The sequence below is a fragment of the Nomascus leucogenys genome, chromosome 11, assembly GCF_006542625.1.
Source record: "Nomascus leucogenys isolate Asia chromosome 11, Asia_NLE_v1, whole genome shotgun sequence".
NCBI classification, from domain to species: Eukaryota; Metazoa; Chordata; class Mammalia; order Primates; family Hylobatidae; genus Nomascus; species Nomascus leucogenys.
In genome coordinates this window covers 91,473,001-91,527,300 of record NC_044391.1, presented here as the reverse complement: position 1 = coordinate 91,527,300, position 54,300 = coordinate 91,473,001, and the positions used below count along the sequence as shown (strand labels likewise).

Here is a 54,300-nt window from a genome sequence, read left to right as displayed (position 1 = left end):
GTGAGCAGAGATCGCACCACTGCACTCCAGCCTGGGCAACAGAGCAAGATCATGTTTCAAAAAAAATAAATAAAATAAAACATGAATTTCAAAATACAAATTGCTAAATGTAATTCCAAAATATCTGTACAGTTGGAGATTAGTTTTTAAAATACACATAAATATATTTGGAAAACATACACTGAAATGTTAACAACTTTTTTGGGTAGCGAGATTGAGTTCTCCCTCTCTTTTGTTCTTTAGGTATTTTCCAGTTCTCCATAATGAACGTGAATTCTTTTGATCATGAGTAAAAAAAAGTTTTAAATTTTAAAATTAAAATATTTTAAGTATTTTTAAATATTCATTACTATATAAGGATCTATAAAGAGTAAAGGCGTACCTCAGAGATAATGTGGGTTCAGTTCCAGATCACCACAATAAAGCAAACATCACAACAAAGCAAGTCATGCAAATCATTTGGCTTCCCAGTACATGCAAAAGCTATGTTTACACTATACTGTAATCTATTAAGTGTAGAATAGCAGTAAGACTTTTAAAAATGTACATACCGGCCGGGAGCGGTGGCTCACACCTGTAATCCCAGCACTTTGGGAGGCCGAGGTGGGCGGATCACAATGTCAGGAGTTCAAGACCAGCCTGGCCAATATGGAGAAACCCTGTCTCTGCTACAAATATGAAAATTAGCTGAGCGTGGTGGCGCATGCCTGTAGTCCCAGATGCTCAGGAGGCTGAGGCAGGAGAACTGCTTGAACCCAGGAGGTGGAGCTTGCAGTGAGCAGAGATCATGACACTGCACTCCAGCCTGAGCAACAGAGCGAGACTTCATCTCAAAAAAAAAAAAAAGGAAGAAAGAAAAGAAAGAAAAAGAAAAATGTACATTCCTTAATTTTAAAATACTTTATTGCTTTAAAAAAATGCTAACAATGATAGGAACCTTCAGCAAGTCAGAATCTTTTTGGGGGTGCACGGTCTTACCTCCATGTTGATGTCTGCTGACTCATAAGGGTGGTGGTTGCTGAAGGTTGAGGTGGCTGTGGCAATTTCTTTTTTCTTTTTTTCTTTTTTGAGACAGAGTTACACTCTTGTTGCCCAGGCCGGAGTGCAGTGGTGCCATCTCGGCTCACCGCAACCTCCGCCTCCTGGGTTCAAGCAATTCTCCTGCCTCAGCCTCCCAAGTAGCTGGGATTACAGGCATGCGCCACCACACCCAGCTAATTTTGTATTTTTAGTAGAGACGGGGTTTCTCCATGTTGGTCAGGCTGGTCTCGAACTCCCGACCTCAGGTGATTCGCCCACCTTGGCCTCCCAAAGTGCTGGGATTATGGGCATGAGCCACCACACCCAGCAGGCAATTTCTTAAAATAAGAAAACAATGCCTGTAATCCCAGCACTTTGGGATGCCAACGCAGGCTGATCACCTGGGGTCAGGAGTTCGAGACCAGCCTGGCCAACACGGCAAAACCCTGTCTCTACTAAAAATACAAGAATTAGCCAGCATGGTGGTGGGTGCCTGTAATCCCAGCTACTCGGGAGGCTGAGGCAAGAGGAGAATCACTTAAGCCTGGGAGGTGGAGGTTGCAGTAAGCCAAGATTGTACCACTGCACTCCAACATGGATGACAAAGTGAGACTCTATTTCAAAAATAAAAAAATTTAAAAAATTTCTCTGTAGCATGCAGTGCTATTTGATAGCATTTCACCTACAGTACAACTTCTTTCAATAATATTCCCAGCATCTTCACCAGGAGTATATTCCATCTCAAGAAACCACTTTCTTTGTTCATCCATAAGAAGCAACTCTGCATCTGTCCAAGTTTTATCCTGCAATTGCAGCAATTCAGTCACATCTAATTCTAGTTCTTTTACTATTTTGACCACATCTGTGGTGACTACCTCCACTAAGGTTTTGAATCCCTCAAAGTCATGCAGGAGGGTTGGACTCTACTTCTTAACTTGTAAATGTTGATATTTTGACCTCCTCCCATGAATCATGGGTGTTCTTAACGTCGTCTAAAATGATGAATCCTTTCCAGAGGTATTGTGTTTATTTTGCCCAGATCCAACAGAGGAATCACTATCTATAGCAGCTATAACCTTACAAAATCTTTTTCTTAAATAATAAAGCTTGAGGCCGGGCGCGGTGGCTCATGCCTGTAATCCCAGCACTTTGGGAGGCCGAGGCAGGTGGATCACGAGGTCAGGTGTTCAAGACCAGCCTGACCAATATGGTGAAACCCCGTCTCCACTAAAAATACAAAAATTAGCTGGGCGTGGTGGTACATGCCTATAATCCTAGATACTCGGGAGACTGAGGCAGAAGAATTGCTTAAATCTGGGAGGCATAGGTTGCAGTGAGCCGAAATCATGCCACTGCACTCCAGCCTGGGTGACAGAGCGAGATGCCATCTCAAAAAATAATAATAAAACTTGAAAATCAGAATGACTCCTTGATTCATGGATTTCAGAATGTATGTTGTGTAAGCAGCCATGAAAACAACATTAATCTCCTTGTACCTCTCCATCAGAGCTCTTGAGTGACCACATACATTGTCAATGAGTAGTGATATTTTGAAAGAAACATTGTTTTCTGAGCAGTAAGTCTCAACACTGGGCTTAAAACATTTTGTAAATCATGCTGTAAACAGATGCACTGTCATCCAGGCTTTGTTGCAGCATTATAAAGCATAAGCAGAGTAGATTTAGAATAGTTCTCAAGGACCCTGAAATTTTCAGAATGGTAAATAAGCATTGGCTTCAACATAAAGTCAGCAGCTGCATTCGCCCCTAAAGGGAGTCAGGCTGTCTTTTGAAGCTTTGAAACCAGGGATTGACTTCTCTCCAGCAATAAAAGTCCTAGATGGCATCTTCTTCTTCAGATAAGGTTGTATCATCTATATAGAAAATCTGTTGCTTGGTATAGTCAGCTTCATCAATGATCATAGCTGGATCTTCTGGATAACTTGCTGCAGCTTCTGCATAGGTACTTGCTGTTTCACCTTGCACTTTTATATTATGGAGATGGATTCTTTCCTTAAACCTTTGTGTGTTCACTAGAGTTGTACTTTTAATTTCCTTCAAAAACTTTTCCTTTGCATTCACAGCTTGGCTAACTGTTTGGCACAAGAGGCCCAACTTTCAGCGTATCATGCCATGTTGCAACATTCCTTCCTCACTAAGCTTAACCATTTTTAAGTTTTTATTTAAAATAAGAGAGTTATGTATTTTTTTATTTTATTTATTTATTTATTTATTTTTATTTTTTTGAGACAGAGTCTCACTCTGTCACCCAGGCTGGAGTGCAATGACGCAATCTCGGCTCACTGCAACCTCCACCTCCCAGGTTCAAATGATTCTCCTGCCTCAGCCTCCTGAGTAGCTGGGTTTACAGGCACGCACCACCATACCTGGCTAATTTTTGTACAAAATGGCAGTAGTAAGTCTTTACCCATCAATAATTACCTTGAATGTAAAGGATTTAAATTCCTCAATCAAAAGGCCTAGGGTAGTAAGGTGGGCTAGGTGTGGTGACTCATGTCTGTAATCCCAGCACTTTGGAAGGCAGAGGCAGGTGGATTGCTTGAGTTTAGGAGTTCAAGACCAGCCTGGCCAACATGGTGAAACCCAATTTTTACTAAAAATACAGGCTAGGCGCAGTGGCTCACGCCTGTAATCCCAGCACTTTGGGAGGCCAAGGCGGGCAGATGATTTGAGGTCAGGAGTTCGAGACCAGCCTAGCCAACATGGTGAAACCCCACCTCTGCTAAAAATGCAAAAATTAGCCAGATGTGGTGGCACACGCCTGTAGTCCCAGCTACTCAGGAGGCTGAGGCAGGAAAATTGCTTGAACCTGGGAGGCGGAGGTTGTACCGAGCCGAGATGGCGCCACTGCACTCCAGCCTAGGCGACAGAGCAAGATTCCATCTCAAAAAAAAAAAAAAATTAACTATCTTTTCTGACCACAATGGTATGGAACTAGAAATAAATAATAGGAGGAATTTTGGAAAATTCTCAAATATGTGGAAATTAAACAACATGCTCCTGAACAACTGATGGGTCAAAGAAGAAATTAAAACGAAAATTTTAAAAAAATCTTGAGACAAATGAAAACAGAAACAAAATATACCAAGACTTATGGAATACAGCAAAAGCTATCCTGAAATGGAAGTATATAGCAATAAACTACTACATTAAAGGAAAGATTCCCAAAAAATCAACCTAATGTTACACCTTAGGGAACTAGAAAAAGAACAAACTAAGTCCAAAGTCAGTAGAAGAAGGCAAATAATAAAGATGAGACCAGAAATAAATGAAATAGAGACTAGAAAAACAATGCAAAATATCTGTGAAACTCAGAGTTCTTTTTTTAAAAAGATAAAATTGACAAAACCTTAGTTAGACGAAGAAAAAAAGAGAGAAAGCTGAAATAAAATAAATAAAAGAGATAATTACCATTGATACAACATAAAAGGATGATACAAGACTACTATGAGCAAGTCTTGAGTAGTCAAGTAGTACTCAACAAATTGGATAACCTAGAGGAAATGGATAAATTCCTAGACACATGCAACCTACCAAGATGAAATAAGCAAGAAATAGAAAATTTGACAGATCAATAACAAGTAGAGACTGAATCTTTTAAAAAACAAACAAACAAAAAGTCTCCCACCAAAGAAAAGCCCAGGACCTGATGGCTTCACTTCCCGAATTCTACCCAACATTTAAAAAACTAATACAGGTCAGGCATGGTGGCTAATGCTTCGAATTCCAGCACTTTGGGAGGCTGAGATGGGAGGATTCCTTGAGGCCAGGAGTTTGAGACAAGCCTGGAAAACATAGCAAGACTTTGTCTCTACAAGAAAAATTTTAAAAATTAGACAGGTGTGGTGGCACATTTCTGTGGTCCCAGCTACTCTGGAGGCTGAAGTGGGAGAACTGCTTGAGCCCAGGAGTTTGAGTTTACAATGAGCCATGATTGTGCCATTATACACCAGCCTGGACAACAGAGAAAAACCCTGTCTCAAAAAATAAAAAATAAAATAAAGAACTAATAAGGCCGGGCGGGGTGGCTCATGCCTGTAATCCCAACAGTTTGGGAGGCCAAGGTTGGGGGATCACCTGAGGTCAGGAGTTCAAGACCAGCCTGGCCAACATGGTGAAACCCCATGTCTACTAAAAATACAAAAATTAGCCAGTATGGTGGCAGGTGCTTGTAATTCCAGCTACTTGGGAGGCTGAGGCAGGAGAATTGCTTGAACATGGGAGGTGGAGCTTGCAGTGAGCCAAGATCGCGCCACTGCACTCTAGCCTGGGCGACAGAGTAAAAACTCTGTCTCAAAAAAAAAAAAAAGTGAACTAATATCAGTTTTTCTAAAACTCTTCCAAAAAAAAATTAAAGAAGGAAAACTTCCACACTCATTGTATGAGACCAGCATTACCCTCATTACCCTGATACCAAAAGCAGAGGACGCTACAAGAAAAGAAAATTGCAGGCCAATATCTCTAATGAACATTGATGTAAAAATCCTCCACAAGGCTGGGTGCAGCGACTCATGCCTGTAATCCCAGCACTTTGGAATGCCAAGGTGGGCAGATCACTTGAGGCCAGGAGTTCGAGACCAGCCTGGCCAACATGGTGAAACCCTGTCTCTATTAAAAATACTAAAATTAGCCGGGCACGGTGGCTCATGCCTGTAATCCCAGCACTTTGGGAGGCTGAGGCAGGTGGGTCACCTGAGGTCAGGAGTTCGAGACCAGGCTGGCCAACATGGCGAAACCCCATCTCTACTAATAATCTAAAAAAAAAAAAATTATCTGGGTGTGGTGGCAGGCACCTGTAATCCCACCTACTTAGGAGGCTGAGACAAGAGAATTGCTTGAACCCGGAAAGCAGAGGTTGCAGTGAGCCAAGATTGCGCCATTGCACTCCAGCCTGGGCGACGCAGCAAGACCCTGTCTCAAAAAAAAAAAAAAAAAAAAAAAATTAGCCGGGTGTGGTGATCCACCCCTATTATCCCAGCTCCTCGGGAGGCTGAGGCATAAGACTCGCTTGAACCTGGGAGGTAGAGCTTGCAGTGAGCTGAGATCATTCCACTACACTCTGGCCCAAGTGACAAAGTGAGACTCTGTCAAATAAATAAATAAATAAACCCTCAACAAAATACTAGCAAACCAAATTCAACAACACGTTGAAAGGATCATTCACCATGAATAAGTGGGATTTATCCCTGGGTTGTAAGGATGATTTGACATATACAAATCAATAAATGTGCTTTTATCACATTAACAGAATGAAGGACAAAAAACATAATTATCTCAATAAATGCAAAAAAGACATTTGACAAAATTCAACATATTTTCATGATAAAAAACTTAACAAATTAGGTATAGAAATAATGTAACTCAACAAAATAAAGGCCATATACAAGCCCATAGCTAACATACTCAATGAAAACTTGAAAGCTTTTCGTCTATGATCAGGAACAAGATAAGGATGCCCACTCTCACCACTTCTATTCAGCATGGTACTGGAAGTCCTAACCAGAGCAAATAGGCAAAAGAAAAAATAAAAGGCATTCAAATTGGAAAGGAAGAAATTAAATTATCCGTTTGTAGATGACATGATTATAAGTATATATTTATAATCATATATATATCACTAAAGACTCCACCAAAAAACTGCTAGAATAAATAAATTTAATAAAGCTGTAGGATATAAAGTCAACATACAAAAATCAGCAGCTTTTCTATAAACTCACAACAAACTATCCAAAAAAGAAATTAAGGAAACAATCTTATTTACAATAGCTATAAAATAAAATAACTTAGAAATAAACTTAACTAAGGAGGTGAAAGACCTGTACACTGAAAACTATAAAACATTAATGAAAGAAATTGAAAACACAATAAAATGAAAAATTATCCCACATTCATGGATTGGAAGAATTAGTATTGCTAAAATGTCCATACTACTGAAAGTGATCTACAGATTCAATGCAATCCCTATCAAAATTCCAATTACATTTTCCACAGAAAAGGAAAAAGAATCCTAAAATTTGTATGGAGCCACAAAAGATGCCAAATAGCCAAAGCAAAAAGATGCTGGAGGCATCACACTATCTGACTTCAAAATCTACCACAAAGCTATGGTAATCAAAACAGCATGATACTGGCACAAAAACAAACACATAGATCAATAAAAGAGAACAGAGAGCCTAGAAATAAATCCATGAATTTATGGTCTATAATTTTCAACAAAAATGTTAAGAACACACAATGGAGAAAGGATAAAATTAGACCTTTATCTCACACTAATACAAAAATCAACTCAAAATGGACTAAAGTCTTGAATATAAGACCTTAAGCCATAAAACTACTAGAACTCATAATGGAAAACTCCAGGACATTGGTCTGGGCTATGCTTTTTTGGATATGAACACAAAAGCACAGGCAACAAAAGCAAAAATAGACAAGTGAGATTATATCAAATGAAAAAGCTTCTGAACAGTCGAGGAAACCATCCGCAAAGTAACAAGCAACCCAGACCAAAAGAAAATATTTGCAGACCATACATTTGATAAATGATTAATATCCAAAATACACAAGAAACTCAAACAAAATAGCAAGAAAACAAATAATTTAATTTTTTTTTATTTATTGTTTTTTCGAGACAGAGTCTAGCTCTGTCACCCAGGCTAGAGTGCAGTGGTGCAGTCTCAGCTCACTGCAACCTCTGCCTCCCCGGTTCAAGCAATTCTCCTGCCTCAGTCTTCCAAGTAGCTGGGACTACAGGCACGCACCACCATGCCCAGCTAATTTTTGTATTTTTAGTAGAGACAGAGTTTCACCATATTGGCGAGGCTGGTCTTGAACTCCTGACCTCAAGTAATATGCCCAGCTCAGCCTCTCAAAGTGTTGGGATTACAGGCATGAGCCACTGAGCCTGGCCTATTTATTATTTAGTTTGTTGAGACAGAGTCTTACTCTCTTGCTCATGTTGGAGTGCAGTGGTGTGATCATGGTTTCACTGCAGTGTCGACTTCCCTGGGCTCAGGCGAGGGACTCTTTAGTAACTGGGACTATAGGTGCTTGCCAACATGCCTGGATAATTTTGTGCATTTGTATTTTTTGTAGAGATGGGGTTTCGCCATGTTGCTCAGGCTGGTCTTGAACTCCTGGGCTCAGGCGATCTGCCCACTCAGCCTCCCAAAATGCTGGGATGACAGCGTGAGCCACCGTGTCAGGCCCAAATAACCTGATTTTAAAACGGGCAAAGGATCTAAAGATATTTATTAATAGAAGACATACACACCTGTTAGAATGGCTATTATCAAAAAGACAAAATATAAGTGTTAGGATGTGGAGAAAAAAAAACTTGCATACAGTTGGTAGAAATGTAAATTAGTACAGTCATTATGGCCAACAGTATAAAGAGTCTTCAAAAAATTAAAAATAGAACACCATGTGATACAGATATCCCACTACTGGGTATATACCAAAAAAATGAAATCAGTGTGTCAAACAGTTATCTGTACTCCCATTCATTACAGCATTGATTTGCAATAGCCAAGATATGGATTCAACCAAAGTGTCCATCAATGGATGAATGGATAAAAACATGTAGTGGCTGGGCACAGTGGTTCACACCTGTAATCCCAGCGCTTTCGGAGGTCAAGGTGGGAGGATTGCTTGAGCTCAGGAGTTCAAGACCAACCTGGCCAACATAGGGAGACCCTGTCCCTACAAAAAAATTAAAAAATTAGTTGGGCATGGTTGCACATGCCTGTGATCACAGCTGTTCCGGAGGCTGAGGTGGGAGGATGACTGGGGCCCAGGAAGTCAGGGTTGTAGTGAGCCAGCAGAGCAAGACCCTGTATTGAGAGAAAGAAAAGAGAAAGAAAGAGAGAGAGAGAGAGAGAGAAAAAGAAAGAGAAACAAAGAAGGAAGGAAGGAAGGATAGGAAGGAAGGAAGGAAGGAAAGGAAAGAAGGAAGGAAGGAAGGAAGGAAGGAAGGAAGGAAGGAAGGAAGGAAGAAGGAGAGAGAAAGAGAAAGAAAGAGAAAGAGAAAGAGAGGGAGAGGGAGGGAAGGAGGGAGGAAGAAGAGAGAAAGAGAAGGAAGGAAGGAAGGAAGGGAAAGAAGAAAGAAAGAAAAGAAAAAGAAAAAAGAAAAAGAAAAGAAAGGAAGAAAAGGAAGGAAGGAAGGAAGGAAGGAAGGGAAAGAAAGAAAAGAAAGAAGAAAGAAAGAAAAGAAAAGAAAAAGGGAAGGGAAGGGGAAGGAGGAGGGGGAGGGGGGAGGGGGAGGGAAGAGAAGGAAAGGGAAAGGAAGGGAAGGAGAAAATTGGGTATATGTAGCATATATACCAAATGGAATGTTACTCATTCTTGACAAAGGACAACCTGTCATTTTTCAACATGGATGAACCTGGAGCATATTATGGGGTGTTGTTGTTGTTGTTCTTTTTAGAGACAGAGTCTCACTCTCTCACCCAGGCTGGAGTGCAGTGGCGTGCAACCTCTGCCTCCCGGGTTCAAGGAATTCTCCTGCCTCAACCTCCCGAGTAACTGGATGGCGAGTACAGGCATGCACCACCACACCCAGCTAATTTTTTTGTGTGTGTGTTTTTAGTAGAAATGGGGTTTTTAGTAGAAATGGGGTTTCACCATGTTGGCCAGGCTGGTCTCAAACTCCTGGCCTCAAGTGATCCACCCACCTCGGCCTCCCAAAGTGCTGAGATTACAGGCACGAGCCACTCTGCCTAGCCTAATTCCAGCACTTTGGGAGGCTGAAGTGGGCAGATCACCTGAGGTGAGGAGTTTGAGACCAGTCTGGCCAACATAGTGAAACCCTGTCTCTACTAAAAATACAAAAAAATAGCTCGGTGTGGTGGTGTGTGCCTGTAATCCCAGCTACTTGGGAGGCTGAGGCAGGAGAATCGTGTGAACCCAGGAGATGGAGGTTGCAGTGAGCCGAGATTGCGCCATTGCACTCCAGCCTGGGTGACAGTGTAGGACTCCATCTCAAAAAAATATAAAAATTTAAAATAAGGTATTAATATCCAGAATATATAAAGAATCCCTACAACTCAACAATAACAACAAGAACAATTTTTTAAATGGGCAAAGGACTTGAATAGTTCTCCAAAAATACACAAAGCACATGGTGCTCAACATCATCAGTCATTAGAGAAATGCAAATGAAATAACACTTCACACCCAATATGATGGCTAATACTGGTAAAATGGAAAATAACATGTGTTGGCAAGGGTGTAGAGAAACTGTAACTGTCATGCATTCCTGGTGCGGATGAAAAATGAAGCAGTCCTGTGGAAAACTTATGTGGTTCTTCAAAAAGTTAAATATAGAATTACCATATGATCCAACAATTCTACTCCTAGGTATACATCCAAGAGAAAGCAGGGACTTAAGTAGATAACTGTAAACCAATGTTCATAGCAGCATTATTTGCAATAGGTAAAAGGTGCAAACAACGAAATTGTCAATCAACAGATGGATAAACAGAATGTGGTATAAACATGCAATGGAGTACTATTCAGCCATAAAAAGAAGTGAAATTCTGAGACATGAAACAACACGGATATATGTTGAAAACATCATGATCAACAAAACAAGCTAGACATAAAGGACAAGTATTTTTATTCCACTTACATACCTAGAATAGGCAAATTCATAGAGATGGAAAGTAGAAAAAAAGTTATCAGGGGCTGGAGAAGATATGCATTAGGGAGTTACTGTTTAATAGGTACAGAGCTTCTGTTTGGGATAATGAAAAAGTGCTGCAAACAATGGTGATAGTTGCCTAACACTGTGATTATATGTCATTGAATTGTACACTTAAAAACGGCTAAAATATTAAAGACTTACATGTTAGACCTAAAACCATAAAAACTCTAGAAGAAAACCTAGGCAATACCATTCAGGACATAGGCATGGGCAAGGACTTCATGTCTAAAACACCAAAAGCAATGGCAACAAAAGCCAGAGTTGGTAAATGGGATCTAATTAAACTAAAGAGCTTCTGCACAGCAAAAGAAACTACCATCAGAGTGAACAGGCAACCTAAAAAATGGGAGAAAATTTTTGCAACTTACTCATCTGACAAACGGCTAATATCCAGAATCTACAATGAACTCAAACAAATTTACAAGAAAAAAACAAACAACCCCATCAAAAAGTGGGTGAAGGACATAACAGACACTTCTCAAAAGAAGACATTTATGCAGCCAAAAAACACATGAAAAAATGCTCATCATCACTGGCCATCAGAGAAATGCAAATCAAAACCACAATGAGATACCATCTCACACCAGTAAGAAAGGCCATCATTAAAAAGTCAGCAAACAACAGGTGCTGGAGAGGATGTGGAGAAACAGGAACACTTTTACACTGTTGGTGGGACTGTAAACTAGTTCAACCATTGTGGAAGTCAGTGTGGCGATTCCTCAGGGATCTAGAACTAGAAATACCATTTGACCCAGCCATCCCATTACTGGGTATATACCCAAAGGACTATAAATCATGCTGCTATAAAGACACATGCACATGTATGTTTATTGCGGCACCATTCACAATAGCAAAGACTTGGAACCAACCCAAATGTCCAACAACGATAGACTGGATTAACAAAATGTGGCACATATACCCATGGAATACTATGCAGCCATAAAAAAAGATGAGTTCATGTCCTTTGTAGGGACATGGATGAAACTGGAAATCATCGTTCTCAGTAAACTATCGCAAGGACAAAAAACCAAACACCGCATGTTCTCACTCATAGGTGGGAATTGAACAATGAGAACACATGGACACAGGAAGGGGAACATCACACTCTGGGGATTGTTGTGGGGTGGGGGAGGGGGGAGGGACAGCATTAGGAGATACACCTAATGCTAAATGACGAGTTAATGGGTGCAGCACACCAACATGGCACCTGGATACATATGTAACAAACCTGCACATTGTGCACGTACCCTAAAACTTAAAGTATAATAATAAAATAAAATTTTAAAAGGCTAAAATAGTGAATTGTTGTGTATATCTCATCAAAAAAAAAATTTAATTACAATTTAGAGGGTACTATAAATACTCTAAGTCCCTAATGATCCCTGCCTCCTGGTATTCAAACCCTATGTAAACTTGTCCTGTAATAAAACAGACAAAAGTGAGTGTGTGACTTACAGTCTGGGTCATAAAAAAATTGTGGCATGACGTTTTCTTCTGGTTCACTCAATTGGGGTAAACTAGTCATGTCATGAACAGCTCCATGGACAGGTCCACATAGTGAGCAGTCGAGCACCTTGTCAGCAAGCATGTAAGTGAGCTCGGAGGCGAGTCCTTCAGTTCAATCCAGCTTTCAGACTTCAACCCTGGGTAACATCCTAAGTGCAACCTTACAAGAGCTCCTGAGCCGAAACAGCAAGCTAAATGTTCCTGGATTTTTTTAATTGCCCTTATTGATAACACCATGATATAATTTATAAGGAGCTTGGGGTTTTTTATTTTTAGAGACAAGGTCTCACTCCGCTCACTCTTACCCAGGCTGGAGTGCAGTGGTGTGATTATGTAACAGCTCACCACAGCCTCAAACTGCTACTCCTGGGTTCAAGCGATCCTCCCACCCCAGCATTACCAAAGCACTGGGATTACAGGTAAGAGCCACTGTGCCAGGCCATCTCCTGGATTTCTGACATTGCTAAATTTTGGGGTAATTTGTTATGCAGTAGATAACTTACGCCAGGGATTTAGTAAGGATGGTGAAAAAAAATGTTAAAGCTGAAGTCTAAAAATCATTAAGGAAAATAATCACATAATGCTGGTATTTTCATCACCTGAAATATTGCATAAAATTTCCTATTCTACAATAAAACACGTTTTTCAAGTTAGTGTGTAATGAATAATGTACTTTTTTTTTTGAGACAGTTTTCGCTTGTCACCCAGGCTGGAGCGCAATGGCACGATCCCAGCTCACTGCAACCTGTTTCCTGGGTTCAAGCAATTCTCCTGCCTCAGCCTCCCAAGTAGCTGGGATTACAAGCATGAGTCACCACGCCCAGCTAATTTTGTATTTTTAGTAGAGACAGCGTTTCACCATGTTGGCCAGGCTGATCTCAAACTCCTCACCTCAGGTGATTCGCCCGCCTTGGCCTCCCAAAATGCTGGGATTACAGGCATGAGCCACCGCGCCCAGCCTACGAATAATAGACTTTAAAGGAACAAAGGAGAAAAGAAAATGTCAATCTTAGGGAACAAGAAAGTTAAGCTCACACACGGTACTGAAATAACTTGAATCAAATTTAATTGGCATTAAAAGTTTTTATTTAGAATTTGATCCACAATCTATACAAGTTATTTACAAGGCATGAAAATGGAAAACAGCACAAAATACAATTGAGGTATAAGCTCAGAGCACAGTATGTCATGTTTCAATAAATATAATTCAAAATTTGTAAACTAGGTGACCAGATACATGAGTCTTATTTTTAGTAAAACCATATAAAATATTTATTTCATGTGAGGTAGAGGACAGTTTTCTGTGTCATGTAATGCAACCAACAACAGCAACTTTAACCATAAAACTGTACATCATTGGCAAAATTTTTAAATTTAATTATGGTCAATGTAGCCAAATATTTGTTTCAACAGTTGCAGAACGGATATTTCATTTACTGCCTTCACAGATCGGAAATTCAAAAGTAATTTAAGACTACTATGTTGGCTTAAAATTATCAGGATAAACAAATACTTCTAACAGGATAGTAAAAACAAGTAAAATTTTATTTCTCATAAACTAACTTCTCAAAAGATGTCCTACATTTAGCAACTGTTTTCTAGGACATGTTTACTAGAACTACTTTAAGTATGCTGTGCTTTCTTTTCAAGTGAGGTATCTATATTGAGGAAAAAAATCTTATAAATTCCTTTTACATTAAACTAATTTAATAGACTTTTGTTTTCTGGGCTGAATTTTTAAATTTGTTTTTTACATTTGATCACTTTCTAATTCAAAAATTGTAGCACTACATAAGACATTTAATTCTATTACTAAATAGGCTCCAAATTACATTATACAGTTTAGAAGCCATTTCAATGAAAGGATTTACAAAAAAAAAAAAAAAAAAAAAAACTGTCCTTTTAAATGAAATGCAATATAAAATACTAATATGCTTTTCTTCCAAAAGTGGAAATGCTTAAGTACCCTATACTAGAAAAAAAAAAAAATTAGGCTGTTTATTCAATTCCACAATGTATATAATACAGCAGTTATATGTCCCTTATTGCTGACAGCTTCGATAAAAACTATTAATAAGTAGTTCCAAGCACAGAAACAGATGTACAGTATGAGCACAATTTTTCTTTATATTAATTTTTAATGTCCTATCATGTGGATTAAATGCATAAAGGGCAAATAAAAATGAGGAATCTTCCCTAAGTAATCAAAACATATGTCTTATTGAGAAGAAAATTTAGAAGCTGATTAAAATCCTTCAGCACTAGCTTTGCAATTAATTCTGGAGAAATACCTTGACACATCTTATAGTACTTGAGTTTCCTTATAACTTTACCTTCCTTCAAACAGAAGCTACCTATGTGCAAATAAACTGGTTGTTCTGTCAGGACTTCTAAAAGATATGGATAACCCGCAAATATATACTTTATTTCACCTACTTTAATAGCTGCTTTACAATTCACTATGTACAAATGATTTTATGTCTTAACTGGTAATATATTAAGTATGTTATAAAATTAGTTCAAGAAGCATAAAACACCCTAACTCTCATGAACACAGAAATTCAAGCAAAAGAATATGCTTAAACAAAAACTAAAGCACACAGCAAATGTAAATTGTTGGTCAAATCTTTTCATAGTGTTATAAGTTACATTTTTGAAATTTAGGGTAGTTGAAGAGCTTCCTCAGTAACAGCAAGAGTTTTTACATTTATTACCTTTATAGAGTAGGTATACTTTTCTCATAAAGTTTAGCCTACAGAAACTATTGCCACCCAAATTAAACATCACCCAAGCTAATATTCTTTCTTCCTTCTAAAGATGAGCTAGCAAAACTTTTTATAGGCTGTCCCTTCAATGCAGCTTTTTAGAGTAAACATTTTTACATTTTTTCTAAAAAGAATTATTTTTTGAAGTCTGAGGAAAAATCTGCTTGCATAGTGAATTTGGCACACAAAAAGTAACACCAAATGAAACTTTAAGCTGGCAACCAACACACAAAATAAGCATGCAAAGAATAGAATAAGTTTTATATGGATAAGATATTTTAGCCAACGCCACTTATAAGGTATTACAAAATCTCTATATTGTTTTCAAGCTATGTGGTGCAGTTTAAAGTTACTTTTAACAATAATACGTATATTTACAATTGACTTAAAAAACTATTTTCAAGGAAGTTAGACAGAAACCTATGGCACATCAACGCATCTTCTGAAAAATGAAGATGATACAATGTCATGTGGCAAGTTTTCAATATGTGAAGGACTAGAAAAAATATTTCCTTACTCAATTCTGAATTACAAGTTCATAATAATTTAATGGTGTTTCAGCACTGCTTAAAATTTTCAAATAACATATTTCAAGGATTAAGCAATTTATTTTAGAAGTTTTGAGTTAAACAAATTAGTTTTATCATTTTCTAGGTAACATAAAGCAGAAAGGTTCCAAGTGAATTAGAAATATAAATGAAATTATAGGTGTTTGAGTTTGTCTTCCAAAAAGCTGAGCTGTGACACAAATAATTCAAAATTAAAATAAAAATACATCATAAATATCTGTTCTTTCTCCAGATCTAAATAGATTGTATTGGGAGAATATGTCATTTTAAATATTTGTTTCTAAAAATTAGTCGGGCGTGGTGGCCGTCGCCTGTAGTCCCAGCTATTCGGGAGGCTGAGGCAGGAGAATGGCGTGAACCCAGGAGGCGGAGCTTTGCAGTGAGCCGAGACTGTGCCACTGCACTCCAGCCTGGGAGACAGCGAGCCTCTGTCTCAAAAAGAAAAAAAAAGGAAAAATTTGTTTCTACATGTGACTTTAATATTTGTTCCTCCTTCAGAAGATTCCAAGATTCAACAAATTAAATTAGTCTTAATATAGCAAAATTTAAATGGAAGATACAAAACACACATTTAGCTTATACTCAATTTAGTAAATAAATTACATTTGGGGAAGTACAAAATTCTTTTTGGATATGTGCTACTAAGCAAAATATGAAAATAACTGGTTAAATGACAACCTAGTGATTTTTTCTACATCATTAGATTATCTACCTTCTATGCTGGAAATAGAATATAACCTTAACCCTAGCTAATTTATTTTAAAATAAATATAGCTCTCTGAAGTAGTTTCATACATAGTATCTTATAAGAGAACATGAAAAACATTTATTATCCCATAAAATCCATGGGGTAATAATGTCAATTAATGACAGTTTCAGGAAACTTCCTTTAAAAACAGATCTGTGAATTTTACCTAATATATTTTGAGCCAAGAATTAACAAATATGAAATTTGCCATTAGAGAATGACAGGCTTTTCTGTGCAAAAAAAAAGTGCAGAAGATGTTGTCCCTCCCGAAACTATGGAATTCCTTTATCTTCTAAAACTTATCTGAAAATCTTTTAGTAGCAGGTAACTAAACTGTCCTATATGCACCTATCATGTACTATCAGTTGACTGTAAATTCCTGATTTTGATATTAAGTAGTAATTGAAAATGGTCCATTCGTGCAAATTTTGGTAAGACAACATTTAAACATACAGAAGTCCAAAATATCCTTCAAGGTGTTTAACATTTTACAACTTAAAGGAAAACAAGTCCATTATATAAATTTTAGTAAGACTCATAACTACATGTAAAAACTGTACAGGAGGATTATAGATTGTATAGAAACTGATACACAACAATGGTATCAGTTTTTCTCAAGAACATTAATATTTTCACACCACTACTAACAACACAAACAAAAGTTCAGAAATTATTACATTTTATTTTTGAAAAGTTGCTGCTTAAAAAAAATCTAACTATAACCACATTTAAACTGAAAAACAAATTACAACTGCTTCTTCTGTTTAGCAGCAGCGCATAACAACAGATTATTCTTCCCCACTGTGCTCATGGGGTATGCTATAACCTCAATAAAATCCTCCTAGGGTACACATTAAAAAGAAGAGAACTGGTGGAAATTCATTCCACAATCTGAACAAAGTAAAAGTAAATTTGGTGTATGTTAATGAGTATACTATATCAACTTAGAAAAATTGTATTAATGAGAAAAGGGGAGATTCAACTCCTTGAGTAGCTCTATATACTTAAAATATAAAGCCACCATTGTATCTAAAATTGAGTCTGAAATATGGATAACAAAATTGACCACAGCTATTTTCCATCACATATTGCAGCTTTTAAAAAGTACACAATTATTAAGTTTGCATTAGAAATATAAGCAGATTACCTACTAGTTGAAACCATATAGTATTGTTACTAAGCTGATTTTTTTAAAAAAGTACAAAGAAACATACATTTTCATTCATTTGGAAAATGTAAAAATTTAAGTACTAATATATAATCTCTTCACTTTCTCTGATCTACAAACGGATAGATGCCTAGTTATCTTCATGCAGATAAATTCTTCAGAATTCAATTACCAAAGCAAGCAACAAACAAACAAACAAAAAAACTTGTCAATAATACACAGATGAATCTCTTTAACAGTTTCTATTCTTTAGCAGTCTTTGATGATTTCAGAATTTGCAGCTTTAGCTCTTTTATCATCATCTCTAACTTCTGTCTTGCTTCCCGTTCCTGTCTGAGTTCATCTTGGAGTTCTTGCCTATCAGCCTCAGCATGGTCCAATCTCTGTCTCAGTTCTGCCAACTATGTGATTTAAAAGGCACTATCAATTTTAGTTGTTTTGTTTTTCCATTTAATCCTCATATCATAGAAAAAACCTATTTTCAAATTACTTTTTACAAAACTATTTCATGTATACTAAATCCATTAAGAATCTAATACTATTAATTTGACATCTGACAGGACACTAAATTTAAGAAAAAGCAAAGGAACAAGAGGAAGGAACACATCCAGCATGTTCATTATGCCCTATACTTTACTATACCGCTCATCACAGCCTGCTCATGTTAGTTATTTGTTCATGTTCCTTAAATTGTGACATTCTATTAACAAGAGAATTGCTTATTTTTGCTCCAGTGCTTTTGAACATAACAGGCAACAGTTCCTGTTTGTTAATTTGTAGATTTGAAAGCTCATATACTACATTAAAATAATATAACATATAATATTCAGAGGGCTAGAGATTAACAATATTAAAATAATATAACATATAATATTCAGAGGGCTAGAGATTAGCAATTTAGGTAACTAAACTGCAGTAACCCGATAAAAATTTAAACTAATAAAAGCAACAAACATCAAAATAATCATCTTGGGCCAGGCGCAGTGGCTCACGCCTGTAATCCCAGCACTTTGGGAGGCCGAGGCGGGCGGATCATGAGGTCAGGAGATCGAGACCATCCTGGCTAACACGGTGAAACCCTGTCTCTACTAAAAATACAAAAAATTAGCCGGGCGTGGTGGCGGGCGCCTATAGTCCCAGCTACTCCGGAGGCTGAGGCAGGAGAATGGCACGAACCCTGGGGGGCAGAGCCTGCAGTGAGCCGAGATCGCGCCACTGCACTCCAGCCTGGGCGACAGCGAGACTCTGTCTCAAAAAAAAATAAAATAAAATAAAAACAAAATAATCATCTTGGACAATACAGCATAAAGCTATGTTTAACAGAATTATCTATTTTGAAATCTAGCTTAGTAAACTGAGCTTGACAAAAAGTAATTCCTTTATTAGAGAAGTAACAATGGCCAGGTGCAGTGGCTCATGCTTGTAATCCCAGCATTTTGGGAGGCTGAAGTGGGCAGATCACGAGGTCAGGAGTTCGAGACCAGACTGACCAACATGGTGAAACCCCGTCTCTACTAAAAAGTACAAAATTTAGCCGGGCATAGTGTCGCACGCCTGTAATCCCAGCTACAGTCAGGAGGCTGAGGCAGGAGAATTGCTTGAACCCAGGAGGCAGAGGTTGTGGGGAGCTGAGATTGTGCCACTGCACTCCAGCCCGGGCGACAGAGCAGTCTCTGTCTCAAAAAAAAAAAAAAAAAGAGAGAGAAGTTAACAGTTTCCATTTCCATGTTGAAAGGGCACCATTATACAAACAGTAATTCTTACCTGTCCTGCATATTCAGCCTCTTTGTCTTTTTCTAAATTTGAATCACAGGTACATTTTTGCTTCATTATCTGCTCCAATTTTTTCTCTAAGTCTTTCTGTTCAACATAAAATTCTTCCATTCTTTGAGCATGTTCATTCTGCAAAGATTCAAGCTCTTTCTGTAAATTCTGCTGTTCCTCAGTGAGTTCCTTCATAGATTTTGAACTACTCAACATTTTTACTTCCTGTAATGTAAAGAATCACAATACAATTTTTACTTTATTTTCACCATGTTAAAATTTTCAGTTCTGGAAAATATAGCACAGAAAATACCTAAAATTCAGCTATCATTATCAGTTCTATATAGAGGTAATTATTTTATAAAACTATTTTCTCAAAAAATTTTGAAGTATATTAAAATTGCTTATCAGTATAAAACAATAATCTTAAGTACATTTGTAGCATCTCATCTTGACTTTTCTTACTAAGAATATACAAGGGGGCTGGGCGTGGTGGCTCATGCCTGTAATCTCAGCACTTTGGGAGGCCAAGGCTGGTGGATCACAAGGTCAAAAGTTCAAGCCTGGCCAACATGGAGAAACCCCATCTCTATTAAGAATACAAAATTTAGCCAGGCATGGTGGCACGTGCCTGTAATCCCAGCTACTCGGAAAGCTAAGGCAGAAGAATTGCTTAAACCTGTGAGGCGAAGGTTGCAGTGAGCTGAGATTGCGCCACTGCACTCCAGCCTGGGTGACAGAGCAACATACAAAAGTATCTTTTCATAATGGACTATCATTTAGATAACAATTTTACCATCTGAAGTTGTTGCTTCTTTTGCAAAATCAAGTTTAGTTTTTCCTGTTGTTTTAAATAAGTTCTCATTACTTCTTCCATGATTTTTCCCTTATCATCCTCACAAATGACATCTTTCACAAGAAGCGGAGATGAGGCGGCAGCAAGGCCAATTCCCACTTTGTTTATGTCTCTGACTAAGTTGCAAGCGGCAGACTCAGATTTCCTTTTACTTGTAGAATTATTTGAGATTGACGCATCTTGGAGAGAAAAAAATCAAGTAACAAAGTATGAGTATCACTCCATTAAAAAATCACTAGAACAATCCATATATGTAATTTTTAAAACATTTCATTTATAAATTAGGCCAAAACAAATAAAATAGGAATAAATTTAACAAAAGCAGTGCAAGTACAATGAAAACTACAAAACATCACTAAAAGAAATTTAAGACCTGAATACATGGAAAGACATCCCAGATTCATGGATTGGAAGACTTAATATTGTTAAGACAGTAATAGTCTCCAAATTGATGTACTTATTCAGTGCAATCCCTATCAAAATCCCCACTGATTTTTTGCAGAAATTGAAAAGCAGATTCTAAAATTCATATGGAAATGCAACAAACCCAAAATAGACAAAATAATCTTGAAAAAGGATAACAAAGTTGAAAGACTCACAATTCCCAATTTCAAAGCTTACTACAAAGCTACAGAAATCAAGACTGTGTAATATGACTTAAAGATAGACATACAGATCAGTAGAACAGAATTCAGAGTCCAGAAATTTAAAAAACTCATACTTTATAAGGCAATTGTTATTGACAAAGGTGCCAAAGCAATTCAATCACAAAAGAGTAATCTTTTCTGGTCAGGCGCTGTGGCTCACGCCTGTAATCCCAGCTTTGGGAGGCCGAGACGGGCAGATCACGACGTCAGGAGATTGAGACCATCCTGGCTAACATGGTGAAACCCTGTCTCTACTAAAAAATACAAAAAATTTGCCAGGTGTGGTGGCGGGTGCCTGTAGTCCCAGCTACTCAGGAGGCTGAGGCAGGAGAATGGCGTGAACCCGGGAGGCGGAGCTTGCAGTGAGCTGAGATAGCGCCACTGCACTCTAGCCTGGGTAACCGAGACTCTGTCTCAAAAAAAAAAAAAAAAAAAAAAAAGGAAAGAATAATCTTTTCAACATACGGACAATTATATCCACCTGCAAAAGAATAAGGCTGCACCTTATACTGTATACAAAAATTAACTCTAAATTGATCAAAGATCTAAATGTAAAAGCTACAACCCTTAAACATAAATTTATTGGCTGGATGTGGTAGCTCACGCCTATAATCCCAGCACTTTGGGAGGCCGAGGCAGGTGGATTGCCTGAGGTCAGGAGCTTGCCACCAGCCTGACCAACATGGTAAAACTCTGTCTCTACTAAAAATACAAAAAAATTAGCCAGGCATGGTGGCACGCACCTGTAATCCCAGCTACTCAGGAGGCTGAGACAGAAAAATTGGTTGAACCCAGGAGGCGGAGGTTGCAGTGAGCTGAGATGGCACCACTGTACTCCAGCCTGAGCAACAGAGTGAGACTCTGTCTCAAAAATAAATAAATAAATAAATAAATATTTCTTGGAATTGGGATTAGGCAATAGTTTCTTAGATATGATACCTAAAACAAGAAAAAAATAGATAAATTGGACGTAATAAACATTTAAAACTTTCGTGCTTCAAAGAACACTAACACGGCCAAGCGCGGTGGCTCACACCAGTAATCCCAACACTTTGGGAGGCCGAGGCAGGTGGATTGCTTGAGCTCACGAGTTTGAGACCAACCTCAACATGGCAAAACCCCAACTCCACCAAAAATACAAAAATTAGCCGAGCAGGCCAGGCGCAGTGGCTCACGCTTGTAATCCCAGCACTTTGGGAGGCCGAGGCGGGTGGATCACAAGGTCAGGAGATCGAGACCACGGTGAAACCCCGTCTCCACTAAAAATACAAAAAATTAGCCGGGCGTGGTAGCGGGCGCCTATAGTCCCAGCTACTCAGAGAGACTGAGGCAGGAGAATGGCGTGAACCCGGGAGGCGGAGCTTGCAGTGAGCTGAGATTGCACCACTGCTCTCCAGCCTGGGCGACAGAGCGAGACTCCGTCTCAAAAAAAAATGAGCCGAGCATGGTGGTACATCTCGTAGTCCCAGCTACTTGGGAGGCTGAGGTGAAAGGATGGATTGAGCACAGGAGGTAGAGGTTGCAGTGAGCCAAGCTGGGGTGATACAGCCAGACTTCGTCTCAGGAAAAAAAAAAAAAAGAACACTAACAAGAAAGTAAAAAGAAAACAGCATGGTAAATCAAATATCTCATAAGGTATCCAGAATATATAAAGAACTCTTACAACTCAATAGTAAAACGACAACCTAGCATTAAAATAGCCAAAAGATCTGAATAGACATTTCTCCAAAAATATGCAATGTCCAAGAAAAACATGAAAAGATACTCAATATCATCATTCACTGAGAAATTGCAAATTAAAACCATGAAATACCACTTCACAACCACTAGGATGGCTATATTCAAAAGACAAACAATAACAAGTATTGACAAAGATAAGCAAAAGTGGAAACTCCCAAGCTACCACAGGAATGTAAAATGGTGCAACTGTTTTCAAAAAGTTTGGCAGTTCCTCAAAACATTAAACATAATTACCACATGACCTAGCAATTTCACTCCTAAATATATACCAAAAAAACCTGAAATATAGTTCCACACTTAAACTTCTACACAAGTATTTGTAGCAGCATTATTCTTAATTGCCAAAAAGTAGACCCAATGCAAATGTCCACCAACTGACAAAGGGATAAACAAAATGTGGTATATCCACATAATGGAAACTTATCAGGCCATAAAAAGAAGTACTGGTACATGCAACAACATGGACTGTGAAAACATTATCCTTCATGAAAGAAGCATAAGCTTTTTGACCAGACATGAAAAGCCACATATTGTACAATTCCTTTTATATGAAATGTCCAGAATAAGCAAATCCATAGAGATAGAAAATAGATTAGTGGTTGCCAGAGGCTTTGAGAAAGGGAGAATCAGGGAGTGACTCCTAATGGATTATAGGGTTAATTTTTGGAGGGATGAAAACATGGGCCGAGGTGGGTGGATCACCTAAGGTCAGGAGTTCAAGACCAGCCTGACCAACATGGTGAAAACCCTGTCTCTACTAATAATACAAAAAAATTAGCCAGGCATGGTGACGCACGCCTGTAATCCCACCTACTCAGGAGGCTGAGGCAGGAGAATCACTTGAACCCGGGAGGCAGAGCTTACAGTGAGCCGAGATCACCCCACTGCACTCCAGCCTGGGCAGCAAGAGCGAAACTCCATCTTAAAAAAAAAAAAGAAAGAAAAGAAAACATTATGGAACTAAATTAGCTGTGATGGTTGCACAACTTTGTGAATGTACTAAAAACCACTGAACTGTAGGCTTTAAAAGGGTAAATTTTATGGTATATAAATTATCTCAATAATTTTTTAGAAGTCATTAGAATTTAAGAAATAAAATACAATGCAAATATGGCATAATAGTCATTACTAATTTTTGTTTACCATATTTAAATCCAAAGAAAACTGAGTTTTAAAAATCTCAAAATTGGCCAGGCATGGTGGCTCACATCTGTAATCCCAACGCTTTAGGAGGCCAAGGCAAGAGGATCACTTGAGGCTAAAAGCTTAATGCCAGCCTGAGCAATACAGTGAGACCCTGTCTCTACAAAAAAATGAAAAAATGAGGCAGGCGCAGTGACACATGCCTGTAGTCCTAGCTACTAGGGAGGCTGAGGTGCAAGGACTATGAGCCCAGCAATTTGAAGCTGCGGTGAGCTGTGAATGCGTCACTGTACTCCACCAGCCTAGAGCAAAAGAGCGAGACTCTTGTCTCTAAAAAAGAAAAACAAAACAAAAAACCCTCAAAATTAATGTATAGAAAATCCCCGGTCAGGCGCGGTGGCTCACGCCTGTGATCCCGGCACTTTGGGAGGCCGAGGCGGGCGGATCACCTGAGGTCGGGAGTTCGAGACCAGCCTGACCAACATGGAAAAACCCCATCTCTACTAAAAATACAAAATTAGCCGGGCATGGTGGTGCATGCCTGTAATCCCAGCTACTCGGGAGGCTGAGGCAGGAGAATCACTTGAACTCAGGAGGCGGAGGTTGCAGTGAGCCGAGATCACACCATTGCACTCTAGCCTGGAAAACAAGAGCGAAACTCTGTCTCCAAAAAAAAAAAGAAAAAAGAAAACCCCCAAGAATCAGCCAGGCGTGGTGGCTCACGCCTGGAATCCCAGGACTTTGGGAGGCCGAGGCGGGCGGATCACCTGAGGTCAGGAGTTCGAGACCAGCCTGACCAACATGGAGAAAACCCATCTCTACTAAAAATACAAAATTAGCTGGGTGTGGTGGCACATGCCTGTAATCCCAGCTACTCAGGAGGCTGAGGCGGAAGAATGTGGGAGGCAGAGGTTGCAGTGAGCTGAGATCTCACCAAAGAAAAGAAAACCCCCAAGAATCTCAATTCTCTATAAAAACTTACATAAATAGAGGACCCTCCAACTGTTCCAAGGCAGCTAAAATAACTGTCACACTGCCTAATCACTAAGCAAAGCTATGTTCCTATATGGATGGTAACACAGGCAATATCTGCAGACATGTCTCATTTAATCCACAGTATTTTAAAAGGCATGGTAAGTAACCAGCTATTTTTCTTTTAAATAACCAGTCAATATTCCACATTTTATGCTATATGCCTGGCCCCCAGAGCTTTCAATCCTTGCTTTATTCCATAACTAAGCTTCCTTGAGTTCTATACCTAACTACTCTTACTTACATAATACTTCTTATTATTAAATGGTGTCTCAGTTCATGGCAAATTAGAAAGAAAAATAAAGGTTGGGTGCGGTGGCTCACACCTGTAATCCCAACACTTTGAGAGGCCAAGGCAGGAGGATCACTTGAGCCCAGGAGTTCGAGACCAGCTTGAGCAACATAGCAAGACCATCTCTGCAAAAAAAAAAAAAAAAAAAATTTTTTTTTTTTAATTAGCCAGGCACAGTGGTGTGTGCCTCTGGTCCCAGCTACTCGGGAGGGTGAGGTGGGAGGATCGCTTGAGCCAAAAGGTTGAGGCTGCAGTGACCGTGATCCCACCACTGCACTCCTGCCTAGGCGATAAAGACTCTGTCACAAAAAAAGAAAAAAAAAGGAGGAAAGAAAAACAAGGATCTCCTGAAGACTGACAGCAAATAAAAGGTAGGAAGGGAAAAAAATTCAGACAAAAATAACTTGCAGTCTGAGGCCAGGTAGCCTATCTGTATCTATCTCAGTCTCCTAAGCTATCACCACACTAGAAAAGTATAGCAACTGAGATTAAAATAAATCACCCAGAGTTTTGAAGGGTAGCATTTTTAAAGGTAAAAGCTCCAATTATCTGAAAATTTAGCTTAAACAAAAAGCCTGTTTGAAAATGCTGAATAAATGTGTTCATTAGATATTTAATTTTAGAAAGATAATCTCTGAATACTTACCTAAACGGCTACATAATTCTCTACTTGTTTTTAAATCCATTTTCTCCTGTTCCTCAAGTGAAACATCTGGATAAGACACTGTTTTTTGAAGTTTACCACTACTGTGAGCCTTCTCTGACTGTCTTGATATGGACTTACTTGCCTCTGTCTTTGTCAGCTCTTTAGACTGGGATACAGCAGAAGTAAGCGACACATTTGGGGCAACCACTTTATCACACATGTATAAGTAGTAGCTGAAAACAAGTAAAAGCAAAACAAGACATATATTACATATTATGATTAAGTAAAAATCAAATACGTAACATGCATTTCTGTGGTTAAACCTTTTTTTTAACCAAAGCAGACAATATTACAACTCAGAAAATAAAGGTCACAGTAAAGAATTCTTAGGAAAAAAATCAACACTTTAGGCATTACAAACAAAATTATAAGGGATTTTTTGTTAGTTTGCAAGTAACCCAGGCTGGAGTATAGTGGTGTGATCATGGCTCACTGTAACCTCTAACTCCTGGGTTCAAGCAATCTTCCTGCCTCAGCATCCCAGGTAGCTGGGACCACACATACCCGTTTTTTTTTTTTTTACAGATAGGGTCTTGCTATGCTGCCAAGTTGGTCTTGAATTCCTGGGCTCAAGTGATATGCTCCCACCTCCAACTCCCAAAGCACTAGGATTACAGGCATAAGCAACCATAACCAGCTTGCAAGTAATCACGGGTTTTTTTTTCTTTTTTTTTTTGGCAAGTAATTTCTTAGCACTAAAAACATACACAGAAAGAAAATCACAGGCTCTTCTTCCCTCAAAACCACCTGAAAACTAAAAGCATTAAGGACTTTATACAGCTGTGTAACAACTCTGAGCAGGTAAGTTTTACTCCAGAAAAAGAATAATCTATAACTACTTTGGAGGACTTTATCTTGCCCACCACCCTTCCAAAGCAGGGAATCTTGGCTCTTTGCTTTGGTGAGGCTGCTTCAGTGACAGACTGCAAGGCTATGTCCTGACTCACAGGAGGCTGAATGAGGAGCTCCCAGGGCTCTTCTTATATACCTCAGAGAGAGAGCTCTGAATGTCACCCAGCTACTGGGCAGTTCTTGCATCAAACCCCACTGAGCAATCTTCTTGAAATACTTCACTACTCCCTACTCATTTGATAAAATGGCAATAATAAATTATGCAAAACTAAGATAGAAGAGATTACCAATTTTGATCAAAACTCACATAAAATTGCCCAGTAGACTCATCTGAGAAGCTCATGGGACAAACAAATTTCAGCTAGATATTTAAGTACCATATTTGTAACTATATTCTGAGTAACACTTAGCAAAAAGATGTAACCATTTAAGACTTGACACTCTATCCCCTGAACTCCAGACAATCTCCTCTTACATTTCATTTTCTTTGTACAAGACATCTATATTGTTCCCCTTTGTTAATAACATACATTTTTGAGCCAAAATCTCAGTTTTCTGACAGGACAAGAAAATTGACAGGTTTAATAGTGCTCAAAAGCCGGGCGCGGTGGCTCACGCTTGTAATCCCAGCACTTTGGGAGGCCGAGGCGGGTGGATCACGAGGTCAGGAGATCGAGACCACGGTGAAACCCCGTCTCTACTAAAAATACAAAAAAAAAAAATTAGCTGGGCCTGGTGGTGGGTGCCTGTAGTCCCAGCTACTCGGGAGGCTGAGGCAGGAGAATGGTGTGAACCCAGGAGGCGGAGCTTGCAGTGAGCCGAGATTGCGCCACTGCACTCCAGCCTGGGCGAGAGCAAGACTCCGTCTCAAAAAAAAAAAAAAAAAAAAAAAAAATAGTGCTCAAAAGACTTACTGCAAATACAACAGGTAAAGTAGTGACTGTACAAATGTAAATAAGACTTGGTCTCCTTATCACCATACTTGGAGGGAATACAGATTTACACTAGTAGAAAAAAATCTAGGACTCAACAACAAAAACTTATAATCTAGGGTGCACATCTATTGAAAAAGTAAAACTCTGGTTTTGAGAAGTGTGGTTATTAAGAAAGCTCTTAAGTTTCAAAAGAATTTCTTTTTAAAATATCAAAGTTGCAGGCCGGGTGCAGTGGCTCATACCTGTAATTCCAGCACTTTGGGAGGCCGATGGCAGGTGGATCACTTGAGGTCAGGAGTTCAAGACCAGCCTGGCCAACAAGGTGAAACCTGGTCTCTACTAAAAATACAAAAATTAGCTGGGCGTAGTGGCGGGTGCCTGTAATCCCAGCTACTCAGGAGGCTGAGGCAGGAGAAATGCTTGAACCTGGGAGGCAGAGGTTGCAGTGAGCCGAGATCGTACCATTGCACTCCAGCCTGGGCAACAGAGCGAGACTCCGTCTCAAAAACAAAAAAAAATTGAAGTTGCGGCTAGGGGCGGTGGCTCACACCTGTAATCTTAGCAGCACTTTAGGAGGCCGCGGCTGGCAGATCACCTGAGGTCAGGAGTTCAAAACCAGCCAGGCCAACATAGTGAAACCCCGTCTCTACTAAAAATACAAAAAAATTAGTCGGGAGTGGCAGCCGGCACTCAGGCTCAGCTACAGGATGCCACGGCAGGAGAACTGCTTGAACCTGGGAGGCAGAGGTTGCAGTGAGCCAAGATCCTGCCACTGTACTCCAGTCTGGGTAACACAGTGAGACTTTGTCTCCAAAAAAAAAAAAAAAATCAAAGTTGCACACCAAACTCTTAAAGAGTTGGTTTACCTACTTGAAGAAAAGTAAGAAATTAAAGGAGAACTTCCATTTTTCACTTAAGGGCAAAAAGAAAATGACCTATTTCTAGAAAACACATTGAAACACATAGTAAAGGTTATTTCGAATATTCAGTGCAATTTACAATTCATTTCATTTTAGATTCTTTGAAATTTTTTCTAATAAGAGTGACTAAATATAATTCACCTACCATTTCCCTATAATGATAAATAGAAACAAAAAATACATTAAATTCCAATGTACTTATTTACAAATAATTTTGAATTTTCTTTTTTTCTTTTTTTTTTTGAGACAGTTTCGTTCTGACGCCCAGGCTGGAGCGCAATGGTGCAATCTCAGCTCACTGCAAGCTCCGCCTCCCAGGTTCAAGCAATTCTCTAAGTCCCGAGTAGCTGGGACTGCAGGTGCCTGCCACCATACCCGGCTAATTTTTTTGCATTTTTAGTAGAGATGGGGTTTCACTGTGTTAGCCAGGATGGTCTTGATCTCCTGACCTCGTGATCCACCCACTTCGGCCTCCCAAGGTGCTGGGATTACAGGCGTGAGCCACTGCGCCTGGCCTAATTTTGAATTTTCAAAGATAATCTATGATTAACAAGAAAGCCTGAAAATAAAGAAATAAATTCCTGGTCAGGCACAGTGGCTCACGCCTGTAATCCCTGCATTTTGGGAGGCTGAGGCAGGCGGATCACCTGAGGTCAGGAGTTCAAGACCAGCCTGGCCAACACCGTGAAACCCCGTCTATACTAAAACTACAAAAATTAGCTGGGCGTGGTGGTGTGAGCCTGTAGTCCCCACTACTCGGGAGGCTGAGGCAGGAGAATCGCTTGAATCCGTGAGTCGGAGGTTGCAGTGAGCCGAGATCGTGCCACTGCACTCCAGCCTGGGTAACAGAGCAAGACTGTCTCAAAAAAAAAAAAGAAAGAATTAAATTCCCACGTCCTAGAATAGTACATGGCATATAGTTGTTGAATGAAGAAATGAATGAACAAACGAACAAATAAATACCAACTCACCTGGGGTGTAAAAATGAATGTGTCTGAGAAACATGGTCACCTTCCTGCTTTATAACAGGGTACCATGACTGTAATTCCATTCCTGATGGTGCATCTGTCTGCAGAAAAACATGGAAGGGAAACATTTATTGAAGGAAAACTGTGAAGGTTAATTTTATGTGTCAACCTGACTGGGCCACTGGGTAAAGACAATTAACATTATTTAAGAGTCATCATGCCAGGCATAGTGGTTCACACCTGTATTCCCAGCACTTTGGGAGGCAGAGTGGGGAAGATTCCTTGAGCCCTGGAGTCAGCCTGGGCAACATAGGAAGACCCCGTCTCTTAAAAAAAAAAAAAAAAAAAAATTAGCCAGTTGCAGTGGTGTACATCTGTGGTCCCAGCTACTTGGGAGACTGAGGTGGGAGAATCCCTTGAGTCCAGGAAGTTGAGGCTTGCAGTGAACCGTGATTGCACCACTGCACTCTATCCTGGGCAAGAGTGAGACCCTGTCTCAAGAGTCATCTTCCAATAAGGCAGTCTTCCCTTGAGAAGCCTGATTAACCTGAAACTCAGAGATACCCACATGAACTATCCCATCACAAGAACTGTTTCAGTATGCATGTTAACATGGAGTACCAGAAATGACCGCATCAAATTTCATACTTATGAAATCTATTTTATTTATTTATTTTGTTTTGTTTTTGAGATGGAGTCTCGCTCTGTCACCCAGGCTGGAGTGCAGTGGCATGATCTCGGCTCACTGCAACCTCCACCTCCTGGGTTCAAGCGATTCTCTGCCTCAGTCTCCTGAGTAGCTGGGATTACAGGCGCCCACCACCATGCCCAGCTAATTTTTTGTATTCTTAGTAGAGATGGGGTTTTGCCATGTTGGCCAGGCTGATCTCAAACTCCCGACCTTAGGTGATCCCTGCTCCTCAGCCTCCCAAAGTGCAGGGATTACAGGCATGAGCCACTGAGCCCGGCCAGAAATCCATTTTAAATAATAGAACTCTGTAAAGGTACAGCACTGGAAAATTGATTCTTATTCCTGTACTACAATCAGCTAGACTATACCCCATCCCTACAGTATTTGTTAGCATACTAGCTAGATACTGTTCTACAGCAATACTTTGCCAAATTTGAGGTCAGGAGTTCGAAACCAGCCTGACCAAATGGTGAAACCCCATCTCTAATAAGTACAAAAAAAATTACCTGGGCGTGGTGGCGCATCCCTGTAATCCCAGCTACTCGGGAGGCTGAGGCAGGAGAATCACTTGAACCCAGGAGGTAGAGGTTGCAGTGAGCTGAGACTACACCACTGCACTCCAGCCTGGGCAAAAGAGTGAAACTCCATCTCAAAAAAAAAAAAAAAAGGAAGATCAGCTTGAATTAAATGAGAATTTCTTTTCTAGACATCATTTGTTAAAAAACAAAGAAAGCTCCTCTTTAAATAAGTGTTATATCTGAAACAATTCTAGATGTACGCCCAAGAAATCAATTGTTTCCAGATTTTTTAAATTAAAACTACTAAAATTGGCCCTATCCAGTGGCTCACACCTATAGCACCGGAATTTTAGGAGGCCAAGGCACAAGGACTGCTTGAGTCCAGCAGTTCAAAACCAGCCTGGACAACATAGAGAGACCCCATCTCTACAAAAAATATTGTTTTTAATTGGCCAGGCGTGGTGACGCATGCCTGTAGTCTCAGCTACTCAGGGGACTGAGGTGGGAGAATCAGTTGAAGATGACAGGTTTGAGGTTGCTGTGAGCTATGATTCTGCCACTGCACTGCAACCTAGGCAACAGTGTGGGGCTTGTCTCAAAAAAAGAAAAAGAAAAAAATATAAAATTACTAAAATTGATTTATATATTTCACAGTTTTTCCTATAATGAATACTGGAATCTCAAATCTTCAGAATATCAAGTAAATTCTAAATTTGCTCGAAGACCTTGACTTGAAATCTGACTCAATTTTGATCATTAAATTCATTTCAAAACCCTACAGTTTGATTTATAAGAGTAAGTTTTATCTTTACTCATGAGCCAAACCTAGCATCTATTTATTTCTGTCTCTAAACTTCAGATGCCACCTTAAAAAATTGCTAGCACATTCCTTTATTTTTAAACAGTCATCCCTCTTAGTTCCTATTCTTTATTTTATTTCCTAGTCTTGACCAACCCAGTAAGAGTCAGACTAGAGCTTCTAAGGAATCTTAAAGATCATCTCGCATAGTCCCCTAGCCAATGTCTGAATTCCCTATTTAAAATCCCTGTTAAGTGGCTATGCAGACTCTGCTTAAACAGCAGCTTGAGGTCAAGAACCAGCCCTACCTTTGTATTTTTAATACCTAGCACTATATGCCTAGCACGTAGTAGGGACTCAATAGATATTTGTTGAATGAATTCTAAATGACGGTGCAGCTCATTAATTCCCAAGGTAGCCTTTTACAAGGTTATTCTGCTACCACAAAACTCCTGGTCTCTTTCACATTTGATATCCTCCTACTCCACGAAGCACTAAGGAAGCCCAACAGTTTCTAAGGCTGCATTTTATCAGAAATATAAATTAAACAATACAAATGATGGGGACACGCACAACACTAACCATGATAAAATGTTGCAAACCAATTTTACCTAATATGCTGTGGTAAGCCATAAACACATTTATAACAAATTATCCTAACTGTATGTTAAAAACAATTAAGAAAAGCACAATGTTTATGATACAACAAAACATTCAGAAGCATGCCAGATTTTCTCATCTATTCTGCATTTGTGTCAACATACAAATTAGGTTTTCAAAAAAAGAACAATATAATTAAATGGCTCAGCAGTAATGCTACTAATCAGGAATAAAAAATTAGATACCAAATTATGAGTATCTACTGCCTGGTATCTTACCTTTCAACATGGTAATCATTTATTTTTATGTGTATTTAAATATTAAAATACATTATATTACCTGCCAAAGAAGTGGATCATTTAGTAGCTTAAGTTAGAGCCTTAACATTTCAAAATGCTCTTATCACCCACTTTCCCCATCATTATTTACCCCAAAATGAACAGATAGCATCCTCATTTCAAACACATAAGCAAAATTTCAGACACATAAATTTCATTCCAAAGGTTCTTTCTCTTAGGTCATAAAACTCCAAATAATGTCTATGAATGCACAATTTAAACAATTCCAAAATATACAGTAAAAGAATATAAAATAAGTAAAAACTAGGAAACATTTTATGAAAGTTTCCCTAAATTTCTGCACCTTCCTATGGTTATTCCGTATACATGACCCTTTGATAATCAGACTTCCTAATGAAGAACCACTGTATTTTAGTGATACGATGCTAATTAGTCTCATAATGAAAAATAATTTAGAGAGCTTGATTTCATTTACAAAAAACTTCTTGTCACTACTTTCTAAATACAAAAGCAGTTCCACCTGCTCAGCATTATTCATACAAATACTCGAATTTATACCAAAAAAAAACCCTTTAAAATTCCTAGACTTTTTTTTTTTTCCCTTGAGACAAGGTCTTGCTCTGGGGTACAATGGTATAATTATAGCTCACTGCATCCTCCAACTCCTGGGCTCAAGGGATCCTCGTGCCTCAGCCTCCAGAGTAGTTAGGACTATTGGGCCGTGCCACCAAGCCTAATTTTTTTTTTATTTTTTTGTAGAGACAGGGGTTGCACCATGTTGCCCAAGCTGGAACTTATTTTCAATACTAAATTTTGCTTTTAGGTGGCACTCTGATTTTTAATTACAGCATCAGATTACTATTTTGATCTTTAATTAAGTCCTAATGACAAACATTAATGAACTAAAGAAATCAAGATAATGCCTCAAAACACTAGTGGGAGTTCCAAAATTCCAACAAAAATCAGAATTAAGCCTTTTTACAAATATATGAGCCAGAAGGCCGGGCACAGTGACTCACACCTGTAATCCCAGCACTTTGGGAGGCCAAGGCGGGAGGATCACCTGAGGTCAGGAGTTCGAGACCAGCCTGGCCAACATGGTGAAATCTCGTCTCTACTAAAAATATAAAATTAGCCGGGCATAAAGGCTGGGTGCAGTGGCTTGTAATCCCAGCTACTTAGGAGGCTGAAGCAGAAGAATCGCTTGAACCCAGGAGGTGGAGGATGTAGTGAGCCGAGATCACACCACTGCACTCCAGCCTGGGCGACGTAGCAAGACTATCTAAAAAATAAATAAAAATAAAAAAAATTAGCCGGGCCTGGTGGTGCACGCCTGTAGTCCCAGCTACTGAGGGGGCTGCAACAAGAGAATCGCTTGAACCTGGGATGCGGAGGTTGTGGAGGTTGTCGAGGTTGCTGTGAGCCGAGATCACGCCACTGAACTGCAGCCTGGGCGACAGAGTGAGACTCCGTCTCAAAAAAAAAAAAAAGTGAAAATTATTTCTAAAAACAGAATTTTTAAAGTGCTATAAGTGATAAAGATTTTTAAATTTGTGTTCATACGACAGAAGCAGTAGTGTAGGTTGGTAAATTTAATAGTCTGTCTCCCTAATGGCATATTTACACAAGAAATAAAATACAATGCATATGAAATGCACATTACTTTGTTCTGACCCAAAATAAATCATTAGCAACCTTACTAAACACATGACTGGATACACAGGAAGTGACTATATCTCATCAGGGTCTTTTTGCTGTGTATAATACTAAGACATTCAAGTGGTCAATAAATGATTTCAGAAGTATAAAAACACCCTACCAGATAGCTGCCAACAACTCTTACTGAAAGAAACAGAATCCCTCAGTACACTATTAGGTTTCCTTAATACTTCCAACATGTTGTGAGTAAGTGTTTCAACAACTGAAACAGAACAGTGTTACAAGGTAGCAAATAGCTACTTAGAGATTTTAAGGCTTAGTCTTGGGCCTCACTTCATTGTAATCAATAGAATTGATCAAATTAATGCAAAACTGGGACGGTATGATCTAAGCATCTGCACTAACTGATCAAAAACAGATCCTCAGGAGTCACAGCAATGGCTGTTGTTTCCACAGGCTGAAAGATCATACCACCTACCACCTCACAAAGCCAATTTTAGGTTTGAGATACTTAAAAATGCTCACAGAAAATGCAAAGGCTCAAGTTCTTATAATAATTTTGCAACTCTTATTTTGAGTCCTTAATGGAAACAAAGCCATGCAAAGTTGGTAATATAACATCCCCTTTACAACTTGAAGGAAGAGAAACACACTGAAAAAAATCCTGTTAATCCCGTGACATTTTATACTGAAGGTCTGTGATGCCCAATAAACTTAATACTGCAACTACATAGAAATCTCAGTGTCATACACATTATTTTCCACTGAAATATTTATCAAAAATTTTAATCTGTATAATTCTAAGGCTTTACTTTTCTATCTCATTTTAGCATATATGCTTAACAATTTACAGTCCTGGATTATTCTGGCCTTCAAATAATGTAAATTGGCAATATCAAAATGGAGCTTGACTAATCTTACTATGTGCAATGTCCTCTATTTTCCATTTTATTCTACTTCAGGTTTTTATGTTTTTTAATGCTGGTGACCCACTAAATTGATTTCATGACCCTCCTGGCGGTTTTCAATTGAGGTTCTCAGGAGAATTTAAAATGCCCCAAGGCATCCATTGTATGTAATGAATTACCTTCTCTCCAGTGCATTTAGAATGGTACCAGTACCATCATAGGGAGAAATGACAAAACCAGCACTCAACTCATTTTCTGTAGTGCTTAAATCTCTCCTTATGGAACCCTGCTTGAGATGGTTACATGAATGACAAATTGCAGTTTGAAAAACACTGCTCTAAATGAACTGTCTTAAAATTAGTCCAAAAGTAGGCAGGGCGCAGTGGCTCACGCCTGTAATCCCAGCACTCTGGGAGGCAAAGGCGGGCGGATCACAAGGTCAGGAGATCGAGACCATCCTGGCTAACACTGGTGAAACCCCATCTCTACTAAAAAAATACAAAAATTAGCCGGGTGAGGTGGTGGGCGCCTGTAGTCCCAGCTACTCGGGAGCCTGAGGCAGGAGAATGGCGTGAACCCTGGGGGGCAGAGCCTGCAGTGAGCGGAAATCGCGCCACTGCACTCCAGCCTGGGTGACAGCGAGACTCGTCTCAAAAAAAAAAAAAATTGGTCCAAGAGTATTACTCCAGTAACTACTCCTTTTGTTTTTCTTTTTCTTTTTTTGAGACAGAGTCTCACTCTGTTGCCCAGGCTGGAGTGCAGTGGCACGATCTCCGCTCATTGCAACCTCTGACTCCTGGGTTCAAGCAGTTCTCCTGCCTCAGCCTCCCAGGTAGCTCTAATTACAGGCGTGTGCCACCATGCCCAGCTATTTTTTATTATTATTATTATTTTTAGTAGAGATGGGGTTTCACCATGTTGGCCACGCTGGTCTCGAACTCCTGACGTCAAATCATCTGTCTGCCTTGGCCTCCCAAAGTGCTGAGATTACAGGCGTTAGCCACTGCACCAGGCCTACTACTCATTTATTAATACTTATGCACTCTAGAAATGCTTTTGCACAAACACAGTTACAATTACATATGCAAATGAATAACTTCCAGAGGCAGTTATCACATGGTGCAATTATGAGGAAGCTGTGTTTTCTTCTTTGTACTTTTTTAGTATTTACTACAATGGGCCTATATTGTTTTCATCATCACACAAAAAAATTTAACATAGAATAGAAAAAGCATAAAAGTCTTAAATCATCTTTATTAAGTTTTGTTTTGTCTTTTTTTTGAGAAAAAACAGGGTCTTGCTCTGTTGCCCAAGCTTGGAGTGCTGTGGTGCCATCACAGCTCGCTGCAGTCTCAACCTCCCCAACTCAAGTGATACTCCCATCTCAGCCCCACAAGTAGTTGGGACTACAGGCATGCCCTACCAAGCCCAGCTAATTGTTTTTTTTAATCTTTTGTAAAGACAGGGTCAAACTATGTTACCCAAACTTTTAGTAAGTTTCTTAAGCTTTTTAATTCCTTGTTCCCATAAAAAATGCAAAACATGTACTTTTAATGCCATTTGAAATCTCAAAATAAATTCAACATCACAAATAAAAACGAAATGCTGGTTTGTTTTAAAAGTAAACCCGTTTCCCTCTTCGAGAATCACTGGTAACTTTATAGGGCCACTTACACTTCACTGTTATCCAAACCTTTATCAGGCATCTACCACATTCTAGATTCGAAGACTGTAAGATGAACTCCTGCTCGGGGGGGGGGCCTCTATCTAGTCTTTACATTACATATTTGTATGATCCACTATTAAGTCTAGATATCATGAAACCAAAAGGACTCCAACTAATTTTATATCTTTCCTATTCATTCTTCTTTCTGCCTAACATAATGAGTTAGTGATTGAAGCAAACCACATCTTTTTTTTTTTTTTTGAGACGGAGTCTCGCTCTGTCTCCCAGGCTGGAGTGCAGTGGCCCGATCTCGGCTCACTGCAAGCTCCGCCTCCCGGGTTTACGCCATTCTCCTGCCTCAGCCTCCCCAGTAGCTGGGACTACAGGTGCCTGCCACCGCGCCCGGCTACTTTTTGTATTTTTAGTAGAGACGGGGTTTCACCATGTTAGCCAGGATGGTCTCGAACTCCTGACCTCATGATCCACCCGCCTCGGCCTCCCAAAGTGCTGGGATTACAGGCGTGAGCCCCCATGCGCAGCCGGAAGCAAATCACATCTTAAAACAAGATGCATTGTTTATATATTCTTTTGCTTTCTAGAATCTAATAAAATCCTTATTTTATGTAATATGAACCCCAGTAGAATAAAATTCTATATGTGAACAAAATACAGATTCAAGCTATTACCAATGCTATTCTCAAACAAGTTCTACACCTTTACTAGGAACAAACTGAGTTCTGGCTCCACAATCACTTTCCACTCCCAGAATTCTAAAGGGATTAAAATTAGCCCAATTCGCTGGGTGCGGTGGCTCACACCTGTAATCCCAGCACTTTGGGAGGCTGAGACAGGCAAATCACCTGAGGTAAGGAGTTCGAGATCAGCCTGACCAATATGGTGAAACCACATCTCTACAAAAAATAAAAAAATTAGCCAGCTGTGGTGGCACATGCCTGTAATTCCAGCTACTAGGGAGGCTGAGGCATGAGAATCACTTGAACCCAGGAGGCAGAGGTTGCAGTGAGCCAAGATTGCGTCATTGCACTCCAGCCTGAGCTACAAGAGCAAAACTCCATATCAAAAAAAAAAAAAAAATTGGCCCAACTCTTGATTACTTCTTTGGTTTCCCAGTGGCATAAACGCACAGCTACAAGAAAACTACTGGCTGACTATGATGATCCAGGCCTACTTGGAAAACATGGCGATCTCTTTTTTGTTTTTCTTCTTTAAAGTTTCTAAGTTTTTTCCCATTTCTCAAACAAAAAGGATAAATTTCTAACTTTTAAAAATCATATGCTAACAATTCTATTTTTTAATAATAAAAATAGAGACTCTATTTCCTAAACCACAGGAGGCACTATTTGCAAAGCCACACTAGAGATTTCAAAAAAAAAAAAAAAAAAAAAAATGCCAGGGATAGGGAGGGTCCACATATCCTGTTATTAACAGAATGAGCTCCAAAAACTTGATTACTCTGAAATTATAAAAGTCATTTTGTAAAAAATGAGAAAGGCATTAAACAAAACCTTATCCAATCTAAGCAGGTCTGTGTTGGTCTCCATCATTCAAAGCCCCAATGTGGTATCAACCGAATAACTGGAATGGGCACTATCTCCAATCAATGTACCTTTTTGGGTTACAAGTCTAAAATAATGAAATAATTCAGAAAATACTTCTATAATAAAAAACTGTTTCACACTTTCTTCTTGCACACTTCATTTTAGTAAGCAAATATCCAACTAGTATAATTACTGTGTACAAAAAAACTATGAGATACATTTGAACCCAATACTCAGTTATCTTGTTTGTCTCAGAAATATAATTCTAGATAAGAAAATGTTTGAGGAAAGGAGGACTCCTCAAATACATAGTATTTCAATAGTAGTTTGAAATGCCATCCTACATTTCTGCAGTAAAGGCTCTTAACTTCCAAAATGCTCATTCTCTTGTTTGATGAATTATATTAACAGTTTATGTGCAAATTGTATCTGTTTAAAGGTTACGCCATCTTTAAAAGAAAATCCAAATATTCTAAAATACAATGTAGTGTTATTTTTCAAAAATCTATTCAGTTAAAAAAAGAAAAATTTAATCGAGTGCCTTTGACATGCCAGGCTTTGAACTCGGTTCCAAAAAAAATAGAAAAAATACTCTCTAAACTAGTAGGAACAGTTACTAATTTTAGAAAGTTAGACAAAAGTATTCATACTGGTCCCTCATATGAGCACAAATACTTCATTTGACTCTCACCTTATCCCCACTTGATCAAAAGTTTTGCTAATCGCAAAATGTAATCTGTATCACTGGGGTAGCAAATCACCATCATATCCACCACAATTATTACTAGATCACATTCTGTCCCAACACTATTCTTTGTAGTTGCCCATTCTACTGTTCCTTATCTCATTTAGGTTTATACTGACAAATACGCTGCGTAATACAAGTATAATTGAAAGCTTGCAAGAGGGAAGAAATATTTTGTACTATTATTACTCCAGTGATCTCTACAGAAATGAAGAAGTGAAACGAAAATGCAAAATTAAACTCTGAAACAGCTGACACGCTTTCAGGGAAAAAAATTTTTTTAAGTTGCTATCTTTAGGTCATCTGTTTGTATCATAAGTAATCTATAGAGATTTTTTCCCCCAAGTAGATTAAAAACTAAAATATTTTACTTACCTAAGAGTAGTCCAGTCTAAATGTTAAACGTTTAAATTTTAGCCGGGCGCGGTGGCTCACGCCTGTAATCCCAGCACTTTGGGAGGCTGAGGCTGGTGGATTGCCTGAGATCAGGAGTTCGAGACCAGTGTGGCCAACATAGTGAAACCCCCATCTCTACTAAAAATACAAAAAATTAGCTGGGCGTGGTGGCAGGCGCCTGTAATCCCAGCTACTAGGGAGACTGAAGCAGGAGAATTGCTTGAACCCGGGAGGCGGAGGTTGCAGTGAGCCAAGATTGCGCCATTGCACTCCAGCCTGGGCAACAAGAGCGAAACTCCGTCTCAAGAAAAAAAAAGTTTAAATTTTAATATATAGAACTTATAAGGGTATATATAGTTCTTAACTTAGTAAAGTGGAGACTGTCAGCCACATGCTACAATAGTGAAGAATCGGCCGGGCGCAGTGGCTCACGCCTGTAATCCCAGCACTTTGGGAGGATCACGAGGTCAGGAGATTGAGACCATCCTGGCTAACACAGTGAAACCCCGTCTATACTAAAAAAATAGAAAACATTAGTCAGGCGTGGTGGTGGGTGCCTGTAGTCCCAGCTACTCGGGAGGCTGAGGCAGGAGAATGGCGTGAACCTGGGAGGTGGAGCTTGCAGTGAGCCGAGATAGCGCACTGCACTCCAGCCTGGGCGACAGAGCGGGACTCCGTCTCAAAAAAAAAAAAAAAAAAGTGAAGAATCACCTACAACAAATGACCACTTCCAATATGTTTGGAAATAATCTTAAGTAAACATTACTCTTCAAATTTTATTTACAAATGATTAATTTGCCTGTTGATCTTTTTTTCATAGAAATGTAATATTCAACAAAATTAGAATTAGATCAAACATTTTAATTTTCTATTTTTGTTTACATAAATTTGATCTACTTCTGATTTTGCTGAATACCCACTGAAGATGTGAAAAAGAATCAGGAATGTGATGTTTGCATGTATTTATACAGTTTAAAGTACAATAACGATTATTCCAATAAAAAGCACAAAAAGCTCGTATCAGATAAGTAGCTTGACAACATTCTGCAGAACAACATAGGCAGATCTAAAATCAAGTATATATGTGTGTGCGTGTGTGTGTGTGTGTGTGTGTGTGTGTGTGTAGGGGTGTGTGTGTGTATATATATACACACATACATATATATATATATATATTTTTTTTTCTTTTTTTGGAGACAGAGTTGTTTTACTCTGTCACCCAGGCTGAAGGGCAGTGGTGTGAACTCGGCTCACTGAAACCTCCACCTCCTGGGTTCAAGCCTTTCTCCTGCCTCAGCCTCCCAAGTAGCTGGGATTACAGGCATGTGCCACCATGCCCTGCTAACTTTTGTATTTTCAGTAGAGATGGGGTTTCGCCATATTGGCCAGGCTGGTCTCGAACTCCTGACCTCAAGTAATCCACCCACCTCAGCCTCCCAAAGTGCTGGGATTACAGGCGTGAGCCACCGCGCCTGGCCTAAAATCAAGTATATTTCTTATGGCGACTTGAGTAAGAGTTATTAGCTATATTTAATTAAGTTGTCTCATTTCAAATTATTTATAATTTAATTACAAGATATTACAATTTATTAACATATATTAAAATGTATTAATATATTACATATTTTAAAATTGTAAAATAATTAAGTTGTTTCATTTCAAACAACTTACTGAGTTTCAGGACTTTTTTTAATCCAAAAGAAATATAGATTACATAAACTATATAAGCATGTCAAATCATGTCAGTATTCACACTAAATATCAGGTCCTTTACATAACACGTTAATATATTTAGTACAGTCTTAAAAAAAAAAAAAGGCCAGGTGCAATGGCTCATGCCTGTAATCCCAGCACTTTGGGAGGCCAAGGCAGGTGGATCATCTGAGGTCAGGAGTTCAAGATCAGCCTGGCCAGCATGGTGAAACCCCGTCTCGACTAAAAATAAAAAAATTAGCTGGGCATGGTGGCAGGCGCCTGTAATTGCAGCTACTTGGGAGGCTGAGGCAGGAGAATCGCTTGAATCCAGGAGGCGGAGGTTGCAGTGAGCCAAGATCGTGCCATTGCACTCCAGCCTGGGCGACAAGAGCAAAACTGCATCTCAAAAAAAAAAAAGCCTAGTTTGACTTTTTAAAATGAGCTCCCTCTGGGTCAATTTGGCTTGTTTGGCAACCAACTCAATGACTCACAGAAGAAAATAAAAACTGTTCCTCAGTCAAGGACTATCTCATTCTCAGTTAAATACCTTAGTATTTAAATTTATATGCAGGTTAAAACAGAGTTTGAGAACCATCATACAGGCTGAATATCCCTTATCAGAAATGCTTGGGACCAAAAGTATTTTGAATTTCTGATTTTTTCAGATTCTGGAATATTTGCATGATATGGCAGTTAAGCATCCCAAATCCAAAAACCAAAATCTGAAATACTCTAATGAGCATTTCCTGTGAGTGCCATGTCAGCATTCAAAAAGTTTTGGCTTTTAGAGCATTTCAGATTTTGGATTTGGGATGCTCAACCTGTACTAAGGTAAATTGATAAGAAAAGTTAATGTTTCTCAAAATTCAGTTTCTGCTACTAACATGTGCTCCAGGGGCAAATAGTGAAAAATTACTAAACTTCGAGTTAGAAAACCTGTATTCAACTCCTGATTCTGGTTATACAACCAGGAGCATGTGATCCATCTAAGAGGGGGAAATATTGTCATTCGCCTTCCTTACAGACCCTAAAAAATAACTGTACTTCACAACGTTCTGAGTACGTTTTTAAAACGTGAAGTGGTAAGCATAATAAAACAACCACTGAAGTACGTATTAAATATGAACCAAAGAAAACAATCTTTCTTAAAGTATGGGTGTTTGAAATTTTCCTAAATTCCTTTAAATTTCTCAAATTCACATAAAATTACAAGCAATATCAAAATACACCACAAACACTAATTCAAATACTGCAAAATGTAACACAGCAAAAAGATCAGAAAAAATCTCACACCTTCCTAAAATAAAAACTGTATTCAAATTAGTGAATTCTGGGACAAAAAGGGATTACATCCCAGACAAAGGATGGTATCAGTGTTAACCAAACCTCAGCACATTGTTTTAGTTAAGTAAATTAATCCATCATCTTTTTTTTTTAAACCTTTATCATGGTTCTCAGATGTTTTTCACATAAACACAGCAAGAAGATTAGGAAAAGTAGTTTATCCAAAATACACTTATGTCAGACTAATAATTAGACTGGGACGGGCGGGGTGCCATGGCTCATGCCTGTAATCCCAGCAATTGAGAGGACGAGGAGGGCGGATCACCTCAGGTCAGGAGTTGAGACCAGCCTGGCCAACACAGTAAAATCCCATCTCTACTAAAAATACAAAAAACTAGCTAGGCATGGTGGTGGGCACCTGTAACCCCGGCTACTTGGGAGGCTGAGGCAGGAGAATCACTTGAATCTGGGAGGTTGCAGTGAACCAAGATCACGCCATTGTACTCCAGCATGGGCAATAAGAGCTAAACTCTGTCTCAAAAAAAAAAAAAAAAAAGACTGGAGCAACAATATCTGGCAAATGTGGCCTCCAATAGACATGTAAGAGTAGAGCACCGCTGGGCATGGTGGCTCACGCCTGTAATCCTAGCATTTTGGGAGGCAGAGACGGGCGCATTGCCTGAGCTCAGGAGTTCAAGGCCAGCCTGGGCAACACGGTGAAACCCCCTCTCTACTAAAATACAAAAGAAATTAGCTGGGTGTGGCGGTGGGCACCTGTAGTCCCAGCTACTCTCGAGACTGAGGCAGAATTGTTTGAACCCAGGAGGCAGAGGTTGCAGTGAGCCAAGATCGTGCCACCACACTCCAGCCTGGGCGACAGAGCAAGACTTGTCTCTACAAAAAAAAAAAAAAGTACAGCATCTAATTAGCTTGGGGGCAAGATATCACAAATATCAAAAGGGGCATTCCACATTTTGAAATATAATCTCTGAGCACAAACTTCAGCATGGGACAAGTCCAACTGTAAGCAAGTTCTACACTGAGCACTGGCTTGAAGTCAATCCTGATTTAAAATTAGTTAATAGGCCGAGAGCAGTGGCTCACGCCTGTAATCCCAGCACTTTGAGAAGCCAAGGCAGGTGGATCACCTGAGGTCAGGAGTTTGAGACCAGCCTAGCTAACATGGGGAAACCAGTCTCTGCTAAAAATAACAAAAATTAAAGGGTGTGGTGGCAGATGCCTGTAATCCCAGTGACTCAGGAGGCTGAGGCAGGAGAATCACTTGAACCCAGGAGGCGGAGACTGCAGTCAGCCGAGATAGTGCCACTGCACTCCAGCCTGGGCAACAAGAGTGAAACTCCATCTCAAAAAGAAAAAAAAATCAGTTAATAACTGCACCTGAAGAATATAAACTTATCTAACAGCCACTGGCAAGAAATTTCAAAGTGCTGGTCTTCTGGAAATAGCAAGCAGCAAACTACCATAAATGAGTCTAAAATTATTATCTTCATTAGGTTAGGCTTAACCAATGTCTTAAACTACACTGTTAACTAAATTTCCCTCAAAACCTTAAAGGCACCAGAATAAAGCGCAGGATCCCAAGTCTTAAGGACTAGTCCAAGCTTTAACTTTGCTGTGAATAAACCTTCAGTCAGTCATTTAATGTGCTTTATTCATTTATTCTGTAAAACAGAAAAGGGCAAAGATATTTCAAGGAATCAAAACGAATAGTGGAAAAATTCAAAGTTCCTAAGTGAAACACAGCCAACCTCTTGTTAAGAATTAAATAAAATTATATATGTAAAACTGCTCGGCCGGGCGCAGTGGCTCACGCTTGTAATCCCAGCACTTTGGGAGGCTGAGGCGGGCGGATCACGAGGTCAGGAGATCGAGACCACGGTGAAACCCTGTCTCTACTAAAAATACAAAAAATTAGCCGGGCGTGGTGGCGGGCGCCTGTAGTCCCAGCTACTCGGAGAGGCTGAGGCAGGAGAATGGCGTGAACCCGGGAGGCGGAGCTTGCAGTGAGCCGAGATCGCGCCACTGCACTCCAGCCTGGGCGACAGAGCGAGACTCTGTCTCAAAAAAAAAAAAAAAAAAAAAAAAAAACTGCTCAAGAATAATGCTTGCCACATTTTAAACACTTAGTGTTAGGAACTGTTATTGTACATCAATTTTAGTCAAATAGGAAAAAATATAAAACAACGTGATCAACAAACTGAGTATTTAATAATCCCAATCTTGTCCGTTACCTAGGCATTCAAAACCTTGGAATGAAAATAATAGTTTAGCCTACTAGATAATGCAGCAGGAAAAATAAAATTATGATACCTTGGCTGATAGGTGGTTGTTTGTGTTTTGTGTGGTTTTTTTTTCTGGAAATGGAGTCTTACTCTGACGCCCAGGATGGAGTGTGGTGGCGTGATCTCGGCTTACTGCAACCTCCACTTCCCAGGTTCAAGCGATTCTCCTGGCTCAGCCTCCTAAGTAGCTGGGACTACAAGCACACACCACCATGCCTGGGTAATTTTTTATTTTTAGTAGAGATGGGGTTTTACCATGTTGGCCAGGCTGGTCTCAAACTCCTGACCTGAAGTGATCTGCCCGCCTGGGCCTCCCAAAGTGCTGGGATTGTGAGCCACTGCTCCCACCTGTTGATAGGTTTTTTGTTTTGTTTTGTTTTTTGATGGAGTTTCCCTCTTGACGCCTACGCTGGAGCACAATGGCACAATATTGGCTCACTACAACCTCTGCCTCCAGGGTTCAAGCGATTCTCCTGCCTCAGCCTCCTGAGTAGCTGGGATTACAAGTGTGCAACACCACATCCAGCTAATTTTTGTATTTTTAGTAGAGACGGGATTTCACCATGTTGGCCTGGCTAGTCTCAAACTTCTGACCTCAGGTGATCCACCTACCTCAGCCTCCCAAAGTGTTGGGATTACAGGTGTGAGCCACTGAGCCCGGCAGGTTTTTATATTAATATTTTACTAGTTTAAAATAAACTTTTCTCTTTTTTTTTTTTTGAGACAGAGTCTCGCTCTGTCGCCCAGGCTGGAGTGCAGTGGCGCAATCTCGGCTCACTGCAAGCTCCACCTCCCGGGTTCATGCCATTCTCCTGCCTCAGCCTCTCCGAGTAGCTGGGACTACAGGCGCCCGCCACCACGCCCGGCTAATTTTTTTGTATTTTTAGTAGAGACGGGGTTTCACCGTGGTCTCGATCTCCTGACCTCGTGATCCGCCCGCCTCAGCCTCCCAAAGTGCTGGGATTACAAGCGTGAGCCACCGCGCCCGGCTTAAAATAAACTTTTCCTTACTCTGTCATTTTTTTTGTTATTCCTTTCAAATCACAAATTCTTCAGATACATTCTTTTCCATTTGTTTCAAATATTGAGCAAGCCTGAATATCCAAGCATAGAAACATCAGAAATCACAGGTGTATCTCTGAAAAATGCTGTTTCGAGCCCACAGGAATCGTGGCCATTGTACCATTTGCAAATGGAGGTAACACCAAAGAGCAAATTCTCGAGTCCTAGAAAAACAACAGATGTAGTGGTCAAGAAGCAGGATGTGTGCAAAAGAGAGTAAGAAAAAGAAGCCCTGGCTGGACGCAGTGGCTCAAGGATGTAATCCCAGCCCTTTGGGAGGCCAAGGTGAGCGGATCACGAGGTCAGGAGTTCAAAACCAGCCTGGCCAACATGCTGAAACCTGGTCTCTACTAAAGTTCAAAATAAAAAAATAAAAAAAAAAAAAAAGAAGCCCTAACTCCTCCACTCCCTGGCTACATAATTTTGGGAAAGTCATTTTATCTCTCTGAGCTTCATTCGCTTTATCTATAAAACAGAATAATAGTCTTACTTCTCTCACAGGATGTTTGGAAAGTCAAACGAGAAAACATACTGCAAAGCACTTTATGGCCTAAAAATTGCAATACGAATATATCAATCGGTATTTTGTTGTTGTTGCATGAGCAATGTTCAACATACAGGTTAAGTTACACACTAAACAGAATTTTCATTTCAAAGTAAACCATTACCATTATTAAAAATTGATATAAAAAACTTGCCTTGGATTGATTTCTCTTTCCACTTCTCATGCTAAACTTCTCCTTCATTTCTTCTAAAATTATCTTCAATTTCTTTTCTTCAGGTGTTCCTAAGTATTTTTGGTTCACATGAAGATAGCAATGCCATTTAGCTGATTCAAAGCCCCAGTGGCAAGTTCTTTTGTCAGGTGATCTGTGAGAATGCATCACAAATGTCTGGGGTGCAAACATTCCACAACACTCCAGACACTGAATACATGCAGCATCAGGCTGAACATAAAACTGGGGTGCAAACAGACCCTGACATTTGCCTAGGCATTCATGTTCCACTTCAAAGGCACTGCCAGTTTCCTTTAACTGGGCCAATGAGTTTTTAGCAGGAAGTACGCTACCATTTTGAGGAAAAGTTCGTGGCCGCAATAAAGCATTACATAATCTTTGTGCATCAGTTAATGTAATCAGCCCACAGGATGGGGCATTGAATGGAAGTATGCCCAGTACCTTTAAGATATGAAGCTGGTCTGAAGTACACCTTGAACAATATATGTACAATTCATCACACACTGTATTTATTTGCTGGAGTGTAAATTCTCGGAGAACAGAATTTAAGACTTGGGGCAAACAGAGTCTCTTTTCTCCTCCAACTTGAAAACAAGAAATAGATTCCCCTTCCAACACAGTCTGAGTGAGTTCTGTGGAGCTATCGGAAGGGATGAGCAATGGGCCAGGAAGAACCTGAGGTGATGGAAGAGGCAGAAATACAGTAGGCGACATGCTTTCTTGGGAATGCCGAGCAGAAAATGCTGCTGGTCCACCCAGCGAGCTCTGACTACTTAAATGGAATTGTGCCAATGTGTGTTTCAAACTGGGATTTAAATGTAAAGTTTCAGGAACAGAAGTACAGGTTCGCTTGACATGCTCTCCATCAGTTTCCACTGGTGCTTCTCCATAGTCATCCAAGTGTTCCTTCTTAACTGTTGGCACCTTGCTTATCGTTTTTCCATTTGCATGAATGTCTGTTATCATTTTTTTCGCTGGGGGGCTGCCATCATCTCCCATCCCATTCAGTTTTTTAGTTGAGCCCTGAACCAAGGAGAAATTTGTCTGGAGGTTTTCCATGCTACACTCTTCTGTTAAATAATGAAGTCTGAGATTAGCATTTCTATTTAGTTGGTTATTTGAAAAGAGGAAAGTAATGAATGGATACAAATGCTTACCGTAACTTACTCTCAAACTTTTCAAAGCGAGATCCCCTTAAATTAATAAATTTTGCGACTTAGTTTTGGTTCTCCTTATAACCTGGTATAGTTTCACTGCAAATCCTGTAAAATTGTTCGTTTTGCCTCTAATAATAAAGAAAAGAGGCACACCTCTGAGGATGCCTTTGTTTTCCTGAATTCTTCAGATATACATATTAAAATAAAAGTTACCAATTTCTCAATTAAAGATGTCCAGGGTCAATGCAATGGTCTGGTTTGTGTTAAGCAAAACACATGAAAAGTTTATGCCATTCCTTGTGCCATAAAATCTAGACTCAAACACAAGTCAAATGATGCAACCAAATTTAATCTTTACCACCAAGGAGACCAAAAAGGGAGGGCAGAGGGAGTATTTCCTCTAAAAATGACGGTCTGCTGGTCTGTGCTGAAAAACTGAAGACGTGTGTAAATCCTCACACCAGTAAGAACAGTCTCCGACTTAAAAAATTGCCCAGTTATCTTCAAGGATTAGTTCATTCTTCTTTTAATTAATCTGGAAGAAGAGAAGGGGGGTGGGGAAGAGTTACATTTGAATTTGCTCCAGAGGCCAAAGAGCCAATTTGAAACCAGTTTCTTTACTTTTTTTTTTTTTTTTTTTACGGAGTCTCGCTCTGTCGCCCAGGCTGAAGTGCAGCGATCTCGGCTTACTGCAACCTCCGCCTCCCGGGTTCAAGCAATTTTCCTGTCTCAGCCTCGGGAGTAGCTGGGACTACAGGCGCAAGCCATGACACCCGGCTAATTTTTTTGTATTTTTAGTAGAAACGGGGTTTCACCATATTGGTCAGGCTGGTCTTGAACTCCTGACCTCAGGTGATCCGCCCGCCTGGGCCTCCCAAAGTGCTGGAATTACAGGCGTGAGCCACCGCACCCGGCCGAAATCAGTTTCTTAATCTTAAACTGAGTTCACTTTACCAAGGTGAAGCTTGAGTGATTTCTTTAAATCTAGCACCAGTTTACTAGAAGAACATTCATTTAAATAGGAAAGCAATTTGGAGTTGGGTAAAGCGAGCAATAATATAACGTAAAAGGCCATTCGAGTTCAGAATATGAAGACTCTTAAGCAGATCATCTCAATTAGTACCAGAGGCTTTCTCAGCTATGCCATTTTGAGAGGAAAAAAAAATCCATTACTTCATCTCCTATTTAAAAACAAAAAAACAGTTTCATCCAAAAAAATCAGATAGGAGTTAACATATCTACCATATGTAACTAAGTTACAATTTTAAGTGGATTAATTCAGCTAGTCTGTGTACACTATTTTTCTGGAATGACTGTAGGCAAAAATTAACTTTCTCTTAAAACAAGGTTAGCGATTTTACTTAATGGAAGCCAAAAGCTATAGACTCCACGCCTGGGAATCTCCATCCTCGAACAAGACTAATCCGGGACAAAAAGCACAAGGCAGACAAACCTCACAAAGAATGCAAATGGAGGAAGAGGGGAAAAGAAAAGACTCTTTTTCCACTTCCTTCTTGAGAGAAAACCCAAAAGAAATCCAATAAATAGAAATTTTTGCTTCCCAAACTCTCAGCAATTTACCTTAAAACAGACCCAAAGGATTAAGGACCAATGCCACCAACCATCGTACAGACTTTCGTCCACCACAGGAAAACACCTCACTCAACACAGGCCAAGGAAGACGGCAAGAGGCATGACCTAGAATGGTGGAGCCCCTAAAACCCTGAAGTCCTCCGCCCACTCAAAGCCACCCACCTGTCTCTAACACGGAGAGGGGGAGAACAAGGGACACGGGAAGGCTGGGGGTGGGTGTGCAAGGGGGTGGAAGGAAGTAAAGGGAGGAGTCTCCCCCACCCCCCACCCCCACCCGCGAGCCTGGGATAACCCCAAGTGCCCTCCAAACACCGCCCCCCCGCGGGGGCCGCGGGAAGGACTGTGGAAATCCCCCCCCGCGCACCCTCTCCCTGGGAAGTTCTTGGGTGTCACCTCAGCGCCCCTAATGCTGCACCTCCCCCCTGCCAGCCCCGGGCCAGAACGAAGAGGGCACCAGGGCAGTTCGGGCGCCGAGCGCGGATCCCTGCGCCGCCGGGGGCTGACGGACGGGGTCGAGACCAGGGCATCCCCGCGGAGCGCTGCTGGACTGGGGGAGAGGGGCGGTGACGGGCGTCCGGGTCTCCGGGGTCCCCGTGGCTCCCGTCAAGTGCAGCGCCCTGCCCTGCCGGCGCCCACCGCCTGGGGCCAAGGAAACGTGATCAGCCGTGGAACACGCGCCTAGCGACCCCCTCTGGCCCCGACCCCACCCGGGACCCGCGCATCCAAACCCCCTACTTGGGCCTCGGTGCCCGGGTAAGCTCGACGAGCTTTGTGAATTCCCCACCGCCCCTGTTGCCGCCGTCGGGCTCCCAGGAGGGTGAGCGCCTCTGGCCTCCCGCCGCCTCCGCCGCGTCCCCGCCGTGAGCCGGAGCCGCACCTGTGCCCGCCGCCGCCGTCGCCGCTCGCCCGCTCCCTTCGGCTGTGCCGGCGCCGCTCCGAACCCCACACACATCGCTACACACAGCCCTCTGACGTCACCGAGTCCTCGGCCCGCCCACGTCACTGCGGAGACACACGGCTTCCCGCAGACGCCGCCGCCGTCTCCGGCCGCCCGGGGGAGAGCGAGGGCGGCGGGGAGGGGGAGGGGAAGGGAATGGAGCCAGCGGCGGCGCCGCGCGCGCGCGCGCGCGCCGGCGTCGCCACCGCCGCCACTTCGCGGCTCCCGGCCCCGTCGGGGACGCGCGTGCCGTCTGGCCTATTGTGGCTCCTCAGAGCGCCCCCCTGGCCCGGCCGTCTCGCGCGCGTGCCCCTCCCCCCAGGCGCGCGCCCGGTACTTCAGGCCCCGCGCGCCGTCTGGGAAGCTGGCGCGCGGCGCTGTCTGCGGTGCACCCGGCGCAGACAGGATGTTCCCTCCCCACCCCACCCTCACCGCCGCCCTCCCTCCTTCCTTCCTCTAGTCGCCCAGCCGGCTGTCTGGGGCCACCGCCCCGCCCCCGCCCCACCCGCCGCTCTGTGGTGATGGGCCAGACCCGGGGGCGCCCTGGCCACTCGGACGCCGCGCAGCGGGGAAGAGGGGGCAGGGCAGCCGCGCGGTGCACTGTGCGCGACCCCAGCAGCCGGCAGGGCGGAGGCAGTGCCCGCCCGGCAGAGCGCCGCCGCCCGAAGTCAGGCACGGGCGACCCTCCCCCTGCGGGGCCGCAGCTGGGCCGCCCCGCCCCGGAGGCAGCCGGGCGGCGGCCGCCCTGCAGGGCCCCCGGGGCGGGCTCTGCTCCCCGCCCCCGCGGGACCTCCCTCTTGGGCTGCCCCTCGCCCCCGCGGGGCCTCCTGCCCGAGGGCCGCCCAGCCAGCTGCCGGCGCTCCGCCCCGCCCTGGCGGCCCCGGCCTCGCCCGGGCGGCCTCCACCCAGACGCCTTCCCCTGGCTGACCTCCATCCGCCATCGGGCCGGGCGGGAGGGGTGGCCAAAGTTCCGGCAAAACCGAGAGCAAACATTTCTGTCCCTACTCCCCAGCCTCTTGCCTCCACCCCACCAGGCTGCTGTCTCGGTTCCAGAAGGGAGCTATAAATTAAAGGTTTTTACAGTGTTTACTGAGGGGTTTTTTGTTTTTTTGTGTGTGTTTTTTTTTTGGAGAGGGACGAGACGAGGTAGGAAAGATAGGACTCAAGAGCTTTCCGGCTGTGACCCTCTCAGGCGGGTAGGGTGGTCTTCCTGGTTCCCAGGGTAGCCGATTAGCATACTGAACTCTGCAGAGCTGCTCCGTCACATTTCGAAACACCAAGAAATCCCCTTTTCTCCACCCCACCACAAGATCAGGAACTGAACTAGTCCACCGAGTAGCAGTGCACAAAATTCAGGAGACTCGAGCTTTGTCCCTTCTTTCCCCCCCATTTTCGTCCAATTTTTTCTAGTTTTACTGCTTTGGGTTGTTCCTATGGGGGCCCATATTTGCAGTCGGCCGGCTGGAAATACTCTTGTGCTCGTAGGTTTTTATTATTATTATTATTATTTTCCTCACAACAGGCCTCCGAAAGGCTCACAAGCCTCTCAATCCCCACTACTCCCCGCACCCCCACCCAAGTTCCCTTCCTTAGGCCCCCACCGCCGAGCTCCCAGGTCGTGCCCCCTCTCCACCCCGCCCCCCCACCTTTTCTTCCTTCTTGACTGCCTCCTTTCCTGAACATGAATAATTCCACAGCACTTCCCATCTGTTATTGCCATAGAGACAGAAGCTTGGCAAAGATAATGATGTTCTGTGCAGAGCCAGTGGGGGAAAAACAGCATCTGCGAGTCTAGGGGGATAGATTTTCTAACTGTGAGAATATTCAGAAGGCCTAGCTGAAGATCTGATGTGAAGACTGGACAGTCCTGAAACTTGGCACCAGGTCAACTCTCAGCACCTGGCCTCCTGTGTCTAGCCAGAAGGAACAATTTTTGGAAACCAACATGACTGGTTAATAAAAAAGTAATTCCAAAACTGCAATTATTAGTAAATGTTTAGTAGTCATTTTACCAGCCATAAGAATAATTACTTGCTAGCATGTCCAAGGACCGAGATAAATTGGACAGTAAATAGACTTTTGAGAAATCAAACACATTAATCCGCCTCCCCGTTCTGTTGATTTGCATTCCTCAGAAATCTGTTTTTGAGAGATCTTTCATGCCTGTGATTTTATGTGCAATGGTTTGACAAATAGTGACCGGCAAATATGACTAGAACCAATCAAATTTGAGGGCATTTATTTTTCCCGTATTGATCAAAGTACAAAATGCATCAAATTAAAATCATTTTGTCCTTGAATTCCCAAACCTCAAAGGTAGGCGTTTGAAAGCAAGTGAAACCGAACGGGGTCCATTTATACATAGATCTGAGGCAGACGGGGAGGCTCACAGGAAGGCACATTTTTGCAGGCCTACTTAAGGATTTTCAAAAGTTATCAGTAAAATTGATTGTATGTATCATACGACATTGAAAACAAATGATAATGGTTCTTTATTCCAAATACAGAATTGCACAGACACAGAAAATGCAGGCCTTAGAAAAAATAAGCACTGCGAGGTAATGAATTCTGTAATTCCACAGGCTCATGGTCTCCATCAGTGTTGAAAAGTCAATTAAAGGATTGGTCAACAAATAGTTATTAGGTGGATTTTGCATGACCTCCCACCTCACCTTCTTGGCTGCCAGCAGGAGTTGAGCAAGACCACCATGAGAGTGTGCTTGTCTGCGCATGAGAATTTCAAATGATTGGGGGTGGGGACTACCTATTGTTTCATCATCTTCCATTAAATAGTACAGATAGAAGATCCAAATTAACTGGTACTAGGTAGTCTAGAATGTCTTCTTCAGTAATTATGGCTGTCTGATAATAGAGACAAGAATGGAGAGGTTACAAACTCGAAGGCCAGCTCTGTTCTGTGACCTGACAAATAGTTTGAGGCAAATGCTTTTCTTTTGTCTCCATTTACTGATCTGTTGATAATGACCCACTAATATTAATTACAAAGAAGATGGAAATGAGAAAGGATAGGGTAAGATGCAAAAATTCAACATAAATTATTTTTATTTTTATGAAGGAGGGGGAAGAAAGTCAAATGTTAATTGAGCATGCAAACACTGGCTTCTGTTTGCATTTACACCTTCTGCTCTTTTCCAAAGAAAAGAAACCGGTTATGGTCTCTGATGGTCCTTCTGCCAAAGTCCTCTTTCCTTGAGCCTCGATTTTAAAAAAATGTGTTTAAAAGGTTTTGTTTGTTTGGTTGGTTAGCAGCAAGTCAAATGCTAGGAGGTCCTTCAGTTTCACAAAAGAATCTCAACCATTTCCTTTTCCATCTCATTTTTTTCCTGTAGCTTTTCGTTAATTTCTATTTTTCAGCATTATGATCTTTAACTTTATTTTTTTTTTCTTTTGAGATGGAGTCTGGCTCTCTCGCCCAGTCTGAAGTGCAGTGGTGCTATCTCCCAAGTGGCCGGAACTACAGGCGCGCGCGCTACCATGTCTGGCTAATTTTTTGTATTTTGGTCGAGAGGGGGTTTCACCATGTTGGCCAGGCTGGTCTCGAACTCCAGACCTCAGGTGATCTGCCCGACTGGCCTCCCAAAGTGCTGGGATTACAAGCGTGAGCCACAGCGCCCGGTCTGATCTTTAACTTCTTCACAGCACTTTAATCATTTTCCTACCTGTCCTCTTCCCTTTACACTTTACTCCTCCATACTTGTTTTGTGTTACTGTTACTGCCAGTGCACAGTATCTTCTCCTGGTTGAGTAGGGTTTCTCCTCTGGACTGCTTTCTCCTCTTATCTGCCAAGTCAGTACTGGATCTACAAGGTCCCTATTTCTACTTTTATACCTTAAATAAGATAAAAACCATATGCTTAAAAACTATTAACCTCATCTCCCTGAATAGTGTCACGCAGCACTTCCTTTTATTTTTTTCTAGCTTTTTTTTCTTCCTTTTCTTTTTTAAATAAGATAGGGTCTAGCTATGTTGCCCAGGCTGGAATACAGTGGCTGTTTATAGATGTGATCATAGCATACTGCAGCCTTGAATTCCTGCACTCAAGCAATCCTCCCACTTCTGCCTCCTGAGTGGCTGGGACTATAGGTGCATGCCACCATGCCCAGCTGTTTTTTCAGGCTTTAACTTAGGCTCCATGCAACTGGAAGGAAAGAGAAAAAAACAAAAAGGGGTAGCCAGAAATGGTAAAATAGAGAAAGATCATGTTAGAAATGTTTGAATTTTCAATATTTAAATTGCAAAAAATTCTAAAATCAATGTAATAGTCACATTAAGTGTATTTCATTATCAATTCTAGGAATTTCATAAGTGTTTAGGAAGTT

General features: G+C 40.8%; 1 protein-coding gene across 1 annotated transcript; it reads right to left on the bottom strand.

The window, feature by feature from the left end:
- Positions 1-13,309: 13,309 nt before the first annotated feature.
- Positions 13,310-50,060, bottom strand: SKIL (SKI like proto-oncogene). Its single transcript, XM_003256443.4, has 7 exons — positions 49,900-50,060; positions 46,234-47,964; positions 29,355-29,452; positions 25,617-25,849; positions 20,057-20,295; positions 19,261-19,485; positions 13,310-17,897 (listed from the first exon to the last, which is right to left on the bottom strand). The coding sequence occupies exons 2-7, from the start codon at positions 47,329-47,331 to the stop codon at positions 17,739-17,741; spliced, it is 2,052 nt and encodes a 683-aa protein (XP_003256491.1). The 5' UTR covers positions 47,332-47,964; positions 49,900-50,060; the 3' UTR covers positions 13,310-17,738.
- Between the last annotated feature and the right edge of the window lie 4,240 nt (positions 50,061-54,300).

What these genes read in the sequence shown, in the direction of transcription:
- SKIL (XM_003256443.4), bottom strand. Translation starts at nt 47,331, where the DNA reads ATGGAAAACCTCCAGACAAATTTCTCCTTGGTTCAGGGCTCAACTAAA. An exon ending in GAAAGAGAAATCAATCCAAG is followed by an intron (nt 29,453 to 46,233) that starts GCAAGTTTTTTA and finishes GTTTTTCTGCAG; the next exon opens with ACAGATGCACCATCAGGAAT. An exon ending in AGAAGCAACAACTTCAGATG is followed by an intron (nt 19,486 to 20,056) that starts GTAAAATTGTTA and finishes TTTACATTACAG; the next exon opens with GAAGTAAAAATGTTGAGTAG.